This window comes from Mesocricetus auratus, unplaced genomic scaffold (genome assembly GCF_017639785.1).
Source record: "Mesocricetus auratus isolate SY011 unplaced genomic scaffold, BCM_Maur_2.0 Super-Scaffold_100007, whole genome shotgun sequence".
NCBI classification, from domain to species: Eukaryota; Metazoa; Chordata; class Mammalia; order Rodentia; family Cricetidae; genus Mesocricetus; species Mesocricetus auratus.
In genome coordinates, this window is record NW_024429191.1 from 35,768,721 (window position 1) to 35,840,809 (window position 72,089).

Sequence of the window (72,089 nt, forward strand, 5' to 3'; positions counted from 1 at the left end):
GGATGAAGCCTACTTGATCACGGTGGATGAGTTTTCTGATGTGTTCTTGGATCTGATTTGCCACTATTTTATTGAGTATTTTTATATTAATATTCATGAGGGATATTGGTCTGAAGTTCTCTTTCTTAGTTGTGTCTTTATGTGGCATGGGTGTCAAGGTTATTGAAACCTTGTAAAAAGAGTGGCAAAGACCCTTCTGCTTCTAGTGCGTGGAATACATTGAGGAGAAATGGAATAAGCTGTTCTTTGAATTTCTGATAGAATTCTGCACTGAGGTCATCTGGCCTGGGATTTTTTTGGTTGGGAGACTTTTGATGAATGTTTCTATTTTCTTAGGGGTTATAGGTCTATTTAAATTGCTTATCTGTTCTTGATTTAATTTTGCTAAGTGATATCTATCCGGAAAAATCATCCATTTCCTTTAAATTTTCAAATTTTGTGTAGTACAGGTTTCCAAAGTATGACCTGATGAGTCTCTGGATTTCCTCAGTGTCCATTGCTATGTCCCTCTTTTCAGTCCTGATTTGTTAATTTGCATGCTCATACTGCCATTTGTTAAGTTTGGATAAAGGTTTGTCTATCTTGTTGATTTTCTCAAAGAACCAAATCTTTGCTATATTGATTCTTTTTATTGTTTTCCTAGGTTGGGCTTTATTGATTTCAGCCCTCAATTTGATTATTTCCTGGCATCTACTCCTTTTGTGTGAGTTTGCTTCTTTGTGTTTGAGATCTTTCAGTTGTGCTGTTAATTCTCTAGTGTAGCTATTCTCCAGTTTCTTCATGTGGGCACTTTGTGCTATGAACTTCCATCATAACACTGCTTTCAAAGTGTCCCATAAGTTTGGGTATGTTGTATCTTCATTCTTACTGAATTCCAGGAAGTCTTTATTTTTTTTTCTTCTTTGACCCAGGAATGCTGCAATTGTGCAATATTTAATTTCCATGAGTTTGTAGGTCTTTTGAAATTTTTGTCGTTTTTGAATTCTAATTTAACACATGGTGGTCTGATAAGGTACATGAAGTTATTCCAATTTTTTGTACCTGTTGAGAGGTTTGATATGTTGCCAAGTATATGGTCCATTTTTGAGAAGGTTCCCTGTGGTGTGGAGAAGAAGGTATATTCTTTTTAATTTGGATAGATTGTTCCATAGATGTTTGTTAATCCCAATTGGGTTATAAATTATATCTTGGTCTAGGGCTGTGGGAGCTTGATGCTGCTGCTCTTTCACATCCTGAAGATTGAGAAGCAGAGAGGGAACCAGAAGCAGCCATGCTAACAATCCCTAAGGCCTGCTCTAAAGGCCTTCTTTTTTTTAGATTTTTTTATCATTTTAATTTTAAATAGCTTGTTTTACATGTCAGTCCCAGTTCCCTCTCCCTCCCCTCCTTCTGCACCCCTCTACCATCCGCCCCCAGCCTCCCACCTTATTGCCAATTCCTTCCACATAGGGAATATCTAGAGTCTGTCATTTCACTCAGGGTAAGGTCCAGCCACTCCCCTAAGAGTACAGGCTGAGAGAGCATCCCTCTTTGTGTTATGGACACAAGATGTCTGTTTGTATTCCAGGGATAAACACTGATCCACTGCTCAGGGCCCCATAGGTTGCCCAGGCCTCCTTCACTGACTCTCACATTCGAGAGGTCTGGATCAGTCCCATGCTGGCCTCCCAGCTGTCGGTTTGGGGTCCAAGAGTTCTCCCCTGTTCAGATCAGCTGTCTCTGCTGGTTTTGCCAGCCCATTCTTTGCCAATTTGGTCATCGCTCCTCTCTCTGTCACTGGGTTCCTTGGGTTCAGTTCAGTGTTTAACTGTGGGTGTTTGCCTTTGCTTCCATCAGTCACTGGATGAAGGCTCCAGGATGGTTATAGACATCAAGTTCATTATCAGGAATGGGCATTCGGGGTGGTCTCTACACTATTGCTTAGCTTGCCAATTGGTGTCATCCCTTTAGATCACTAGAGGCCACACTGGTGCCTGATCTGTCTTCTAACCTATGATTCCCTCTTCCCCTTATTCTACCCCCCCACTCAACCTTCCTGTTCCCCCATGACCTACTCTCTCTTCCTCTTCTCCCCCTCTCTTCTTCCCAGCTCCCACTCCCCCACCCCTCGCTGTGTTCCCCATCTGTTCAGAGGATCTTGCCTCATTCCTCTTCTCTTGGGTAGCATGCATATCTCTTAGGTTCTTTCCTGTTTCCCAGACTCTCTGTCAGTGAATGAGCAGACTGGCACTATCCTGATCCATGTCTACAATCCATATATGAGTGAGTACATACCATGCTTGTCTTTTTGTGACTGGGTTACCTCACTCAGGAGAGTTTCTTCCAGTGCTATCCATTTACCTGTGAATTTCAAGATTCCATTTTTTTTCTGCTGAGTAATACTCTATTGTGTAAATGTACCACATTTTCTCTATCCACTCTTCAGTTGAGGGGCATCTAGGTTGCTTCCAGGTTCTGGCTATTACAAATAATGCTGCTATGAACATAGTGGAGCAGATGCCCTTGTTGTATGAATTTGCCCCTTTTGGATATATGCCTAAGACTGGAATTGCTGGGTCTTGTGGTAGATTGATTCCCATTTTCCTGAGGAATCTCTATATTGATTTCCAAAGTGACTGTATGAGTTGGCATTCCCACCAGCAGTAGAAGAGTGTTCCCCTCTCTCCGCATCCTCTCCAGCATAAATTGTCATCGGTGTGGGGTCAGTGAATATCTTTTCCCATTCTGTGGACTGCCTTTTTGTCTTGTTGACTGTGTCCTTTGCCTTACAGAAGCTTTTTAGTTTCAGGAGATCCCATTTGTTAATTGTCGATCTCAGTGTCTGTGCCACTGGTGTTATATTCAGGAAGTGGTCTCCTGTACCAACTCGTTGAAGAGTATCTCCCACTTTCTCTTCTAAAAGTTTCAGTGTGACTGGATTTATGTTGAGATCTGGTTTTGTCATGGAATATCTTGTTTTCTCCATTTTATAGTGATTGAAAGCTTTTCTGGGTATAGCACTCTGGGCTGGCATCCATAGTCTCTTAGTGTTGGTAGAGTATCTATCCAGGACCTTTCTGGATTTTAGAGTTTCCATGGCGAAATCAGGTGTGATTCTGACAGGTTTGCCTTTCTATGTTACTTGGCCTTTTTCCATTGCTGTTTTTAATATTCTTGCTTTATTCTGTATGTTCGAGGTTTTTTTTTACTGTTATGTGGCAAGGGGACTTCCTTTTGTGGTCCGCTCTATTGGTGTTTTTTAGGCTTCTTGTACTTTCATTGGCATGTCTTTCTTTAAGCTGTGAAAATTTTCTTCTATGATTTTGTTGAATATGTTTTCTGCCCTTTTGAGGTGGTTTTCTTGACCTTATATACCTATTATTTTTAGGTTTGGTCTTTTCCGGTGTCCCATATTTCCTGGATATTTTGTGTTAGGGATTTACTGGATAAGATTTTCTTTGATCGATGAATCTATTTCCTCTAGTGTATCTTCAACACCTGAGATTATCTCTTCTATCTCTTATATTCTGTTGGTTATGTTTGCATCTGTAGTACATGTCTATTTTCCCAGCTTTTTCTATTTCCAGCATTCCTTCAGACTTTTTAAAAATTGTCTCTATTTCAGCTTTCAACCCTTGCACTGTTTGAATTGTTTCTTGAACTTTTTGCTTTGTCTTTTCCTCTCTTTCTTGCATTTGTTGGATTTTTTGTTTTGTCTTTTATTCCATATCTTTCATTGTTTGGATTGTTTTTTCCTCCATTTTTTGTTTTTTTTTCTTCTACTTCAAGGGATTTTCTCATGTCCTCTTTGAGGGCCTCTATCATTTTCATGAAATTGTTATTAAGGTCATTCTCTTCTGCTTCATCTGCATTGGGGTGTTCAGGTCTTGCTGGTGTTGAGTCTCTAGACTCTGGTGGTGTCATATTTGTTTCTCTGTTGCTGAGTGTGTTTTTATATTATCTCTTTCCCATCCCATCTTCCAGTAGGTGCAGGAAGAGCCTCTTCCTTTCCTGGTGGGTAGGGGACCTGGATTCCCTTTCAGTGGATGCAAGCAAATCCAATACTCTCAGGGCTCTGCTCTCTATCCTCTGCCCTCTCACCTGAATGGGAGCAGGAGTAGACTGGCTCTCTCAGCAGGCTCCTGGTCACTTGGTCCTCAGGAGGTGTTGACCTAGCTGCAGTCCCCAGGTCAGGAAATCTGAGAGAGGGTGATCAAGAGAAACTTGGGGGGAGGATGGGGGCCAGGAGCTCACCTCTACCATCTGCCCTGAGTAGGGGTGGGAGTTTACCAGCTCTCTCAGCAGGCTCCTGGTTGCTAGGCCCTCCAGGGGTGCGTTGACCTGGCTGAGGTCCCCAGGCCAGGAGATCCAAGAGAGGGTGAGCAGAAAGGAGGGAGTCAAGACCCAGATGGATGCCTGGAGCTCACCTCTGCCCTCTGCCCTGTGGGGGTGGGAGTACACTGCCTCTCTCAGCAGGCTCCTGGTCACTTGGTCCTCTGGGGGTAAGTAGACCTGTTACAGTCCCCAGTCCAGGAAATCTGAGAGAGAGTGAGCATGAGGGCATCGGGACCAAGATGGAGGCCAGGAGCAAAACAAGCTTTTGTTGTTTTGTTTTGTTCCCTCTCCCTCCCCTCCTTCCCTGCCCCCTATCCAATCCCCTTTTTGCTCCCCAGGGAGAATGAGACCTCCCATGGGGGATCTTCAAAGTCTGTCACATCATTTGGAGCAGGGCCTAGACCCTCCCCTGTGTGTCTAGGCTGAAAGAGCATCCCTCTATGTGGAATGGGTTCCCAAAGTCCATTTGTAAGCCCATAGATTAACCAGACCTCCAAACTAACATGCTCATTCGGGGGATCTGAAAGAGTCCTATGCTGCCCAGCTATCAATCTGGGGTACATGAGCTCCCCCTTATTCAGGTCTGCTGTTTCTGTGGGTTTCTCCAGCCTGGACATGACCATTTTGCTCATCACTCCTCCCTCTTTGCAACTGGATTCCTGGAGTTTGGTTCAGTGGTTAGGAGTCAGTGTCTGCTTCTGCTTCCATCAGGTACTGGATGAAGGCTCTAGGATGGCATATAAGGTAGTCATCAATCTCATTATATGAGAAGGGCATTTAAGGTAGCCTCTCAAGAATTGCTTAGATTGTCAGTGGGGTCAACCTTATAGATCTCTGGACATTTCCCTAGTACCAGATTTTTCTTTAAACCTATAATGGCTCCCTCTATTTACTCTCCTCTAGTTTTCCCCTGACTTGATCTTCCTGATCTCTTGTGTCTCCATCCTCTTCTTCCCTTCTCTTTCTCCTAACCTCCTCTCCCTTCCCCTATGCTCCCAATTTGCTCAGGAGATCTTGTCCCTTTCCCCTTCTCTGGGGAATCATGTATGCCCCTCTTAGGGTACTCCTTGATTCCTGGCTTCTTTTGTGGTATGGATTGTAGGCTGGTATTCCTTTTCTCTATGTCTAAAAGCCATATATGAGTGAGTACAGCCAATATTTGTCTTTTTGAATGAGTTACTTCACTCAGCATGGTTTCTTCTAGTTCCATCCATTTACCTGGGAATTCCAAGATTCCATTGTGTTTTTTTCTGCTAAGTAGTACTCCATTGTGTAAATGTACCACATTTTTCCCATCCATTCTTCAGTTGAGGGACATCTGGGTTGCTTCCAGGTTCTGGTTATTACAAAGTATGCTGCTATAAACACAGTTGAATAGATGGTCTTGTTTTATAAATGTGCATCTTGTGAGTATATGCGCAAGAGGGAATTGCTGAATCTTGTGGTAGACTGATTCCCAATTTCCTGAGGAACCACCTCACTGATTTCCAAAGTGGCTGTACCAGTTTGCACTCCCACCAGCAGTGGAGGAGTGTTCCCCTTCCTCCACATCCTCTCTAGCATAAATTGTCATTGGTGTTTTTGAATTTAGCCATTCTGATGGGAGTAAGATGGTACCTCAGAGTTGTTTGGTTTTGCATTTCTCTGATGGCTGAGTATGTGGAGCACTTTCTTATGTGTATTTCAGCCATTTTAGATTCCTCCATTGAGAATTCTCTATTTCATTCTATACCCCACTTTTTAATTGGATTATTTGGTGTTTGGTTCCTTTATTAAACAGGATCATTTTGGCTATCCTGGGTCTTTTGTTTTTTTCATATAAAGTTGATTATTGTTCTTTCAAGGTCTGTGAAGAATTGTGCTGGTATTTTGATGGGGATTGCATTGAATCTGTAGATTGTTTTTGCAAGATTGCCATTTTTACTATGTGATCCTACCTATCCACGAGCATGGGAGATCTTGCCATTTTCTGATATCTTCTTTATTTTCTTTCTTTAAAGACTCAAAGTTCAAGCTATACAGGTCTTTCACTTGTTTGGTTAGTGTTACTCCAAGATATTTTATGTTATTTTTGGCTATCATAAAGGGCGATGTTTCTCTGATTTCTTTCTCAGCCCATTTATCATCTGTGTATATTAGGGCTGCTGATTTTTCTGAGTTAATCTTGTATCCTGCCCTTTGCTGAAGGTATTTATCAGCTGTAGGAGTTCCCATGCAGGATTTTTCGGGTCACTTATGTAAACTATAACATCATCAGCAAATAGTGAAAGTTTGACTTCTTCCTTTCCAATTTGTACCCCCTTGATCTCTTTTTGTTCTCTTATTGCTCTAGCTAGAACTACAAGTACAATATTGAAGAGGTATAGAGAGAGTGGATAGCCTTGTGTTGTTTCTGATTTTAGGGGAATCCTGTGGAGTTCCAATCCATTTAATTTGATGTTGGCTTCTGGTATAATGTATATTGCTTTTATTATGTTCAGGCATGTTCCTGTTATCCATGATCTCTCCAGGACCTGTATCATGAAGAAGCGTTGGATTTTGTCAAAGGCTTTATCAGCATCAAGTGAGATGATCATGTGATTTTTCTTTTACAGTTTGCTTATATGGTGGATTACATTGATGGATTTTCGTATGTTGAACCATCCTGCATCCCTGGGATGAAGCCTACTTGATCATAGTGGATGATTTTTCTTATGTGATCTTAGATCCGATTTGCCAGTATTTTATTAAGTATTTTGCATCAATGTTCATGAGGGTTCTCTTTCTTAGTTGTGTCTTTGTGTGGCTTGGGTACCAAACAAAGGTAATTGTAGCCTTGTAAAAAGGGTTTGACAATGACCTTTCTGCTTCTATTTGTGTCTTTGTGTGGCTTGGATACCAAGGTAATTGTAGCCTAGTAAAAAGAGTTTGAGAATTCTGCACTGAAGCTGTCTGGTCCTGGTTATTTTGTTTTTTGTTTGTTTGGTTTTTTTTTTTTTTGGTTGGGAGACTTTTGAAAACTGCTTTTATTTCATTAGGTGTTATTGGTCTATTTAAATAGCTTTTCTGTTCTTCATTTAATTTGGGTAAAAGATATCTACTCAAGAAATTGTCCATTTCCTTTAGATTCTGTGGATTTCCTCTGTGTCCATTAGTATATCTGCCTTTTCATCTCTGATTTTGTTAATTTGCATATTCACATTCTGCCATTTGGTTAGTTTGGTGTGTTTGGATAAATGTTTGTCTATCTTTTGATCTTCTCAAAGAACCAACTCTTTGTTACATTGATTCTTTGTATTGTCTTCTTAGTTTCTATTTTTATTGATTTCAGCCATAACTTGATTATTTCCTATTGTCTACTCCTGGGTGAGTTTGTTTCTTTTTCTTCTGTAGCTTTCAGTTCTTTTGTTAATTCTCTAGTGTGACTATTCTCCAGTTTCTTCATGTGGGGACTTGTGCTATGACCTTTTGTTGTAGCACTATTTTCAAAGCGTCCCATAAATTTGGGTATGCTGTTTCTTCATTCTCATTGAATTTTAGGAAGTCTCTAATTTTTTTAAATTTTTTCCTTGACAGAGGAATAGTACAATTGCTCATTGTGCAATTTCCATGAGGTTGTAGGGTTTCTGCAATTCATGTGTTGAATTCTGACCCTAAAGCATGGTGGTCTGATAAGACACAGGGGGTTATTCCAAGTTTTTGTCCCTGTTGAGGCTTGCTATGTTGCCAAGTATGTGATCGATTTGCGCTAAGAAGTATATTCTTTTGTTTGGGGATGGAACATTCTATAGATGTCCATTACACCCAATGGTTTATAACTTCTATTATAGTTCCTTTGTTTCTTTGTTAAATTTCTGTCTGGTGGTCCTGTCTAGTGGTGAGAGTATGGTGTTGGACTTTTCCTTCCAGAGCTTTCTTTAGGGCCTGATTCGTGAATATATATTGTTTAAATTTGGTTTATCATGGAATATGTTGTTATCTCCATCTATAGTGACTGAAAACTTTGCTAAGTATAGCAGTCTGTGTTGGCATCCATGGTCTGTTAGTGTTGGTAGAATATCTATCCAGGACCTTCTGTCTTTCAGAGTTTCCATGGAAAAGTCAGGTGTACTTATGATAGGTTTGCCTATATGTGTTATTTGACCTTTTTCCTTAACTCCTCTTAATATTCTTTCTTTATTCTGTGTATTTGGGGTTTTGATTATTATGTGGTGAGTGGAATTTATTTTGTGGTCCACTCTATTTGTTGTTCTATAAGCTTCTTGTACTTTCATTGGCCTGTCTTTCTTTAGGTTAGGAAAGTTTTCTTCTATGCTTTTGTTGAATATGTTTTCTGACCTTTTGAGGTGAGTTTCTTCCCCTTCTTCTATGCCCATTATTCTTATGTTTGGTCTTTCACAGTGTCTCATAATTCCTGGATATTTTGTGTTAGGGATTTTTTGGACATAAGGCTTTCTTTGATTGATGAATCTATTTCTCTTGGAGTATCTTCAATGCATGAGATTCTCTCTTCCGTCTCTTGTATTCAGATGGTTATGCTTGCATCTGTAGCTCCTTATCATTTATCCAGCTTTTCTATTTCCAGCATTTCCTCAGTTTGTATTTTCTTTATTTTAGTTTTCATGTCTTGAATTGTTTGAGTTGTTTCCTACATCTGTTTGATTGTTTTTCCTTGGATTTCCTTGCTTTCTTTAAGGTATTTGTTGATTTTTTTATATTTTTATTTGTTTTTCCTTTCATTTCTTTAAGGGATTTTCTCATATCCTCTTTGAGGTTTCTATCATTTTCATGAAGTTGTTTTTAAGGTCATTCACTTCTGCTTCATCTGTGTTGGAATGACCAGGTCTTACAGGTATAGAGTCCCTAGACTCTGGTGGTGTCATATTGGTTTTTCTGTTGTTGAATGTATTTTTATATTGTCTTCTTCCCAATCCTTCTTCCAGTGTGTGCAGGAGGAGTCTCTTCCTCTCCTATTGGGTACAGGCCCAAGGTTCCCTTCTGGTGGGTACAAGGATATCCAATAGTCTCACGGCTCTCCTTTTCCTGTGGATGGAGGTAGCATTACTACTGGGGCCTTGGCAGTCCCTAGGTGGGCTGGACAGCCAGGATGGGTTCCCCAGTGTGCAGTTCTGGCCTCAGGCGGCTCCAAGCAGGGCACCAGAAGGCAGAGTGGAAACAGGCCCATGTTTATCTCATCCCGTGGGCAAACAAAGAAACTAGGATGCTGGCAGTGTCTGGGTGAGCTGGACAGCCATAATGGGATCCCCAGTACACAGTCCCCAGACTCAACCTCACATTTCTAATTCATAATTGGAAGCAAAAAGGAAAAGACCTCTACAAAAACCCAGGAAAACTGAAGTAAGGATCCCAACATATCCATTCACAAGCCATTTCAACAGGTTTACACAGAGACAAGCATGCAGCCATTGTTGGCTAATGCACCCATGAACTCACAGAAGCTGTGGGTGTCTGCTCATGACAGTCAGTCAACATTCCAACATGGATTGGGAAGGGCTCAGGTGCCTTCTTCTCTAGCTGGGGAACAGTTGGCACTTGATGGCTGTCAAAGGAGAATTGCTTTTCTTTGGGGATGTGGCCACTTGTAGGCTGCCTATATGGATGGCCCTATAACATTTGCACCTGATAAGCACTAATTAGATACAATCGGCTGTTGCTGCTGCTGCTTCTGAGTTTTAAAATGGATGGGGAGTCAGGGTGAAAATGGGACAGTGGGTCCCAGAAGGAGTTGTAGGGAGGGAGGGAATTGGGGTGAATAAGATAAAAAATTACTTTAGCATATGAAATTTTCAATGAATAAAGAAAAATATATTTCTAAACAAAAAATAAAGAAAAAGATAGCTGTCTCAGATAGACTAGCTAGTTGGTAACTAATGAATGCCATAAATTTTATACCATTATAAAATTACCTACTTAGAACAATAAATTGATTTATTTAGCAAAAAAATTCAATTCAAATGTAGGGTCCATATAACTTACAATTAGTATTTCAAAATGTACATATGCTTTACTTCAATAACTGCAATTTCTAAACTTTTTATATAACAGTTGTCTAAATTATATGAACTATAAAAAGGAAACTGCTATTGTGATTTGAATTGCTTGAAAAGAGGGTAATATATGGAGTCTCTCCCAAGTGAAAAATAATTGTCACCTCCAGAAGGGCTGACCAGGGGGTGAGATGAGGGAAACAGCTAGCAGAACCCTTGCTGACCTGGAAATTGGAAATGTTCTTCCCATGATCAGAAAAGTGTGTGGATAAAAGTGTCTCTGTGTTTGATCAAAGTGGAGCTGCTCAGTTGCTGGTGTTAAGAGCCTGACAGATCTTGGAGACCCCCACGGCAGCTGGCTATGGAATTAATCACCATCGTACCCCAGCAAAGCACTCTGGCAGGCAGTTTATCCACAAGCAAAGAAAGCATTGACTAGAAAAGCAAGCAGTTCTGTTTTCCTTAATTCTTCCTATTATTAATTTTAACAATTAATGTAATTGTTATTATTTGTCATTATATGCATGTCTCTGACACTGTATGTACACATGAAGACAATGTCAACTGAGGACAGAAAATGGCATTGAATCTCATGGATCGGAAGGTATAGGCCATTGTGAGCCACCCACTCTGCAATGTAGGTACTGGAAACTGAACGTGGGCCCTTTGCTAGAGTACTATGTGCTCTCAACTCTCAAGAAATAGGCACAGTAGCTAAAAGTAGCACAAGTGTATTATCTCAGGATTAGGGAAGCCAGGAATCTAAAAACACCACTATGCTAGGATCATGACCTGTATTTCTTCTAGGGTGCCTCAAAAAAGAATTGTCTAACTTCTGGAAGTCACCTACATTTCCATGCTCCTATCTTCAACATCAGGAACTAAGCATCTTCGTACACACAAGCATATGTATACACCTGTACATACATACACAACTGTGCTATACATGCACACATGTACACGCAGTGTATTTAGATGAGTGGAACTTGGATTACAGACATGAAGGGCCTAGAAGTCCAGAGCATTACAAGTAGGGTACTGGGCTGTATAGACTCTGGCAGGAACTGATGTTGCAATGAAATATCAATTCTATTCTCAGGGGCTTTCAACTGACTGCAGGAGACCCCAGAGACCATGAGAACTAATCTCTTTACTTAAAGATAGCTGATTACAGAATCAGCCACTTACAAGACACAGTACTTTCGCAGCAACCCTTCCATTAGTGCTTGATTAGATACCCAAGCAAATACAAACTTAGCCAGCACTTCCCTAAATCTACCCTCCTTCCTCCATAGGGAGGACTCCTGTAACACAATCCCCTGCTTTAGTAAGCCATAATAGTTTGGTTCCGAATCACTCTCATGTAAAACAACACATAAATGAACTGCAAAGATGAGATCATGGGCACCTGTGGAGGACCCTTATTTCATTCACTGATGCAGGGACCTGTTTTCTGTTACCTAGATGAGAGACCATCCTGAAACCAAAGCAAAACAAGCAGAAAAGGGAGGATAAAGCCCGTTTTTAGAGTCTAAACTTTGGAGTTGAATGACCTAGATTAAAACCAAATTTGCCAATATTGAGCCATGGAATCTTCAGGGAAGGACTTCATGAGACATTTTGTCAATTAAATGGGAACAATAATAGCAACTGCAGTGATGGCATTGACCAACAAGTATTTCAAGGTCAGTATAGTCTTTTTTCTGGTAGACAATAAGGCCCGATAAATATTACTTGAAATTGTATGTATACCTACGAATGTATACACACATATACAAATGCAAAACATTTAAATATATGTGTATTTTATGGGACAACTAGTACAAAGAGAGACATTTAGGAAGAAGAAGCTGGCACAGGGTATCTCAAATGTTTGAAGAGAAATGAGACTGAAGAGTACGTGCTACAAGGATAACATGGATTACTTTACAAGTAAGAATGTAGAAATACTGGCAATTTGTTTAGAGTTTGTGTTTATTCAACTCAATTATGTGCTTTCCTTACAGTTAAAAAAACTGGTTATGTTATTAAACATGCCAATACCTATTAGAAAGGAAATCCCAGTTACCAGCTGTAGCTGGTAAAAGGAACCCAAGACACGTCATTATTGTTGTTAATTTTAGCATGATTGGAGAGAGACTGCAGGCAAGCATGCCAATGAAGATCTCAAGGTCAAAGAGTCAACACCAAGTCCTCTGTAACTGAATCTGCACACAGATATAGTAGTGTTTCATTCTCTCATCTATCACTACTGATTTCCGAGTCAACCTCAATGGGCTCTCCTGTAGGGATGACATTAGCTGACACAGCACACTTTATTGGCAAACACCTGCGACACAGCATGCACTCTGTGGAGGGTAGCCACCTTAACATCCCAATAGAAAAACCTGTAAACTCACTCTTTTCCAGTCATCACTGTCAACTGAAAATAATCCCCTTCCTCCCTTCTTCTCTTGCTCCCTTCTTCCCTTCCTCCCCTCCTCTAAGATCTCCTGAGCAGGCTGTCTCTGGCTTTATCCCAGACTCCCGGTCAAGGCCTTTGGCCCTCCTTTTTCCCCCTGCTGTTTCAGGATTGCCATCACAGTCCCCAGACTATAGACTTTATGTCTGTTGTTTCTTTCCTGCTCAAATCACCAGGGGTCTCTGGTAGGTCACATCATTCTCTGGAAATCATGGCAATCATGATAACAAATGAGGAAATATGCACCTTTTAGCTGGGTGATGGTGTCCATGGCTTTAATCCCAGCCCTCTGGAGACAGAGACAGGAGTTTCTCTGTGAGTCTGACACCAGCCTGGTGTACAAAGGGAGATCCAGGACAAGCAGGGCTGTTACACAGAGAAACACTGTTTTGAAAAACCAAACAAAAACAAAGAAAAATGTACTTTCTATGTTGACCAGTGTGAACTAAGCCTAGAGTGGAAGAGGGAATCTTGAGGGGAGGAACCTGCATAATTTCTCAGCTCTGTCCCCAAGATGCCAGAGACACATAATTAACAAGGTTGCTAACTCAGGCACCTTCCCAAGATAGTCCAGAAGGAAACCACTTGCTCAGGGTTCCTGGTAGACTGCTCAGAGTTGATGAGGTTTGCCTGCCTCTCTTTTGCCTTTTTAAATACAATGAAGGGACTTCTGTTTAGAAAGGCTAGACTGTGTTCCATCACAGCAGAATGAAGGCGGCAGCCCAAAGGAGGGAACAGTGGAAAACTATCAAAATATCCAACATTGTATGCACCCGTCTCATGTCCCTCGTAGAACCGAAGCCCTCCTCTTCTGCTTTAAAACACTCATCCCTAGTTTTAATGTTATGAAAGTCATTTACCTTGATAAGATTTAATGAATGGTTACTGTGTAGAAGATACCATTCTACCATTCATTTTGACTTAGGAGTTCCTCACTTAGTCTAGGCTGTTCTCAAAATCAAGACAGTTCTGGCTCAACCTCTTGAGGGCTGGGAGGACAAACACACCTTACCATGCTCTGCTTTAACTTTCCTATAGACTTTCCTCATTAGCATATTTAATCTATGCAGTATCCTTGTGGCACCAGCAATATCGTTATTCATTGATAAGAGAACTGAGGTGAGCAAAGCTTAAGCAAGTTACCCCAATATAATACAGGAGTACTATAATTATTAAGCATATGTATTTGAAATCAGGTAGTGTGTAGCTTGAGGGATGGCTAAGACATTAGAAATGTTTGCTGTATCTAGAAAGGACCTGTGCTTAGTTCCCAGCACCCATGTGGTGACTCACAACCACATGCTAATAATCCATAAGAGGTAATTTGACACCCTCTTTTGGTGGCTGTGGGCATTGCAATCACATGGTATATGTACCCACACAGAGAGATACACACATACAAATGAGCAAACATACAAATCTTTAAAAGCATATAAACTTGAGTAGAGTGGACAATCTCAACATATAAGTGGTCTTATATTCAGATATTTCAATAAGTGAATTAATTCTTTTTGAAACGTATTATAAGCAATTCTGTAATGTTGCCTGGAGCCACTTTTGACTCATGTAATACAATATCCCAGATCTCATTTCTGCTTGAGTTATAGGAAAAGCAGTGCTTAATACATTTGTGTTTCATTCGATTTTATGTTGTTTCTAGAAATATGACCAAAGGTCTTAAGTAACTATCTCAACAGTATGTAGACTTTGCCCCCATGCATTATGGAATGACATTCTGTGATCTCAAGGACACTACCCAATATGTTGATTTGCATTTTTTAATCAAAATAATGCAGGAAAATGATTAAAATAGAAAGCAGTACTGGAGAACTTACAAATAAATCTTTTGAAAGTATTATTTCAACTTCCTGATATCAGAACGAGTCTCTCCTTTAGATTTCTATTCCCTTGAAACAGACTGATTCTGCTCCTTTTGCACTTAGAAAAATTAGAAAAAAAATCTACGATCTTCCTACTGTGGAAAATGGGGTTTAAAATCTTTCTAACACCGGTTTCTCATCTGTCTTCACAGAACTTCTCCTAATAATACAGCTTCTCTTAATTAAAAGGAAATTACATTAATATGACTAAGTCTGGTCTATGTGCTGGCTGGTGTTTTGTCAACTTGACACAGTCTGGGGTAGTCTGAGAAAAGGAGCCTCAACTGAGAAAGTGTCTTTACTAGACTGACCCAATGACAAGCCTGTGGACCACTTTCTTGGTTGATGATTGATGTGGGAGGTCCCAGCTCCTTGGAGGTGATGTAGCCTCTGAACAGGCAGTCCTGGATACTTTAAGAAAACAAGCTGAGAAGTCATGGGGAGCAAGTCAGAAAGCAACACTTCTCCATAGCCTCTGCTTAAGTTCCTGCCTACAGGTTCATGCCTTGAGTTCCTGACTGTAAGCTGTAAGTTGAAATAAACCCTTTACTCTTCAAGTTGATTTTTGGTTACAGTGTTTTTCATAGCAACATACAAGCTAGGATAGTTTGTTCTCTGCTGAAAATGCATCAACTGAAATTTTCATTTTTATATATCCATGTTTCTTATAGGTAATGATTACCTTATTTTTCTCTTGTGCTCCCCTCCCCACAACCCATGTGCTTACTTTTTTTGCCTTTTGGTTTTTGCAATGGGTTCTTCCTATATAGTGTTGAATGTCCTTATTCTGTGTGTGTAGCTGAAACTGTATTGAACACCAGGCAATCCTATTTCAGCCTCTAAGTGCTATAGTTATAGCCATGCAACACCATGTCTGGCAGGAAAATTCTTCTCATATTGTTTCCTAGATTCAGTATGCTCATTCTCTGTTTTCTACTACATATCAGAGATTGCATACTACACAGCTACCCAAGAAGGGGTGTTATGGTAAGTTCTTTTTCAACTGTGTGAGCACGCATTCACAATTCAGTGATAATTTAGCTTGGTATAGAAATCTAGTTTGAAACTGGGAAAAGGGGAAAGAGACACGATCTCCTGAGCAAATTGGGAGCATAGGGGAGTGAGGAGGGAGGTAGGAGAAAGAGTAGGTGAGAGGAGAAGAGGAGGAAAACATGAAGGATCAGGAAGATCAAGTTGGGGGAAAGAATAGAGAAGCAGAGCAAGAAAAAAGATACATTAATAGAGGGAGCCATTATAGTTTTAAAGAGAAATCTGGCACTAGGAAAATATCCAGATGTCCACAAGAATGACCCAAACTAAGAATCTAAACTATAGTGGAGAGGTTACATTAAATGCCATTCCCTTATAATGAGATTGATGATTCCCTTAAATGCCCTTATAGAGTAGGTGATGGAAGCAAAAGCAGATTCACAGCCAAGCACTGAGCCAAACTCCTAGGATTCAGTTGTAGAGAGGGAGGAGTGATAGGCAAAGGGGCCAAGATCATGCTGGGGAAATCCATAGAAACAGTTGATCTGAGCAAGCAGGAACTCATGGACTCCTGTCTGACAGCTTGGCAACTAGCATAAAACCAAACCAGGCCCCCTGAGGTGGGTGTCAGTTCCTAGAATTTATTTATCCCTAGTGCACGAATGGGCTTTGGGAACCCATTCCCCACTGAGGGATACTCTCTCAGCCTAGATATATGGGGGAGGGCCTAGGTCCTGCCCCAAATTATTCAACAGACTTTGATGATCCCCCATGGGAGGCCTCACCCTGCCTGGGGAGTTTATGGGTGGGATGGGAGTTGGTGGGGGTCATGAAAGGACTGGAGGAAGAGGGAAGTGGGATTGGTATATAAAATAATATTGTTTTTAATTTAAATAACATTTTGTTTAAAAAACAAACACACAAAAAATAAAAATACTGTTATAGGTTTATTTAACGTAGGTTGTAATTCTATTTCAGTTTGTCCCTTCCCCATTTTCCTTCCCCTCCCAGTTTTCCCTGAGATTTTTTCTTTGTTCTTTTTGTTATTGTTGTTCCTATTGTTATTGTTATTATTTTGAAGCTTCATACCAATGATGTATGTAGTTCTGGAAATTTTTGCAACCTATAAATCACTGATTTAGGTATGGGGATATTTTGTTGTGTATCATGTGACATTTCTTTTTCTGTTTTACACATAGGTCCTCTGTCATCGAGAGGGATAGTGAGCTTGTGGTAATAGGCCTTGCTCTACCCCTCAAGTACTAGAATCATGGGTATGCCCTCTTATACCAAAAACTCTGTCTTTTCTTCACTTTCATGCTTAGAAAGAGTATCAGTCAAGGTGGTTCTTTATCAGTTCTCTTGTTTCTCAACTACTCCCATTGTTCTACTTTTAGATTTCCTGAACTTGATCTTCTCATTGTCAATGTAGACTCTTTTTTCTAATTCAATGCCTTGAAAAGCATATACTGCCCCATTCTATTTCTGACTCTACCACTTTAAACTTCAGGTGGGTTTGACAAATTATTTAGCTTGTTTCAACTCAGTTTCCTTTCGTAGAAAATGGGGATGGTAATACTACCTGACTTCCAGGGTTTTCATGAGGATGAAGTGAACTAAAATGTAAATTTCAAAGATTGTCTGACACATAGGAACAGAAAGATAGTTCATTAAATTGAAAAAGTATAGGTTTCTCTATTCCTGGCTGTCTTTAACACCAATGAATAACATGGGTTAACAAAAATCTCTGTCTTAAGTTAACTTTGTCTCCCAACTTGTTCAGACCCAATAATTTCTTCTAAACACTGAAGGAGCAGTCATTCCTCCAATTTGTCTCCATTATTTCTCAAAAATTTTCATACCTACATACATATTGTAGAGAGATTCTCTGCAGTTCTTTCTATTAATCTTTTTTTTTTTTGGTTTTTCGAGACAGGGTTTCTCTGTATTGTCTTGGAAGCTGTCCTGGAACTCGCTTTGTAGACCAGGCTAGCCTTGAACTCACAGAGATCCACCTGCCTCTGCCTCCCGAGTGCTGGGATTAAAGGCGTGCACCACCAACGCCCTGCTCTTTCTATTAACCTTGAAGGCATTCAATGTCTTGGTCATAGTCTTCTGGAGAAAGCATTCAGAGAATACTAGGTTGGGAAGAGGACTGCCATTTTAAGAATATTTAAAAGACTGCCAGTCTTTTAGAGAAGGCATGGTTCAATGTCAATCAAATAAAAGTTTTAGCCCTGCCTACTGTGGCAATATACTTAGGGCCTCAGTGTGAGTACGAAGATATGGGAGCTTTCCCCATCTCATTAAAAAGTTTCAGCAAACAGACAGAGGTAAATCCTGTCTTTGTGTGGTTTCTACTTAAAGAAGGAAACTAAGAATAAAGCCACCCCATTCCTGTAGCTAATGAAGTATATGGCCATGGCAGAATAGATCAATCACACATATCTTTATCCCATCTCCTCAGCATTAGTGCCAAAGTGATATTTCCCATTTCTTCCTGCACTTTTCTCTAGTTGGGTTTTGTATAAATGAAACAAAGCAAAAAGTCACCTGTGAGCGAGTCTCAGTTGAAGGATTCCTAAGATCAGATTGACTTGTGGTTATGCCTGTGACAAAATACCTTGAGAGCCCAAACAAGTGTGGGCAGTACCTTCACTACATAGGCCATCCTGGGCTGTGTAAGAAAACCAGATGAGTAGAAAGCAGAAAGTGGGTCAGTAAGCAGCCTTGCTCTGTGGTTTCTACTTCAGTTCCGATTCCAACCCATGGATGGACCATGGCCTGGAAGTGTAAGCCAAATGCACCCTTTGTTCCCCAAGTTATTTTCGGTCATGTTTTTTATCACAGCATCATAAAAGCAAAGTATATCAGTTAGAGGCTTAAACCTGTGTCCATTCATGACCTCCCTCATCTGGGCACTCTTGTATGCATATCAACAAACACAATTTTCACTATTAATCTTTCTTTGTCTGTTTAACTCACACCAGGGTAGGGTAAGTGTTCCTTCCTGGATACTGTGGCTCCAATACTCTATAGGTGACAATAACTCTCATTCTCCTTTGGAAAACTATACTTCCCTCACCATAGTCTACCAACTCCTCCACACTAGCTCCACGTGTGTCATAGGACTTGGATCAAGCAGGGTCATGCGGCCAACCAGAACACAGTATCTTCATATTACATCCACTCAATCTGGGATTAACTTAACTTGGCCAAATAAACTGTAGTTTGTGAACTATTTTCAGTGAGAAAGATATTTTCTCTCCCAGAGACATGATTTCCACTCTTAAAGAAATCTTGTATGAGAAAAAAGCCTAGAAAGACAGACAAAGAGCACAAGAAAAATAAGTAACATGGTAATTAACCCTGAACCTACTTACACCAAAGCTACTTAGTATTTGACTGTTCACACATCTGAGCCAGGAATTTCCACAATTTCAAGTTGGGATTCTGAGCAGCAATTCTGGCATTTTTAACAAAAATATTCTAATTGACTCAGCAGTCAGGAATACTACAGGCATAAGGGAGAATTTGAACAAAATTAATTGATAAGAAAATATCTCACAGTCATGATTCATGGCAGTTCTGAAGAGTTCTGAAAGACTCCCAGCCTGACAAGCAGCTCATTCATAAATTGACGTTGGTCTAGACAACAAGGGGACATTTTATTAAACACAAACAGGTGAAGATAATGTTTCAGGAGGTAAGATTATAAGACAATGTCTTCTGCACAGGTAAATATTTACAGTTATATGTTTTCACTATTTCCTGTGGGAATTACATCATCTCAGTACAGAGAAGCTAGGACTCAAAGACACATCTTTGTGAATGTGTGTGTGTGAGTATGTGTGTGCACATATCTGTGCATTTGTGTTTCCGTGTGGGTGTGTGTATGTGTTTATGTGCATGCATATATGTACATATTTGTGTGTGTCTGTGTATATGTGTATGTGGTATGTGTGCACACGTGTGTAAATGCACACACGCATACACACAATTAGCCAACTATGGAGTACAGAAAAGAAGAATAAAATGACCAAAGTGTAAGGATTTAAGTACTAAACACAAACTGATCAGTTTTTAAGATTCTGGTCTTGCCATTAACTAGCAATATACATGAGTAATTTACTTACTCTTCCTATATTTTGTCTTCCTTGTTTTTCAAATATCAGCAATTGTTATACTCAGATCAATGTGGGATAAAATAAATACTGTCTGCAAAGAATCTACATCATGCGCAGGGGCAGATAACTCAGTGACTAAAGCACAGGTCATGCAAGATAGAAAAACTGACTTAAACCCTTCAGAATCTACCTGAAGTCAGACACCAGACCACACAGCTCTCATTCCAGGTCCCCTAAAATGCAATGGGGCACAGAGACGTGAAAATCCCTGAAAGTTCTCTCTAATAAGACTGGCAGTCACAGCAATGAACAAGGAGACCCTTTCTCAAACAAAGTGAGACATGAGTACTGATACTCCATGTTATTTGTCCTCAGTGCAACACAGGTGTGCAAAGGCACACATGTACCTGCACAAGCATATACACACACATACACAAGAAATAAAACATAATGCATGATACTATTATTATTACTGCTATCATACTAATAAATAGATTTAAGTGCCCAAAGTAAAATGCTAGATCTAATATAATTTTCCCATACTGTAGTTCATGTTAAATGTTTTTTTCCCTTATTTGTACCTAAACATTCTCTCCCACGGCTTTTATGTCTTGTGTTGACAGGTCTGGGACCTGTGGATGGGAACCTTTACAGCCTAAGAACAGCTTAGAAAATAAAGAATCAATCAGCACTGCAGCAGGAGATACGAAGTCCTCCATGTGGAGATCTGTTCTTTTCTTGGCAACCAGTAACAAAACAGACATTGCTTCAGTCATTATCCATCGACTACTGGGCAGGAGGCCACCTATGCTGTCTTCAAAACAAAGGCAAAAGCTAAGGGTAATTTTCAAGTCAGTCACACATTTGTGAATGTGTGATAATGAGTTTCTAAGGGATGCATTGGCCACAGATATCAGAAACACTGGCCTTTCTATAGGAAGAGACTCATGCAACAATTGCTCAGAAGTCATTAAGCAACAAAACCCTACCCATGGGAATCAGAAGAAAGGAAGAACTGAGCAGCCAGGAGGTTTTTGTTTGTTTGTTTGGTTGGTTTGTTTTGTTTTCTGAAAGAATTAATACATACTTCATAGACATTGGCAACATCTATGCACATTTGTGAATATACTGATGAGAAGTAGATTTTACACTTTAAAGAGTTGTGTAGTAGATGGGTGGTGGTGGTGGTGGTGGTGCACGACTTTAATCCCAGCACTCGGGAGGCAGAGGCAGGCGGATCTCTATGAGTTCAAAGCCAGGCTGGACCAACAGCCTCCAAAACAATACAAAGAAACCCTGTCTCCTAAAACCAAGAAAAAAAAGAGTTGTGTAGTATGTGAATTGTCCTTCAATGCATCAGTTATAAAGAAGAATGAGTGGGGTAAATGACTAGGGTTCTCTTGACACATGATAATGGAAAGATGGCCCATATCTTCATAGACAGGTGACTCAACCAACACACTTTTCAACTGGCTACTTGCTATATGTAAGTACTTTCTGTTACCTTATTTATCACAAAAGATCAATAGTGTTGGAAGGGAAACCTAAGTTCAGAGTGGCTAAACAGCTTGTCAAAGGTTGCAGTTAGGCCTGGGCAAATGGGTTAATAGGTAAACTGTTTGCTGTGCTTGCTGAGTCAATGGATATTTGTAATCGCAGTGCTGGGGCTGGGGAAACAGGCAGAGCTCTGGGGCTATGTTGGCCAGCCAGCCAGCTGAAAGGGAGCATTCCAGATTCAGTCAAATATTCTCCCTCGAAATATAAAGTGGAGAGCAGCTGAGGAAGATACAGGTATTAAGACAATTGAGCATACCCTCCTGCATTTACACAAACATAAGCACACATACACATATATACACACACAGAGGTCATAGTCCATCAATCACAGAGTCAGGATTTAAGTCTATGATCAGTCTGTCCCTCAAACCTGTTTTCTTTATCGTCAACTGGGTAGCACTGCCCTATTTAGAGTTCACATACTCATTAGGTTTACACAAAACAAAAACTACATTCAGTGGTACTCTGGATTTCTGGGATGACTGATGACTTAGGTCAGTACCAGAAAACACCAGGTTCCACTGTTGGGAGTATGTCAAACACATACATGTAAGTAAAGTAGAGTCTGCTATTATACATGAAAATTCTGTTCCTTAACTCAGGTGATTGTGTTTGTATAAAAAGAACTTTAACTTGATTTTCAATTAGTTAATTTAATCAAATGTAAAGTAATTAAAAAGACCATAATGACTCTGAATTGAAGCACACAGTTCTAATCAATAGATTCTATCTGATAGATCCAGTCAAGTGACTCTCTAAGATTTAGAGAACTTCTTTCAAGTAATTTGGAAATTGATCGCTTACAATAATGAATGGATTTTATTGTGGGTGCAACTGAATACACACAACCACTTCTGAGCAGTGGGGAAGTTAGAGCCAAGCCACAAAGTTCTGTTAGGTATGCTCTAATTGCTGCAATAAAGTATCTGGCCAGGGCAATATACTAAGGGAAGGACTTCTTAAAGCTCACAGTTCAAGGGTATGTTCCCACATAGTAGGGAAGGCATGAGCATGAAGCAGCTGGTCACACTGGGTTGCTAGTCAAGATAGGGAAATGAGGTTAGCTTGATTTCCTCTTTGTATTTACTCTGGGACTCCAGCCCATAGGATCATGTTGCCCATTTTTAAGGTGGAAGAGCCCACTTTAAATATAGACACTACTTTAAAGGCCTTTGTCTTCTAGGTGACAAGATCCTGTGGAGTTGGCAACATTAATGATTGCAAGTGATCAAATAAGCAACCACTAATGATCTAGTCCAATATTATTTTCTAGGTATGTAAAGGTGAGGTCAGAAAAGCAAAAAATAAAGTTTTCTTGAACCTTCATTTTAAAGAAGATGTTTCAAAAGGCTAGATTTATCTAACTTTAGACATGCAAGAGCAATGTGGGCAAGATTTTGCTGACAAAGCCATTCCTAAGTTTTATCACTTTGAGTATTTCAAGTACAAATATCTGGCTCATTCTCATTAAATGTTCTGCAATATTTTTATCACCAAAGATTGAATGTATTATCCCTGTGCATCCTCCATTTATTGTGGTCCCTTAAAATACTTCAGTGTAGAACTTATGCTCCAGGAACACATGCTGTGGGCTTTTATTTATAACATGAGAAGAGTTATGATGTAACAACACTAATAATATCTTACTAAAAAACATGCACCTTAAGGACAGTGTTCAAACCATTCACCAAATGTTCACATGAGGTTCAACTACCCATGTCTTCAACCTAAATCAAAGTTTTGGATAACATCGTGAGAGATGAGAAATGCTCTGCATGCAGAAATATCAGCTTGGCGCAGGCCTAGACAAAGAGTTCTTCAGAATGGTTTCTGGGCTTTGGATTCAGAGGTGCTGAAGATTTGTGCCTTTTGGCATCAACCAGAGGTAAAGGTTCCTACGACTAGGGCTTGTCTGATTTCAGTGAACTTTGCATTCAAAGAACACATGTCTCATGATTGTATGTTGACCTACATTTCTTTTTGACATATGTGAATTGCTTCCTCAATGCGTACAGCTTATTATAATGACCTGGAAGAAGAAATTTATAAGTCCTTCTCTACCCCGCACATTGGTGGCAATTGATATTATTTCAGACACCCAATAATCATGAAAGAACAAATTAGCATAAGTCATTTTTCAAGAATGCTCTGAGTTATTTTGGAGTTTGAGTAGTGTGTGTCTGAGTACTGGATTTAGGAATGAATTACATAGACTTAGGGCATATCTCAGAAGAGTGCTTGTCTAGCATTCAATGGCCAGCACCACATAAACTGGGCATGATGGTATAATCGCAGTACTCAAGAAATAGCATCAAGAATTTCTGAAGTTCAAGGTCATCCTCTGCTAAACAGTGAATTCCAGGGCAACTTGGACTACACATAAAACCCTGTATCAAAAAAAATCTATGAACATATGATATAAAATAGAATGGTTTCTGAGTATACCTAGAATATAATTATTTAAGGTTTTAGAACCAGATGGCAGAGGTAACAGATGTTTCAATGGGTAAAGAAACTTGGTGTGCTAGCCTGATTATGTGAATTCAGTCTCTAGAAGCCGCACAAAGTCATAAGGACAGAACTGACTCCACAAAGTTGTCCTCTGTCCTCTACATTTCTAACTGTGACACATGGATGGCACCACATCACACACACAAAATAATTTAAAAACAGATTATAATCTGTCTCTGAGGAGGAATTCTGAGCATCTATAATTCTCATCATTTCCTAGATGATATTTAAAATCCCAGATCATCATTAATTAATGGGCCAACTAGCCTTTGGAAATTACATAGTGCCATATCCCTCAAAGTTTCATGTGCACGTTTACTTTTACATTTCTTCCTATTAAAAAAAAAAAAAAAACAGAGCCGGGCGTTGGTGGCGCACGCCTTTAATCCCAGCACTTGGGAGGCAGAGGCAGGCGGATCTCTGTGAGTTCGAGGCCAGCCTGGTCTACAAAGTGAGTTCCAGGACAGCCTCCAAAGCCACAGAGAAACCCTGTCTCGAAAAACCAAAACCAAAACCAAAACCAAAAACAAAACAACAAAAACAAAACAAACAAAAAAAAACAAACAAACAAACCAGCAAACCTAAAACAAACAACACAAAGAAAAAATGCCCTGAAATGAGCTCTTGAAATACCCACAGCAGAGAAGGATGAGCAAAGGCAGGGATGGGAACCAAAGAAGAGATGATTGGCACTGGGTTAGCGACAGATGCAACGATAATCCTAATTAAGCATCTCCTTGTGCTCTGAGGTAACTGCAAGGACCACCAGGCAGATACAGGCCTTTCCTAGGAGCTGAGAAATCAATCATTGGCTAACAGCTTACCTTGGCCAACTCTCAGTTAAATCCCTGGCTAGAGTTTGTATCAAGCAAATGAATTCTAGTTATTCCACTAACTCTTGTTGGCAGAAGGCAGAACGTTTACCATATGTTCAGCTGTGCGCTGGCAATAGGTAAACACACATTTCCCCAAGGCCTTGAGTGGAAAGAAGCAACATATGAGCAGAGCTGAGGTGGGGCTCTGAGGTTCTGGCTGTGAGAATCCACTGAGAGGAGAAGGAGCAGCATTCTTAACAACCTTGGACAAAGGCCTTCCCTGTGGACACCACACCATTGAAATTGCACAGAGGTCAAAATTCAGAATCCTTCAGGGCTAACCATTGGTGTTGGGTAACCATTTTGTGTGTTCTTCCCTGGGGAAGGCTATTTCTCCCATTCTCAACATTCCTTAGCTGCCTATAGTTCTTTGCATAGCAATGAGGCCTCAGGTGCATTTCACATATCCACTTGGCATATCTATTGTTATTGTCCTTGTTCTGCTTCTGTTTGGGCAGGCATGTTGATGAGACTGTATGGGTACAGATTCAGAGATTATTAGGAGAAACAGTCTCACAGAAAACTCCCTGGTCCTCTGGTTCTTAGAATGGGTCCATCCACGATAAATATGATGTTACATTTATTCCTATTCTGTTGATCCTGTGTCAATACTTTACTGCCTCAATTACTTAATTGCTGTAGATTGAAGTTTTGAGAGCAGAGAGAGTTAAACCAGAGAAAAGTAAATATTGGAAATAATCTTCATTTGCTCTCCACCTTGTATTCTCAGACAGTATCTCACACTGAACAAAAAACTCATTGACTTAGCAGAATTAGCAGACTAGCAAGCTCCAGGGATCTCCTGGCCTCACTACTCTCTCCCCCAGTGCTGGAGGCAGAAGCATCTACTGCTACACATAGTTTTTCTTACTGCATGGGTGTTGGGGATTGAACTCAAGTCCTTATTCTTACATGGAAAGCACTTTACAAATGAATGAGTCATCTTCCCAGACCCCAAACACAATTCTGTTTTTTTCTTTCTTTTTCTTGTTTCTCACGAGGTGGGTGTGAGAGAAGGCAGCCACAGCCAGTCACATGGATCATGGCAAGGAGATGAGTATCACCAAGAGCAAAGAGGGCTTAATCTCCAAATAGCAGTCATGCTTTGTCCTTTACCCATGTCCTAAGCTTAGACTTATAATTCTTATTTCTCCCCAGAATTCTCAAGGGTCAGGCATTCAGGCATGACTCAAAGGAACAGTTTTGTCTGCAGTGTCACATAAAGCTGCAGTCAGCTATGTAAGCCCAAGTGACACTGCAGGCTTCACTGTGAATGTATCTGCTTCCCAAGTGTCGCACTCCCATGATTGGTACTGGTAGAGGAGAAACCTTTCCAAACAGATGTCATTACAGGCCAACCTGAATGTCTTCACAGCAAGGAGTATAGCTTGTTCCAGACAGAATGATCCAGGAAATTAGGAAAGACATTCAGTGGCTTCAGTAACTAAGCTAAGAAATCACACATTATGCTACTCTGAGTGTGGGATACCTTGGTCGTGACCTTGATTTATTGAGAGTTGATGGACCTCTGCAAGGATACAGCAGAAGTTAGAGGCATGGGACATCCTAAGTGGAAGGTGGCATTACAGATATACCTCTGTGTTTTGGCTCACTGAGTCACTGAAGAATGTTCTTGTTGAGAATATCAATTAGAAATTTGGTGATGTTTCAAGTTTTTTTCTACCAACCGAGATAATAGTATTAGAATGTTATGTTTCTTGGGGTGTTAGAGGACATAAAGAAGCTCACAAGATGCCCTTAAAGAAGCCGCACCCTTGAAGAGCCTCTGCCCAGGGATGGGAAGATGGTTCAGTGGGTAAACAGCTTGCCATACAAGCAAGTGTGAGGACCCGAGTTTGAGTCTCCAGTACCCACTTTAGAATTCAGGCATGGTGGCCCATGTCTGTAGTTACAGTATTTTTGGTGCAGAAACATGTAGATCTGGGGTTGTGTCTGGCCTGAGAATCTAGCTGAATTGGTAAGTTCCAGATCCAGACCTTGTCTCAAAAAATAAAGTGCAATGTGATTGAGAAAGACATTCCAACCCCAGCCTATGACTTCTTCACACTCTTGCACTGGTGTGCACACCATCAGGGACACATACACGCGCGCACACACACACACACACACATACACACACACTTTAGTCCTCCATCCCCAGAATGGACCAACTATTGTTAACCTACTCATTCCTCTAAATGCTTATAGCCCTCAAGTGTGAGAAGATAAACCCAAGCAAAGGACACTGTTTACCAAGAACTGGGACACTGCTGCTTTGGGTTTGGAAGATGTGAGTGAATTTTGCCTATCAGTCCCCTCACAAAGACTCACTCAAGGCTCAGAATCAGAAGGTAAGTTACGGCCTCTACCTAAAATAGCACACACAAAAATAAGGCAGAACTTAAAACCATACCCCAAAGTGTGAATCTCTTGAGGCATGAGTGTTTGCAAAAGCAGGAAGACAACAGTGACTTGAAGAGGAGAGTGGATGGGTTTGAAGAGGAGCCAGGGCTACCTGTTGGGGCTTGAAGGCAGTCACGAACTTCAAATGTTTCTCTCACATTTCTGTTCATGCTTCAGCTAGGCCTGTATTCTCAGGTTACTTCATCACATAGGACCTCCTGAATCAGTCCACCTAGAATAACCGTCCCACTCTCATTCTCTACCCCCTTTCCCAGTATTGTTTGCACAGTGCAGAATATCTTCTGTTACACTTCCGTGTTTTGTGTATGTGAATGCATATATATATGTGTATGTCTCTGTGTGCAAGTGCATGTGCGTGTGCGAGTTGGTATGCATGTGCAAATTGGTGTGTGTGTGTGCACGCGCGTGCACATGATGCATGTGAAGGTCAGAGGATAATCTCATTAGCCTTAAACTTTGACAAGCAAGCTTGGTCACCTGACCACTGAGCTTCTAGAGAACCACCTGTGTCCCTTTCCCATCTTGCCATTGCTAAGATGATAGTCACACATCACTATATTCAGCTTTTTACATTAAAACCTTTTTAATGACTGAGGATTTCTCCCCCCCCCACTTTATCTTATAATTTTATTACCTCTTTGAAAATTTCATTGCATATGTGTTGAAGCAATGTTGAAATGGTGTTTGAGACTGACGGGAAATAGTGTCCTGGTCAATTCATGGGTTGATCAGTTCCATGGGAGGAACATGTGGTTCTCCTTGGCTCTGCATTTTGCCTCTCTACAAAGCTTCAGTTGAGATATGACCGTTCCTGTCCCAAGCTCATTAAACCCCTTGACAGACCTGTAGTTATGCCAAAGAATCATGTGTGTTTTCCCTACCTTCCTCATCTACAATATTTAAAAAATGAAGTCAGGAATGTTTTTATCTTCTTGATTTCTGGTATGAGGATTTTAGGAGATATGCACAACATTCACTATGAATAATTCTTACCAAAAGGGTATGGTCAAAAATGCTGACTGCTTTTCTTTTTTTTTTTAACAATTTTGTTAGAGATTTTAATTGTTTTCTCTCAAAGATTGATGGAACAAGGAGATGGAAAATCATTAAGAAATGTAAAACTAAATAATATCAGCCAACTTGACCTGATTGACACGATAGAATACCCTGCATCCAACACATCAGAAAACAGTTATTTCAAGTGTTATTGAAACGAAGCATTTACCAAAATAAACTATTTTCTGTGGAAGAAAATCAGTCTTGGTAGATTAAAAAGAATTGAATTTGTTTTTTTTTCACTTTTTTGTGTTATTAATTTTTTTTTTATTTTCCAGTTTAAATTTATATAAGAAACAAGGTTGCTTCACAAGTCAGTTCCAGGTCCCTCTCCCATTCCCTCCCTTCCTCCCGAGCCCTCCCCCCCCCTCATTTCCCCAGGGAGGGTGAGGCCCTCCATGGGGGTGTGCATAGTCTGTCATTTCATATAGGGCAGGGCCTAGACCCTTCCCCAAGAGTTCGGGGTGAGAGTGCACCTCACATTGTTCTATGGGAGTCCAAAGTCCGTGTGTATACTTGGGATGGGTACTGATCTGCTGCCCAAGGCTCAATAGATTCCCTAGGCCTCCTCACTGACACCCAGATTCAGGGGGTCTTGATCAGTCCCATGCTGGCTTCCCAGACTGATGCCTGGGATTCAAGAGTTAACCTTTGTCTGGTCAGCTGTTTCTGGGGGTTAAACCAGCCCAGTCTTAATCCCTTTGATCATCAGTCCTCCCTCTCTGTTACTGGCTTTCTTGAGTTCAGCTCAGTACTTAACCAAGGGAGTCTGCCTCTTCTTCGATCAGCCACTAAATAAAGTTTCTGTTTCCCAGACTCTCTGGCCATAGGATTGAAGGCTGGCACTCCCCAGATCTATGTCTAAAATCCATATATGAGAGAGTACATGCCATGTTTCTCTTTTTGTGACTGGGTTACCTCACTCAGGATGGTTTCTTCTAGTGTCATCCATTTGCCTGCGAATCTCATGATTCCATTATTTTTTTCTGCTGAATAGTACTCCATTGTGTAGATGTACCACATTTTCTCTATCCACTCTTCAAGTGAGGGACATCTAGGTTGCTTCCAAGTTCTGGCAATTACAAATAAAGCTGCTATGAACATAGTGGAACAGAAATCTTTGTTGTATGAATGGGCATCTTTTGACTGCTTTTCTTATAATGATGGCAGTAATGACTATGGCAACATGATTTTCATGGCTAACTATAACACAGCTTCACACACCTTAGAAAACATAAATAGTAAATGAAAGCAGAGGCTTGTGGGAAGCACAAGCTTATTGGAACAGTATGATGGCTGAATTGTTAACTTGATTGTGCATTAGTGAAATGTGTGTGTTTTTGTGTGTTTGTGCCTGTGTGTATGTGTGTGCCTATGTTTGTGTTTCTGCATGTACATGTGTATGCTTGTATGTGTGCTGTGCTTGTTTACGAATGTATATGTGTGCTTGTGTGTGTGTTTGTGTGTCTTTGCTTGTGTTTCTGAGTGTAAATGTGTGTGTTTATATGTGTGCCTATGCTTGTGTATGTGTTCCTGCACTTGTGTCTATGTGTATAAATGTGTGTGCTTATGTGTGCATGTGGTGTGTGTGTGTGTGTGTGTGTGTGTGTGTGTGTGTGTGTATGTGTATGTGAATGTGGTATGCCCAGACAGCCATCACCATATAGGATTAACTGAGACTGAGAAGACTTACCATGATCATGTGAAGCTTCATCCATTGTTAAGGTTCATACAAGTTGAGCACCAGTACATTTCTTTTTCTGCTTTCTCGTCCATGGAGACATGAGTAGGAAGCTTCACTTTTGTTTTGTTACTTCTGTGTGCATGTCCTAACACCATGTCTTCCTTGCCATGAGGGCCTACAAACTTTCAAACCATGTTTCAGAATCCATACTTCCTCCTTAAGTTGTTTCTTGGTTATTATTTGGTCACAGAAATGAGAAAAGTAGCTGGCGTAGAGGCTATGAGACAGTAGAGCTTCAAGGACAAGCTACCTCTCTTCTGTGACAGAATAGATTCTTCATAGCATCATGAACTCCAAAGAACACTGTGAAACCTGTGCAAAGAGGCCCCTCCTGGCCCAGAGTCATGTCTGCCAGCTACTTGGACTGTGGGACCAGATCCAGTGAACTTGTGAGATAAGCACCAGATGTCTCCTGTCTGTCCTAGTTAGTCGCCATAGGCTTCTGCCTGCATTCACCCCATTGTAACTTAGGATAGCATGTTTTACCTCATCACCATCTGTCCCCAGACTGTTACAGCCTTGGCTTAATTAAATCTGAGGTCTTGCTCTCTGTGGCTTTGGAGGTACCACCTGTAATTAGTATATTTGGAGATATGAGGTTTTTTTTTTTTATTTAGGATATCCAGCATAGTTTTGGTCCCTAAGGACGGAGAGAATAATATAAAATTCTAGGCAATATAGGCTTCTCCCCTGGAGGAAAGATACAAGGTCAATGTTGCACAAAAACACACAAGGAACCAATTTCTCTGGGCCAGTCACCACACGGGGTAACAGCATAAACCTTCCATTCCTTGGTAAGCATGAGGCAAGGAAGGAAGGAACCTTTTCTATTTAAAATACATTTGGAAGGCAACAGGAAATCAGCTGCTTTTGTCTGAGAAAAAAAAGAATGTGAGTTCATGGCATGATAATAAAGGAAAGATAGTGCTTCAGGGCCAGATAGAAGAAAGTTTGAGTCTTCGTTTTGCTGCTTCGCTGAAGTATGGCTGTACACAGTTACCTCCCTCTTTTATCCTCAGTTTTCAATTCTGCTAATATCAGGACCCAATTCAGAGAAGCATTGTATGAAACTCAATGAGAAAAAAAATATACAAAATTCTTTAGTGCTGGCACAGAACAGTCTCTCCATGATTCTATCCCTCTGCATACATCCATGTGTATACTTAGGTGCCAGAAGCAACACTGCATTTTTTGCATGAAGTTTACATTCCAATAGAAACATGATGACCCCCCAATGCCACCTGGAGTGTTACTGTGTGATAGGTCTCACAGTGAAGCAAGCAACCAGGAAAACTCAGCATTGGCTAGTCAGTGAGATAGATGGGAAAGTTCAAAGAAGTGCAGTGTTTAGGACCCCAGTGTCTTTTTGAGGAAGAGGTTATGTTATGTGAGCTAAAGTCTGAATAATCTGAAGAGGGCTATCACACGAGTATCTGAAAATAACCATTCCAAGGTGGGTCAGCTCGATAAGTGCTGGACATTACTATTGACTTGGGATGGGTTCTACATATATTGTGTGGAGGAGTCCAGAAAAGAGATATAGCAGAGTGGGCCAATGTGGATCGGATATTCTGGATAACTAACCTAGTCGGTCATCTGACCCATTCTGACCCAGACGCTGACTGAGTAGGATTTAGCTACAGGAGATAAAATCAAACCCCTGCATGGCTCATCCACACAGCACTGCACTCCAAGGATCCAGAAAGCCAGAAGTCACTCACTTCCATGCATGAGAAGGTAGTCGCAGTTCAGGGACTGTAAGATGGTACTGGCCTGTGTGCACATCTGTGGAGGATGGTCTTGATTATCAACTGATATGGAAAAAGGCCTAACCCACTACTGTGGGTAGTACCAATCCCTGGACAGGTAGTCTTGGCCTTCTGTAATGAAGAACAATAGCTATAAACTGAAATAAATCCTTCTTCCCATAAGTCATCACAGCAACAGAAAGCAAACTAGAACATTAATAAGACCAGGTGTGTGCCTGTATTTCCCTTCCCTTGACCTTGCTACAGCCTTACAGTAGATTTCCCATTTCCTCTTATATAAAGACTCCCTTTTCAGATGATTCTAGTATGTGTCAAGCTGGCAGATAAAGCTGAACAAGATAGATATCAGTAAATAAAACAAACAAACAAATACAAAAACAATATTGAGAGGATCCCTGTGGTAGTAGCTCTTGTTCTAACCACTATGAAATAAACAACTGTGGTTTAAGACAATAGGCTTCTCCAAGGCTCAGCTCATTCATCTATAAAACAGAAACAGTAATACATTCTAATTCTCAGAGGTGCTGTGAGGACCAAATGGCATTTACAACATGAGGTGCTTAGCAACGAAGCAGGCATTTATTAAAGGGTCATTAAATGTCACCCAATTAAATCAAAGGAAAGGCACAGACACCTACTTGGTCAGCCTCACACAATCTCACTGGGGGGGGGTGTTTTCAGACAGCAAGACCAGAAAAGTTCTTGCCTGCACTACAGGTGGATTACTGCTCAGCTGAGGAAGCTACCTGACATGTTTATTCACCCTGTGATTTCCAGGTCATTCGTGGGAGTTAAATAATTCCCTGGCAGGTGCTATGTGAAGCTGGGATTGATTCACTGACCTATGATATATGAGTCTTAATTACTCTCAGCAGGTCTTACCTAATACTTGTGAGTGACACTTAGAAAGCCATATGGTGATCAAAGGCATTTGGGATGGAAACATATTGGCAGAGAGATGGTGGTTCTTGGTTGTTCCCTCTTCTGATTAGGTGTATCCAGAGGGAAAAAGCCTCCCAAGCCATGGTTGTGTAAGCTTTGAGACTGTGAAATTAAGCTGTGGATTTTGATTTAAAAACACACAGGCATGTGCATGCAACTCAGAATGTTAGGCTGCACCACACACTAGAGAAAACACGGGTTCAGAAGTCAAATGTAGTTCAGGATCCACCAATCAGCACTTGCACAAGTTCAGACACACCACAAGGCTCCCACATGTCCCAAATTCTTTATGTAAGTTGAAATAATAAAAATCTACCTGTGAAGGGTGTAGAAGGCAATGAGATGAGTTATAGAGATTCCATGCCATAATTAATATTGAATATTAAGTTAGAGCTGGGCTAGCCCTATGAGTTTTTTTATATGAGTCTGTCTACTGTTTAATGTGACCATGAGTCATTTAATGAGCCTGATTCATCCATAATGAAATGAGCCTAATAGGATCTACCCTACCTGGAGTATTTATGCTTTCAATAAATATTTATAGAGTCTCTCTTCTCTGGAACTAAGATGATTTTTAGAAAAGCAATATTAAGCAATAAGTGACAGATATCCCTGTAAAGCTGTAAAAGGTCCAAGGAAAGAGAAAGATGAAACTAGGGGAAGCACAGATGAAGATGTAGAAGAACATATAAGAAGGACCGTGACAGAAAGCCCAGGATGATGAAGAAGGACGTACTTCGCAATGGAGAACAAGGAACTGATGTTCAATACAAGCAGGTTTTCGATATGGTGCTTCTTTTTTTAGTTTTAGTTTTACTTTATATGTATGAGTGCTTGTCCACATGTATGTCTGTGTGCCAAGTAAATGCAGTGCTCATGGAGGCAGGAGAGGACATCAGATACCCTAGAACTCAGTGGCTGGAGGTTTGTGAGTTACCATGTTGGTTCTGGGAACTGAACTTAAGTTCTATGCAAGAGTAGCAAGCACTTTTAGCAGCTGGGCTGTCTCCCCAGCCCTGAACTTTGCTCTTAATGAACAGGGTTAGCCAAAAATGGCCTGATAAATGTCAAACAGAGGGAACTGCACAAATCTGTGTCCTGTTGGGAATTCATTAATTCATTGAATAGTTCATGGTGACCAGATATCCTCAAGGCCCTATGGACACAGGCAGCACAGACGGTTCTGGCTGTGTTGTCTCTAGAGAGTGATGAGGAAGGCAACAGCGTTTAAATCACTCTGTATTGCACCAGACACAAATCAATGGACCACATGTAGCTAGGAATAATTAGTATCACCACAACAGTCATAATAAAACTGGCAGCGTGTTCCCCTGTGTGGACAGTGCAGTTCATCTTCAAAGCAAGGTGGGACAGCAGCTTCTGCTTCTTGCTTAAGAAAAACAACCCTCCGAATTTTTGTTTTGTAAAAATAATAGTTCTAGAGGCTGGAGAGATGGGTGAACAGGGAACTTGCCACTCCTCAGGAGGACTCAAGTGATTCCAGTATCAAGAGCAATAGGATCACAACCACCTGTAATTCCAGCTTCAGAGGACCTGACTCCCTCTCTTGATCTCTACAGGAACCTGCACATATGTGGTGTACACTTACACAGACACACACCAAAATCAACACACAAAAATAAAGCCTAAGTCTTTTATTTATTTATTTATTTATTTATTTATTTATTTATTTATTTAGGTTAGAAACAATCTTGTTTCACATGTCAATCCCAGCTCCCTCTCCCTCCCCTCCTCCCTCGCCATCCCCACCAGGTTCCCCCAGTCCCCAACCCAATCTCCACTCCGATCACCAAGGAGGGTGAGGCCTTCCATGGTGGATTTCCAGAGTCTGTCATTTCATCCATGGCAGTGCCTAGGCCCTTCCTCAAGAGTCCCAGATGAGAGAGCCTCCCATATTGTGGCATGGGCACTCAAAGTCTATTTGTATGCTATGGATAAACACTACCCAAGGCCCCATAGATTACACTGAACTGAACTAGAATCCAATGTCAGAAAGAGAGAACTGATGGGCAAAAGAGTTAAGAGTAGGCTGGTTTAACCCACAGAAACAGTTGACCTAAACAAGGAGGAGCTCTTGGGTGTCAGTGAGGAAGCCTAGGTAAAACATAAGTCTTTAAATAAAATTTTAAAAGAGCATTTTGAGTGTGTTGGTGCACACATTGGAGTCCCAGAACTTAGGCTGCAGAGTCATGAGAATCAGGAGTTCAAGGTCCTCCTTAGCTACATAGCAAGCTTGAAAACAGTCCAAACTATGAGAGACCCCCGACCAGTGTTTATATTAGAGCCTGAACTTGAAGAATTGGTTACTATTCAGGCTACCCAGGCATGTGCTCACCTAGGAGATGGGGAGAAAGGTACCAGGCATGTGGAGTTGCAGCTTGCATCCCTCATCTCTCTTTTAAACTGGAATAATGAGAACTTGATTCTCTAGGTCCAGGGAGAGTCAGGGCCTGCTTGTTTCCTACTTCTTTGTTTTATCTTTTACTTGTGACCAATTTTAAAGCTAATATCTTACACATAACTAGCCTGATCATCCCTGAATTCCTAGGATAAAGTCAACTTACATAGCAGCCCCAAATTAATAACCTGTGGAGTCCTGTGCTGGCTGCTCAGTGTGGAGCATCCATCCATTGCAGCTCACCCTGGAGCTCCTCCACATTGGGCCCATGAGACTCAAGAAGCTATTCATATAGACTCCCTCCCAAACCACAGCGAGTTCTTGGACCCAGATTTGTAAGTAGTTGCAGCATACAAACACCCCAAGTTTTGGCACAGCTTACACACTCATAAAATATTAGTGCACGTATTTTAGGTGTGTAAACATTTACCTAATATGAGGAATAACAACACATTCACCATACCTCACATTGTTGCATGACTTCCTCCTGGTATCTTTATACACTTGGCTGTACCAAGATCGGTTTGTTTTATAGCCTTTGTTCGTCAAAACCTCTGGTCTGCATTCATGATTTTCCATTTTGTAATGTGTAATGTGTGTTCATGTGGTATGTATGTTTACGGTGCTGTGTGTGTAGGACATGCAGCCATGGGACTGTGCAGGTACACATGTTTGTATGCACACATGGCCAGAACGTGATTTCGGGTGTCTTTCTCTGTCACCCTCTCCCTTGGTCCCTTGAGACAGATTCTCTCTCAACCTCAAGCTTGTCCTTTTGTTTCTGCTAACTGTCCTCTGAGATTTCAAGAATCATCTATCTCCAACTTAACCTCTCCTGTCCTGGGGCTACAGGCATGTCAAGCCATGGCCAGCTTTTTATGTGGGTGCTAGAGATTTTAACTCAGATCCTCACATTTGCACAACAAGCACTCACTCTTACCCATGGGACCATGTCTCCAGCCATGTGGTATTCCATTTTGATCCCAGTCTATGTGATTCTTATCAAAAATTCTCTTACTGTTTTTCCTAAATTTTTTCAGAGGCTTTTGTATATAGTGAGTCAGGCTTATATTACTTAAAATGTTTGGTTGTTCAAGAAAACAAGTTCTCAAAGGCACACAGGCATTTAAATAGGAAACCTACAGAAATGCCTGCAATTCCTGGGAACATTTACCTGTTATGTAAACAGACAATAACTAATGAGGTCTGTGTCTGGTCAGTGGGAGCTGGCTGATTTCACCATGAAAAGTTTCCTGGCCCAACTTCAGGGAACTGCACAAAAGACACAGGCAGGGACAGCCTAGACATCAGATTCAGCTACTCCTTCTGAGGTGGAGGGATCACCTCATGCCCTGCCTTGCAGAGGTCTCCTAATAGACTTCACTTCACTCCCAGAGTTATTATAGACAGAACTGTTGAAGTTAAGGTGGTGGGGGAAAGGCACCAAGAACTTCTGGGAAAGATACTCAGAGGCCCTTCTCAGCTCATCAGAAAATGAAGCCACTTGTAAAGACATACAGCTCTGACTATATCCCACTAACTCACACATATTATTCACAGTCTCTTAAATGCTAGAAATCATGGTTTGAAAAACAGATGCCCATTTTTAATCTACAGATGAAAGCTAGATGCACTTGTGGGATGATGTGCAATATTTCAATTTGGGTACACTCTTCTGCTTGTAGAAGTGTCTGCTTGACTAATCTGACTGGTCTTTGAATGTTTATCATTTACAGGGACACAAACACTCATTGGTGTATCTCTCTTTGTAGATACTCCTGTTTGAACATACTTCGTAGTTGTCTGAAGACATTCCCACTTAACTCAGTAATGTTGTTATTATATCCAGGTTTATTAGGGACCACTTTCTGAGGTCACCATGCCCCATGAAGCCTTCCTCACAGCGTTATTCTCTCCTCTTAAATGTCATCCTTCAAATCCTGTTGATAACAAATCTTTGCATTGATCATCTAACTAACTGATGGGCCCCTCACTATTCTTAATTCAAGAATCACTGTTCTGGGTGCTTAACAAGATTACTAACACTAAAAATAATCATGGCATGGGGTCAGCAACAGAACTTAGCATGTAAAAGTAATTTACCACCAAGCCTGACAACCTAAGTTCAATTCCCAAGACCCTCACAGTGGAAGGATAAAGTTAACTTCCACAAGTTGCCCTCCAACCTCTACACACAAGCCATGGCAAAGCACATGCACACAAAAACACACACAATAATTGTAAAACAAAAAAATCCTAAGAAATTAACTAAGTTATAAGTAAGAATGACACAATATTTCTGAGAGAACATTTGATTGCATGACAACATTAGCGTTGGTGTATAAATTTCTTGTCCTGTTACTGTGACAAAAGTAACTTGAACTTATTTTTGCTCACATTCCAAGGTTACAACCCATTGTTTAGAGAAGATGTGGTGGCAGGAGATCAAGGCATCTGGTCACATCATGGTCACAATCAGGAGGCGGAGGGATGATGTTTGGTTCCCTTTTTTCTTTGTATTCAGTTTGAGATGCTCGGTACATGAAACAGTGTGGACAGCATTTAGGGTGATTCTTGCCATTTCAGTTAACCTAATTTAGAATCTCTTCCACAAACATGCCCATAGGTTTGTTTCCATGGTAATTCCAAATCCCATCAAGTTTACAATCAAGATGATCATCAGTTTACAAAAGTATAATTAATTAAACTTTTACAACAGTATTTGTGAGACTTATTAATTCATCCAAAGAGTTGCTTTACTTTCATATTTTAAGCCATCTTGTTTGAAGTCTATTATCTCCTCATATTTGATCACTTGTTCTACCTTAATCAACTGACCTCACTCTGTCAGAGCCTTGACATGAGTTTGCAACATATTGGAATATGTTAAAAGACTTTCAAAATCTTACCTATTTTTGCAAGATTTGCATTTTTCTTTGCATTTAATTGCTAATAAGCCTTAATTGTAGTGTCTGGCATTTAAAAGCTGCAGTAATCAGCATGAGGCTGATGTACACAAGTGCAAAGACTCAAACTCAGCTGACATGTATGTAGATTGTGTTGAAATTAGCAAAATAAAAATCAATTAAAAGTCACTGCAGAACATAGACAGAATTGAGGTCTTTGATTCTTAATAAAATATTTTTAATAATTCTCTGAATTCATACATACATACAGTGTATTTTGACCATATTTCTCCTCTGCTACTCTTCCTAACTTGTCTGAGATCCATTTCCCATCCCCCTTCCCAACTTCATGCCATTTTTATTTATTTTTACAACTCACTGAGTCCAGTCTGTGCTGCCCATATAATTCTGGGTCTAGGGCCATCCACCAGAGCATGGTAGCACACCATTAAAGAAAACTGTTTCTGCTTTTCCCTGAAGTCATCAACTGTTGATAACACATTAGCTAGGGGTGTGGTCTTCTGAGCAGGTTCCTGTTTCCATGTTGGAATGTTGGCAGGCTTGGTCTTGTGCAGGCAACCACAGCTACTGTTCAGTTCATGAGTATATCAACCCTATCATTCCCAAATCTTTAATTTCTTAAATTCGAAAAAATAAGGGGAAAATGGAAAGAAAGTCTTCTTAAAAACAACAAAAAAATTCTAGTCCAGACAAGTGTCTGGACAGTAGCATCACAAGAGAATTTTTTCCAACTGTGCTAAAATACAAAATTTGTAAATCATTAGGTCATAAACTATTAATAAAACTTAGAATCTGTTTAATTGACACTCAAGGTGATTTGATGCATGTTAAGATGTGGGAACTCTTGATCTATGCCAGTTATGTTTATGAATGAAGAAGATAAGATACTGGGAAGAAAATGTGATGTTACTGTTGAGTTGCAAAAACATTTAAGAAGCAAGGTCTGATTTGTGGTATCACTTCCATCTCTTATACAATGTTTGCTCTAAAATACCATATTTGCATGTAGCCAACAGCATATAATCTTCCCTAGAAAATTCATACAGAAAGAAATGATTCCAGAAACATCCACTGATATCATAATTTAGGGAAGTCCATGTCCCTTAGAATAAATAAATGGCTTAATATTTACACAAATCATGATCATTCCTCCCTTAAATCCTCTCTAGGTCACTTAGAATACCTAATATAGAGTAAATGTTATATAATAATCTCTTAAATTGTGTTGTATTGTGAACAATGATAAAAATGAATCTGTATATGTTCCATACAGCAGCAACTAATTTATTTTTAGTATTTGCTACCCATGAATGTTGAAGCCTATAAAGCACAACCTACTATAGTTATAGACACTGTGGGTATTGAGGACTAGTTGACCATAGGCAATGCATCATTTAGCTACTAGTACCTTACCACAATAGTCTTTATCTCCACTATGAAGGTGTGGAAAGTCTAAGCAGGAGTAGCATACACAGAATCTCATTTGGATAGGTGTTGAGTCTCTAGTTTCATAGACAACTATCTGACTCATCCAACCACTCTATGACATCTCAGAATGTAGAACTGTATTAATGTCTTTTCTACGCATCACATCTGTGATGGGGAAGTCCTGTGGATATGTCAATAAAGCACTGTTGGCTAATAGGGAAGCAAGATAGGTGGGACTAGGAGTTGAGGAGGATTCTGGGAAAGAGAGACACCACAGAGACAATGAACCCTGGCAGAGAAGTAAGATGTCTGGACCCTTTTCTCCAGTAAGAGAAATACTTAGATTAACAATTATGGGTTAACCAGTAAGAAACAAGCAAACGGCCAACAGCTTCATAATTAATATAGCCTCCTGTGTATTATTTGAGGACTGCAACTGTGGCAGACCCCAAGCGACTGGCCGGGAAAAACCAAAGTGGCTGGCAGAGGAAAACTACACGTTACACATCTGAGTGTCCATTTCAGGACCTCTTCTCACTGGCAGACACAGCATAGCTCTCTGTAGAACCATCCTCCTTCCCAAACGTTTAGTAAAAATCTCTCCCTTTTTAAACTTCACTAAGAAATACAGAAACAGCCTAGCCTCATCAGATTGGCCAGAGAGGCTATTTTTACTTTTCATTATTGTAGATACTCCTTACTATACACATGGGACTGTTGCTTAGAGTTTTAAAAATATTTTAAGCAGTGTTGATTTATTATATTTGAGGCTTCAGGCTATGTTAGTGAGAGTTACTATTTCAGAAATGTTAAAAAAATGTTAAAATGCCATGTGATAAGAAAATAACACAGTAAATTATAGATTCTTGTTATAGGATTTGTTTTCTTAAAAATAGCTACTGATAACAATAACTTGTACCAATAATCACTAACATTTACAAATATATACAGAGAATTTATATAATGATAAGTCATTTTATCAAGAATATCTTCCATAATTCTCATACAATCATAGACTACCAATGCCATTATAGACAGAGACTAGCCATCAATGATAGTCTTACCTGATATTGCCTTCTACATAGAGCTCTGCCCAAGCCTTGAAAGTTCCTCTTTCGAGTTCCAAATATTCAGGTTGATAAGAAAACGAAGTTCTGGAACAAGGTGGTTATGAGAGACTCCCTGCCAGTGATTTGGTGAATGATAAGAGTTTTGAAAACACAGAGAAGACTATTCTAGAGGAGAGAAGGGAGTAGTAGAAGAACATAGTTATGGTGGTTTGAAAAAAAAATGGCACCCAAAGGGAGTGGCATTATTAGGAGGTATGGCCTTGTTGAAAGAATTGTGTCACTGTGTCACTTTGAAGTCTCTTTTCTCAAGTTTCACTCAGTAGTCAGTTCTCTTACTGTTGCCTGCAAGATGTAGGATTTACAGCTGTTCCAGCATGCCTGTTTACCTGCATGCTGTCATGTTCCCAGGTATGATGATAATGTACTGAACCTCTGAAACTGTAAGCAAGCTACCCCAATTAAATGTTTTCTTTGTAAGAGTTGCTGTGGTCATGGTGTCTCTTTGCAGCAATAGAAACCCTAACTAATACAATGTCACTCACAAGGTAGTTATAGGACAGCTGAAAAGTTGGAGAAAGAGAAAAGCAATACAATGAAATAGAGTGAGAAGCTCACAGACTTCACTGTGGCTGTCCAGGAGCAGCCTCCAGAAGACCATCTCTCTTCAATGAACAAAACATGGTTAAGTCATCTTGGAAAACTGGCAAATAACTTCAAAGATGTAATAAGCAAGAAGACAACTAAAGAAACACATTCATTTCAGGATGTGAATAAGAAAGTCAGCAAAGCAGAAGACAATTTGAAATAATCCACAAGAAAATGGAAATTTCAAAACACAATGAAACCAACAACAGACTAGAAATTTAGAAATGAAAATCTCAATGAAACAAACATAAAATAACCCTGGAAAGCATCACCAATACTCTAGATCAAGCAGAAGCAAGATTATTAATGAAAGATAAGATTGAGGAAATACTACCTTCAGACACCAACACAGAAAAACAATAAATAAAAGATTCTGATCACAATTTCCAAGAAATCTGAGACATGATCAAGAGAGGAATATTAAGAATTCATGAGGACAAAGAATTTCTGAAAATTCTTTGAATATATATCCAATGAAATTATAAAATTTCCCAAATGGGAGGGGGAGAGACATCCAAACACAAATAGTACTTATAATCCCAAAGATATAAGACCAGAGAAAAACCACTGATGATACACTATAGTTAAAATACTAGTAGTACAAAGACCCACAATTATTAAAGACTGTAAGGAAAAAGTAGCACTTCACAAAATAAACACAGCAGAGTAGTTTTAGGTCTCTCAGCAAAACCTAAAATCCAGGAAGATGTAGAAAGATACATTTGAAGGCTTTAAAATAAATACCCATCAACTAAGATTACAAGACCCATCAAATTTATCTTTAGTGGTCAGCAGAAAAAAAATCATGACAAGCACAGAAAGATACGAATTCACGACTGCAAAGTCAGCATTGCAGAAATATTTTAAAAGAACACTAAACTCAGGAGGAAGAATGATGGCCTCCAATCACAAAAGCTTAGAGAAGAATAAATATCATAGGAGGAATAGGTGGATAGAGGAGAAGTAACAATTGATCACATCCTGTTCAGTACAACAATAAACTCATAATATAAGTGGGAGCAAAAGAACAAGGAACAAATACACCCATAAGAAAACAACAGAGACAAGAATCAGCAAACCCTTGTCAAAAAAGGCCATAGGTGTAAATTGCCCAAAGTTTCAGTTAAAAGATTTGGACTGGATGGCTGAACAAAACAACAAGATCAACTGCTGGGCTTGGATTGCTCTTGGTTTTCTAAGATCTTGAGGTAAAAATGAAAGTATGATTAACCAGGACTGTTGGGATACTTAGACCAATCTAAGCAGAGAGTTTATAGCTATCAGTAGAGACATTTAAAACCTCAGAGAATGCAAAGAGAGAATTCACATCAAGAGCTCAGAAAAACAAGAACATTCCAAGTAGATGAAAATAAACAAGCAAGAACATTTCATAGTAGATGAAAATAAATAAGAATGTGTACTAGCATATGCATTAGCATTAGTATCGGTTTTATTAGCTAGCACATGACAGTGTATATACAATGGCATTTTTCAGAGGTTGTATCAGTCCATTGTTGTACCTTACTCTGTGTATTTTACCTCAAATCCTATAATATACAAAATTTAACACTGTGGGTGCAGCCAGTCAATTCCCTTGGGACTTTTTTTAAATGCTAAATGAAGAGAAACATTTACTAGAAACATGTTTCCACAGCTTAAACCTTGAAAAGGCACGCAGAAACTTCAAAATGTACACATAATTTAGGGTTATGGTTCAGGTGTACTGTGGCCATTTTGATGAAGCCCACATAATTCCCAACACTGGTAGACTGTAATCTACCACAGCAGTCATAAACAATGTGTCAAGAAATGGATAGAGCTGGCTTGCAACCAAACTTCATCTACAAAGTCTGGTGGAAGAACAAATTCTGATGAAGGTGGATACTCTACATTATTTCTCTAAATATTTTTAGAAAATATTTCCACCAGTGTATCATAGAAGCAGGACTGTGTGTGTATGGCCCGGTCCTCATTGCTTTCTTTGCCCAGAATAAAGCTGTGTGTGTGTGTGTGTGTGTGTGTGTGTGTGTGTGTGTGTGTCTGTGTCTGTGTCTGTGTGTGTGTATGTGTGTGTGTATGTGTGCACGCACGCAGGTGTTATGCATGTATTGTGTGTATGTTGTATTTCTGAATATTTGAGTGAATAAAGACTAAAGATTGTGTGAGAAGGAGAGGCATATAGAAGGTTTCCTTTGCATCTTCTATACTTTATCCCTTGCACTTACTGATATTAGCAATATATTTACTATATGTATTGCATTCGGCATACAAATGATCTGAAATGATGATGGCCCCAATATCTTACAACAGTTGCTTAGCTCCTCTTATAATTGCAACGAAATTGCCCAGTGCTAGTAGTTGCTGCAACTTTTCAAATGGTGTACCTTAGCCCCTGAGTCAGAGAAGCTTCTAGAATCCTGATCACACTGTGGTACTAAACATTTGACTCTGGCTGATCTGACTAAGTTAATGTCATTCTCTCCTGTGTCAGTGGGAACTTGAAAGCTTCACATTTTAAACTCTATTTGGAGTGTGGGGGAGGTTCATGAAAAGTGTACTAAGGATTTATGGCTATTCACTGGGGGCTCTAACAAAACAAGCTCTTCACTGAGAAGAATGCATGAGTCAGGCAGAGAAGCCTAGACACCAGAAGTTACCCAGAGAGGAATTGCTTTGAGTTCTTGATGATGATGTCTTGCTTGAATGTACTTCTTGAGTTTGCAATTGCATTGGCAATTTTTCTCATTTTCAGTGACCAGTACTTATCAAGGATTAGCTTCGTTTTAATAAGGGATACATTCCATCCCGGTGGGGAAAGAATGGTGACAGAAACATGAGCTGCTTGGCTCATTGTATCCCTGTGAAAAAGGGCAGGGCACTGGGGAGATTGCTCAGTGGTTAAGAACACTTGCTGCTTTTGCAAAGGACTCAGTTCAGTTCTCAGCATGAATATTAGACGCCTAACAACCACCTCACCTGTAACTTAGACTCCAGGAAATACAGTATTCTTTTTTACCTTCCCAGGATCCTATACATGTGAGCACACATACATACATACATACATACATAAATACATACGTACATACATACACACACACAGAAAGAGAGAGAAATAAATACAATATTTTTATTTGAAGTTATTTTCAATTATGCATATGTACATGTCTGTGTGTGTATACTTGCACATGAGTGTCCATAGAGGCCAGAGGACCTCTGGAGCTAGAGTTATAGGTGGTTGTGAACTTCCCAACATGGATGCTAGTAACCAAAGTCAAACCCTCTACAAGATAAGTATGTACTCTTAATCATTGAGGGTTCTCTCCAGCCTGATAAAATAAATCTTTAAACAAAAAAGGGGAACCAAGAGAGGACAGGCTATAGGTTCAGGCTAGAGGACTTGAAGCCTCGCCCCCACCAGTGACTCACATCCTCCAGCAAGGCTCTGCTTCCTAAATGTTCCAAAGTCTTCCAAAATAGCACCACTATTTGGAATCCAAGTGTTCCAACATGAGAGCTTTTGAAGGACATGCATGTCCCACCCAAACCACAACCCATAGACTCCTTGTCTAAATACCAGTAGTCAACCATTCATAGTCTAATTATATAGCCAACTATTTAGCACCAGTCACCTCAAGCTGGCTTCGTTAGCCATCGTTTAAAACTCTGTGGAACAAATCTTCTTATCCCTTCTCAACAGTGTAGATTACACACTGTGTTGCTCATGAACAGGGCATGCAGACTTTCCAGACTGGGCCTCGACCTCTCTGTGCACCCTCACCTTCCACACTCTGCTGAACTCCTTTTAGCATCGCCACACAACTCAGGTCCACAAGCATTTGTTTGCAGAAGTCCATTGCATCCAATGCATCCTCCATCATGACCTCCATCAGGACCCCAGGTTCTCTCTCTGGATACACCAGAACCATACCCTGATGTCTTCATATTCCACACCTCTTTTCTATTTGAGACTGTATGGCTCATATCAGGCATGATCACTGTCTTTCATATAATCACATAATTGCCAATACTAAATTACCAAATTATTTACTCTGTTCAGAATTGTGTCCTACAAAATGTTAGGTATCCATATCTTATTTATTACAATTCTTGAGAAAATTCCAGGACAATGAAAACATAGCCATTCTGATGGACTGATATTTCCTAAAACCCCAAACTTTTATAAAAAATACAGGGATAATAGATGAGTACTCTGACCACATAAAACACTTGTGTATAACAAAACACAAAATAACAGAATGTACTGATCTAATCACACTTTATTTGAAATTGATAGTGTGACAAGCAAATATCAGACAGTAACAACAGCCTTTATAATCACAGTCTTTTTATAGTTATGAATCGAAAATATCTCAAGTGAAAATAACTCTTCCCTGCTTTAACCAAGTTCTTATGAATTTGTCATTTTTGATATTCTACCCCCACATGAAGATGTTTTAAACTCAAGACCAGTTCTTGATTTGAGAGATGGGGAGAATGTTATTTAAATGGAAGTAACGGGGCCTGAGAGATGGCTTATCAGTTAAAAGCACGTAAGTTTAATTCCCAGTACTATGTTGGGCAACTCACAAACTCCTGCAATCATGTTTCCTAAACACACACACACACACGCAGAGAGAGAGAGAGACAGAGACAGAGACAGAGAGACAGAGAGAGCGAGAGAGAGAGAGAGAGAAATAGAGAGAAATACAGTAATGATAAATCTTAAATAGAAGTAATATAACCAAGGCAAGAAAGTCCTTGCTGAACTATGACTAGAACACTGTGTTTTCAGCTGCCAGATCCAAGCTAGTTTCTTATATCTTTAATAGTCACCTTTGCCCCTAAGCTGACCTAGAATATAACCTCACAGGCTTACCAAACTCCAGTCCTTCGCCAAACTCTAGTATAGGCATGCAAAAGCTAGAAGAAATTTTATTTGAAATTGATCTCGCTGACAGAAATCAAAATGACATCAGTTACAGTAAATAACAGCTGCATTGTCTTGAGATAAAGGTTGGCTGTGCCTCAAACGAGGTCAACTTCTGGCATCCACATGAAATAAATCGGAGGCGGCTTATCTTTGTGAAGGAAGGAGACTATAAAATCACAATTGCCAGAATGGGAGAAAATTGAAGCTGATTTCCATGGCAACAAAAGAATTATGTGGGTGAAATAGGAGCACATAAAAATCTATGTACGCCACATTAAAGGGAGAAAAATGGTAAGCAAACTAGAGACTGACATTCGTCAGGAACTCCCTCAGAGGGCAGGCTGCCACAGAGACTCCTGAAGTCTGGGAGTCAGGAAGGAGACACTGCTGGCCAGAAGCCTGAGTCTGGCTTACTGTCCCTGCAGATGCCCTGGGTGGCGAAGGTCCCTTAATACATCCTAGACTGATTCCTCATCACCTCAACAGACCTCTAGTCTGAAGTTTTGTTGTTTTTGTTTTGTTTTGTTTTGGGGATTTGGGGGCACTCAGTGAGTCTCTTCTTGAAAGACTTTTGGTTGAGGTTATCAGACATCTTGGCAATGTCAGAAATATTTTGAAATGCGACTTTCCTTTATCCTTCTAATCACATACTAGCCCATTCTCAGATTCCTGCTTCATTCTTTCGTGAACACTTTTATTGTATCTACCTATTTATTTACTTACTTATCTCTGTGTGCATACATGTCACAGCAGGAGTATGGAGACAGACATTAGAGGACAACTTGTGGGAGTCAGTGCTCTCATTCTATCCTGTGGACCTTAGGGATCAAACTCAGGTCATCAGGTTTGGTAGCAATCACCTTTACCCGCTGGACCAACTCTCTGATCCTCTTTCCGTATTCTTATATATTTCTCAATACTTTTGTGATTTCATATTTTTTAACCAACTCAGTATAAAACAACCTAACCATTTCTTTTTTTATATTTTATTTTTTTATTTTTAAATTTAAATTTAGATTAGAAACAAGGTTGCTTCACACGTCAATTCCAGGTCCCTCTCCCTTTCTTTCCCAACTCCCCCCAGTGTCCCCTCATTTCCACAGGGAGGGTGAGGCCCGCCATGGGGGTGTCCACAGTCTGTCATTTCATCCAGGGCAGGGCCTAGACCCTCCCCCAAGAGTCCAGGGTGAGATTGCATCTCTCATTGTTGGATGGGAGTCCAAAGTCCATTTGTATACCCAGGATAAATACTGATCTACTACCCAAGGCTCAATAGATTACCTAGGCCTCCTCACTGACACCCACATTCAGGGGGTCTTGATAAGTCCCATGCTGGATTCCCAGGCATCAGTCTGGGATTCTAGAGCTAACCCTTGTGAGGTCAGCTGCTTCTGGGGGTTAAACCAGCCCATTTTTAACCTTTTTGGTTATCAGTCCTACCCCTCTGTCACTGGATTCCTTGAGTTCAGCTCAGTGCTTAGCCATGGGAGTCTGCCTCTGCTTCCATCAGCCACTGAATGAAGGTTCTGTTTCCCAGACTCTCTGGCCATGAGGTTGTAGACTCACACTCCAGATCTATGTCTAAAATCCATATATGAGAGAGTACATGCTATGTTTCTCTTTGTGTGACTGAGTTACCTCACTCAGGATGGTTTCTTCTAGTGCCATCCAGTTGCCTGCAAATTTCAGGATCCCATTGTTTTTTTTTTCTGCTGAATAGTACTCCATTGTGTAAATGTACTATGTTTTCTCTATCCACTCTTCAGTTGAGGGGCATCTAGGTTGCTTCCAACTTCTGGCTATTACAAATAAAGCTGCTATGAACATAGTGGAACAGACATCCTTGTTGTATGAATGGGCATCTTTTGGATATATGCCTAAGAGTGGAAAATGAAAAAAAGAAAGCATCTTTAACAAATGGTGCTGGCATAACTGGAGGCTGGCATGTAGAAGAATGCGGATCGATCCATGTCTATTGCCATGCACAAAACTTAAGTCCAAATGGATCAAAGACCTCAATATAAATCCAGTCACACTGAACCTCTTAGAAGAGAAAGTCGGTGGCACCCTTGAACGAATTGGTACAGGAGACAGCTTCCTGAACATAACACCAGTAGCACAGACAGTGAGATCAACAATTAATAAATGGGACCTCCTGAAACTGAGAAGCTTCTGTAAGGCAAAGGACATAGTCAGCAAGACAAAAAGGCAGCCCACACAATGGGAAAAGATATTCACTAACCCCACATCTGACATAGGGCTGATCTCCAAAATTTACAAAGAACTCAAGAAGCAAGTCTCCAAAACACCAAATGATCCAATTAAAAAGTGGGCTACAGAACTAAATAGAGAATTCTCAATAGAGGAGTCTAAAATGGCTGAGGGGCACTTGAGAAAAATGCAAATCAAAACAACTCTGAGATACCATCTCACTCCTGTCAGAATGGCTAAAGTCAAAAACACCAAGGACAATTTATGCTCGAGAGATTGTGGTGAAAGGGGAACACTACTCCACTGCTGGTGGGAGTGCCAACTTGTACAGCCACTTTGGAAATCAGTATGGAGATTCCTCAGAAAAATGGGAATAAACCTATCACAAGACCCAGCAACTCAACCTAACCATTTCTATGTACACCCACTGTCAAATTCTTTATCATGACACAACAGCTCTCCACATTTCTGACATGTGCTCAGACATGTACCATATTTCCAGCACTCAAAAACCTCATGTCCCCATGACCTCACACTTCCTTGGAATTCCATACCACTGCAAGTGCTAATGCTATTCCAATGGTATATTCAGTCTGTGCCCCACAATTTGATAAATCTCCATTGCCAGCTCATCCCTCTCTGAGAATGGATGTAAACCTCCTAAAAAACTTGCCCGGAAGTTCCACCCCACTTCAAGGGTCAGATACTCTCCTAGAGCAAGCTTTCATAACAACCTCATCAAGTACTGAACACAAATGCTTACAGTACCAAACTGTCTTGTGCCCTCTCCAGTTGCCTCTGTATGGCTTTGTGCACATCTCCATGATTATCTGTCACTAAAGCCCATGTGTCTAGTACCCAGTCCACAAACAATGCATATTTATGTGCTGAAATGTATTAAAGATAAATATTCCCTATGAGACTTTCCTAGGTTCCTGTTGGGTGCTGTGCTGTAGTGGATCTTGCCTTGCCAGTGAACTTGTAGTCCTGGCCACACCTTTTGGGTGTGGTTTCAGGCGCAGATGTGACCAATTAAGGCAGAGAAGGGGCTGGCTTGAGCTCTCTTGGGTTGCTGAGAGCATCAGAAGAACAGAAACTGCATCTTCTGGAGCAGGAAGTTTGCTGCAATTATTTACTCTTATTTGTGTAAGTTCTTCCCTAATAAACACTTATTTATCATTTATCTAGCATCTGGTTAACTCATTTAAACCACACCTTCACCATGCCTCACGTGAAGCTTATCATATCTAGTTAAATAGTTCAAACATTTCCCCTACTTTTGTTCATGCAACATAACCATTATATTTCATTTCTATATTTTTTATTATTCAGAGTTTCCACAGGTTCAAAGAAATTTCTTCTTTTTAAAGATTTTTTTAATCATGTTTATTAACTCCTGCTCAGGGATAATAGTAGGGAAAGGAGAGGACAGATTGTAAGAGCCAGAGGAACAGAGTTTGCCCTAGGGTTGTGTATCCTAATGCAGGGAAAGCTATACCCATGAACTCATCAACATGGCTGTCTAAACAAGACAAAAACAATGAAGATGATGGAGGATAATGATGACAAGATTGATGGACATGCTAACATGGAAGGGAGAAAGCTTACGAGGCTTCAACCCCAGACAAAGAGCTACAGGCAGCTGGGGAAAGCTGAGAGTGGAAAAAGCTGGTCTTCTCCAGGCAAGCCCCCAGTTGGTTATCCAATACCAAGTGATCAGTTTTGAAATGTATACATACAGGTAACATTATGCAGACTGAGCAGGTTTACATATATTTATATTTATTTATATATATATAGGAATACACACATACATACACCTATATTAACAATAATTAAAGTTAAGATGCCATGAATTTGAGAGAGGGCAAGGGATGCATGGGAAGGGTTGGAGAGAAGAAAGGAAAAGGGATTGGAGAAGGGGAAGAGAGGGTGTTTATATAATTATAAATGTATATGAAATAAATTTTAATTTCAAAACTAAAAATATTATTAAAATATAATAAGTATGTATTATGTGGGGATAGAGTGTGCATTATGAATGCAGACATCTTTGGAGGTAATGAATACTTGGAGCTGGAATTGAAGCCAGTTGTGAGACACCAAACATGGGTGCTGGGAACACAACTCCAGGATGCATGTTTTAAAGTACTTAACTATCTCTCAAAACCCTCAAAGCAATTCCTTGATGTATTTCCTGTAACTCAACTGCTCAAGGTGGAAAACATGGAAGCACACAAATAGATATCCTACATATCTCTTTGTTCTGGAGCCACTGTTGAAGATCGCACCTTAGATTAGAAGATGAACAGAAAAAGAAAGCATAGGACACATAAAACTTATTAAAATGTTCACAGTGTTTTTATTTATAATCACCCCAAACCAGATATGTAGATGGAGTTTCTGCCCCTTCTGGTCCTGCAGCCATCTAGTCACAAGTAAACACACAGAGATATAATTATTTATATATATTAATTATAAACTGTTTGACCAATGGCTTAGGTTTCTTAGTGGCTAGCTCTTTCTCAATTTTTAACCAATTTCTATTAATTTAAGTATTTCCACATAGTCTTGGCTTACTAGAGAATGTCTGTACCTGTTATTCCTTTGGCAGCTACATGGTATTTGTCTGGCAACTCAGCCTCTGTGTCCTCTCCCCAGAAATCTCCTAATCTGGTAGCCCCACCTATAACCTATGCTTCATGCCTGGCTACCGGGCAATCAGTGTTTTATTCATCAACCAGTAAGAGAAACATATATAGAGAAGGGCATCCCCAATCACAGACAGAATTCCAGTGGCAGCATGATGGGGCAGGAGAACACAGCTCTCCTTTACCAACAAATAGACTAATTAACAATTTCCTTCTTAGAGAGAAGTCTCAATGAATTGAAAGTCTCCTCCATTCTGAGAAAATGTTAGACCAAACCCTTGGAAACAAGGAGACAAATTTGAGCTACTCCTATCACAGACCATTGGCTCAGAACCATGCAAGTAGGAAAAAGATGTACAAGATCCATTGTCTCAGGGAGTAAGGGAATTGATTGATTCTCTAGTGTTCCAGATTTTCCAGAGAGGCTCTAAGAATACTGACTTCTGTTGACAACCCCTAGAACACTGGTGGCTTCAGAACACACTAACTGGCCAAGGTGACAGTGGAGGTAACAACCTGTAGGCTGGTGGGGAACAGACAGCGTCTTTCCATTCAACTTGGAGCACGCCAATGGGGTACCTAAGCTTTCAAATTCTACCTGAGAGTGAAAGAGTTGATCTGTACATTTCATGTGCAGGGGTCCTTAGAGAAATGTCACCTTTCTCACCAGCTTCAGAGTTATGATGGGCCCAGGTGGGAAAGGAGAGACTGGACTGGATTTTTCTGATAGACTTTGCTTCCTTCCCCAACCTGCTCCAACTTCCCACTCAGTACAGACCCAGAAGACAAACTCTGCAGCTGCCCTCTATGCCACAGAGAGGAAAAGGAGATGAAGGATCTCCGGGCTGGGATGACTGAAGTGATCTTCTTGAGGCCAGTCTGTGGAGAATAAGTGAAGCAATCAATTTGACTACTGTGTAGATACCAAAACAGAGTCAGGGAAAACGAAGGGACAGCTGAAGATCTTTTGAACACAAAGGAATAAGAAAAGATCTCCCAAAGCATGTGCTAATGAAAGGATGCATGACTCACCTGACAGGACATGAAATAAATCCAATAAAGTGTTCAATGTGCTCCAGAGAACAAAGTGTGGGCAAAAAGATAACTCCAGCAATGGGTTATCAAATATTAAAAACCCCACTTTGATTTCTCTGTATCTTGCAACCAAAGTGTGGAGTGTCTTCAGCAATCAGGTCTTATCATCTAGCTCTACTTGACAACTAAGAGCAATAACAGAGCACCTGTGTTACTTCCCCAAACTTTAAAGAATAAGAATCTGATCTAAAGACTTCCAAACCTAAGGAAGATCAGTCACTCCCAAACTCATCTTTGCCCTGTACTATTCAAATAGCAGAGCCAGTTAAAGATCCAACAGAACATAAAAGTGTCTGATGATGCTAGGGATTAAACCCAGAGCATTTCCCTATTTTAGGAAATCACTCCACCACTGGCCTGTTCCCTCAGCACCACACAAACATAAAATTAGAGATCAATACCCCTTATAACTGTGAAAATACTTAAGAATTTTCTAGCAATTAAGAATGTACATTTAAAGGATCACACAATAATATAGGGTAATCAACCACTACACAAGAAATGGTCAAATATGAAGATCAGTCAACAGATGCATATTATCAGCAAAATTACATAATTTTGGTGAATGAAAGTGACATTTAATAGCATTAAATGTTCTTTTACAACAAAAACTCCCAATAACTAGAAAAAAAGAAAGTCATGTTGACCTAAGACAAACCACATATGAAAACTCACAGCTAACATAAGCAAAGAGGGATTTAAAGCTTTCCTTCAACCAGAATCAACACAAGAGTACCTCCCCTATATCCATTTCTCCTCCTTACAACACTGGAGGCCTTAGCCAAAACAATTAGACAAGAAAAATAAATAAATGGAATCCAAATAAAAGGAGGAGTTAAATTTGTCTTCATTTGCAGATGACATAATTGGATATATAAAAAATTTACAATGTTCCATAAAGGATCTATTAGGTCTTTTAAACAATTTATGTAAATTAAGAGATGAAAGTCAATGCTGTTTGGGTATCTTAACTATCTGAAAGTGAACTAAATTAAATAATTTCATTTTCAGCATCATCAAAAGGAATAAAATACCAAACAAGAAACTTAACTAAGGAAGGGAAAGACTCTGTAATGTTAAATATAAAACAAATTAAATAAGACACAGATACATAGGAACATCTGTTTTCACAGACTGGCAGACTTAATAATGCTAAAATTTCCAATAACTAAGGCAATTCACACTCAATATAATTCTTAAAATCTGAATGGGTGAGTGATTCTAGTGAGAAGGAATGGCGGGACTAGGGGAGGGAGGGACGAAGGGAAGGAAGGTGAGAGGGAGGAAAAAAATAAGAGAGGAAAGCAGGAAGAAATGAAAGAGAAGAAAGAAAGGAAAGAAAAAGGCTGAAAGAGGGAGGGAGTTGGAAGGGAGGATGGAAGGACAGAAAAGGACATAAGGAGGGAAAGAGGAGAGAGGAAGGGAGGAAAGAAAAGAGGGATAGAAGGGAAGGAAGGAGGGTGGGAGGAGAGAGGGGAAAGATAGAAGAGAGAAAAGAGAGAGACACAGAGAGAAAGATAGTCTTATGAAATGACAAGAAGAAGTAGAAACTAATTCTTTTAAAGAGTTTAGTGAACTTCAGGATACAAGCACAGAAACATTAAATGTAATTTGAGCAACAACCCAGAAACAAAATAATAAATTTGACAAATACACAGCAATAAAGAAATGACGACAAAAATGTAGACTGCAAATAATGTGATTAGAGGGAAAAAACCAATTGAAAGTTTCAACATCCAGCTTGATCCAGTTGAAGGGACAGTGGCTGAGTACAAAGAAAGAACATAGAATTATGAGATCAACATAACAAAAAGTAAAATTCATTATAAGGAATGAGTAGCTTGTGGAGAATATAGAACCAGGAAACCCCAACTTATGCAGAGCAAGAACCAGGGCAGGAGAAGGGGAATGGAGGTCAGGAAGCCACATTAAATAAAAGAAAGAATGGATTAAAAATACCATTAGCCTGAGGGAAAACAGAGACATACACTCCACAGCTAAACACTGAAATGAACTCCTGGAATCCAGTGACAGAAAGGGAGAAATAATGAGCAAAGTAGTTAAGACTGGGCTGGTTTAACCCACAGAAATAGTTGACCTGAACAAGGGGGAGCTCTTGGATCCCAGATTGATGGCTGTGTGGAAAGCATGGGACTGACCCAGACCTCCTAATGTGGGTGTCAGTTTGGAGGCCTAGATAATCTATGGAGATTTGGGTAGTATTTATTCCTGGCGTACAAATAGACTTTGAGTGCCCATCCCACAATGAGGATGCTCTCTCAGCTCAGACTCTTGGGGGAGGGCCTAGGCCCTGCCCTGGATAAAATGACAGACTCTGGAGATCCACCATGGAGAGCCTCACCCTCTCTGGGGATCAGAGTGGAGATTGGGTGGGGGACTGTGGAGCCTGGTGGAGAGGGCGGGGGAGGAGGTGAGGGAGAGGGAGCTGGGATTGACATGTGAAACAAGCTTGTTTCTAACTTAAATTTAAAAATTCAAAAAAAAAAGAGAGAACTACAAAGAGATTCAATCCAAACAAGAATTCACCTCACATATAATGATCAAAACAATAAAACTCAAAGACAAACAAACAAACAAATAAAAAACCACCAATAAATAAATAAGGGGCATCCTAGGCAGGTAAGCTGTTGAATTATCATGCGTTGTGCTAGCCATTTTTAACAATTGTGAGCTGAGATTAAACCCTTCCCTCCTCACATTGCTTTTGTCGGGTATTTTGTCACAATGGTGATAAAAGTAATACATACTCTGAAAAAAATACTTTGGAGAATGAAAGACAGTGGAAATCTCATGATGGGAAGACATGATGAAATCATAGTCTGGGATACTGTCTAATTAATTATTTTTCTCAGCGCCTTTTATTTTTCATATGCCACAAAAGAGCAATTTAGAGAACTGTGACGACTTCCTGTGACCAGACTCAAGCCCACCTCTCAGCAAGTGACCACAGCTCCCAAATGCCTACAAATACTCAGCAGTTTTATTCCCAGTGACTCTTCTCTACTATCTATTGGAAACAAACTACAAAACAAATCAGGTTTTTCTGTCTTCTTAGTGGTCTTCTCCTCTCTCTAGGCATCTATACAAGCAACTACATAGAGCACAGTCCACCTTGCATACATACCAGCTGTGTTTATAATGATCATTAAATTCCTCAGAGAGAGCCACACATATGGCTCAGCAGGTAAAGGCTTGCCACCAATATGATAGGCCTGAGTTCTATCCCCATTATTCACATGTTGGAAGGAGAGAGCCATCTCTCCCAAGTTGTTCTCTGACCTCCACATTCAAGCTGCAGAAAATGCCACCTTCATCCCAATAAATAATAAGTAAACATAAGATGCCCTATTTTTTTCAATTGCAAGTTCTACCTACTTCTGCGTCCCATGGCAAGTGGACTAAATCACTAAATCACTAAAAATCATTGAGAGCTTTGGACCCCTTCAACTGTTTATCTTGTTATATGAAGTTTGCAGGCAGTTCCATGGTGACAAACAAATCAACTGGTTCTGTTGCATTGAGATAAAAACTAAAGACAGTTATTACTGGAAAGAATGCATAGCATTAGCATTCGGTGACCTATATTGCTGGTCTAGCATCAGATGTTGGTACCATGCCTTCTCAGCTGGATGGGTCACACAGCTGTTCTGTGTCTCAGTACACTGGGATGTGAAATGAGGTGACTGCTCTCTCCACTTCCTCTCTCGCGCTCTCTCTCGAGGCTGCTAAAAGGCCTAAATGGAATCATCAGCACAAAAGTGACTGGTAAGTGGTAAGAGGCACAGCTAAATGAGCAGTCCTTGTCATAATTATTAGCAAAGATGCTTCAAGCTGCCATGGGAAGGATAAAGACACATAAGGCAGGTTTTCACTTCTGAATGAATCAGCAGCTTAACAAAGTTGATATGAACACAAGTTAGCTTGTACCTAGAACACCTCACAATGTCATGATTTGACTTTCAATTTCAAAGAAATAGCATCAAACAGGATTACAAAGCCAACTGGGGGTGATGTGGGGTCCCTGTGGACTCTTAATCACACACTAGGATAGTCTTAGTCTTCTTTTAAATCTCCAATATCAGACATAGACAGCATTTAATGCATTTTTCTACTTTGCATATTTTCACAGAGCTGATATGTGTTTCCAGTGATAGACACACATCCTTGCTCTTCTCATCATCCTCAGAAGAGCTGGGAGATCTCTATTGATGAATTGCACTATAGAAATGATACCATTGTGGGGCTGGAGAGATGGCTCAAAGGTTAAGAGCACTGACTCCTCTTTCAGGGGTCCTGAGTTCAATTCCCAGCAACCACATGGTGGCTCACAGCCATCTACAATTCAATCTGGTGCCCTCTTTGCCCTCTTCTGGCATTTAGGCAGAACAGTGTATATGTAATAAATAAATGAACCTTAAAAATTTTAAAAAAAGAAATGCTACCATTGCACTCGACTCTTCCTTTACTCTCTTGAGAAGCATCTGCTCCCTTCCCATTCATATTCTCCATGTATTTCTATTGCTATGAGATAATCATCTTGACCGACAGCTTTTAGTTTGTAAGTTCCAGCCCATGGTCTATTGTCTTTAGATCTGCGACAAACCATGATTATCATAGCAGAAGGGCTCAGTGGGAAGAAAGAGAAGAGTTGGTTCTGGGGTGGGAAGAAAGAGAAGAGTTGGTGCTGGGTGGCATCAGGGAGAGGCTGCTGACAAATACACCCTTAAAGGCACATTCCTGGGGACTGGTTTCTTCCCACTATGCCCTATCCTCACATTAGCACCATCTCTGCAAAATCCCATCAAATGGTGTATTAAGGCAGAGGCTTCATGATCAATCCCATCCCCAAATTTCCAGTTTTGAACTCTTCTCTGGGAACCAAATCTTTAATTCATAAGCCTTTAGGGGACACTTGCCCTTCCACACCTCAGCACTGTGGCTGGAGCATTCTGTCAATAGAGTTTTACACAAACACTGCTTCTCTGGAGCCCAGCAAAGAGTCATTTAAGTTGTCAGTCTCATTTGTAATCTAAAGCCAGACTTGTGTCAAACAGCAAATAAGGTGGTAACATTGACCCCTAATTTTTCTTTTATTAATTTACAAGTTCAAAATAATCTAAAAAGGTAACTCCAAGATGTCTGTGAGTATTGTGCACTGATAACCACACTAAAATCTTTGTCTTAATTCACATCATCTCCATAACTACTCAAAGCATCTATCAATATTACACCCACATGTCTAAAGGATTGAAGTGGTTCCTGTAATTATTTCCTCAGGTCCTCCAGATAACAAGTCACAGTTTAGAGTTGTTAAATACTGAGTGAGTGTGTGCTTCCTCCCCGCCCCCACTCCTTCAGATGTATGTGGATGTCTGTAGACACTAAAAGGATGGGAGTGGGAAAGTGGGGCTTCAGGAGACAATGCAGACTTCTTGGGGTCAGGAGGTCTGTGCTTCCTTGTTCTTCTAAGTTGGAACTTCTAAGAGTTCCCACCTCTGCCCTCTATTTTCCTTGAAGGCAGATAGAGGATGTTTTCCAGAAAAAGGAATCAGTCTTCCCTTGATCTCAAGATTCCCCAGCCCATGTATCTGTTAGAAACAAATGCCTGTTGTATACAAGTCACTCATGCTAGTGTTTTGTCATGGCAATCAGAACACAGCAGAGGACTCAAGGCCAAACTCCTGTGCCCTGAAGTATCACAGTCAGCCAAAACTTGTGCACAGGTCTCGCAGGAAGTCACTTCTACAGTTCCTACCAGAATGGGATGGGTAATGATTATCAACATGGCCAGACTTAAAATCATATGCTAATTTCCTCACAACTCAACCTCATCCACATTCAAAGAATGTCTGTGATCTAAGGAGCCAGGGAGATGGCTCAGTCACCAAAGTGCTCACTGTAGAAACATAACAACATGAATTCAATTCCCCAGCACCCATGTAAATGCTAGAAGTAGCAACATACCTACCATGCCACCTTGGAAAAAATAATCACAGGAAGATTCTTGTGGCGAACTGACCAAATGATCTAGCCAACTTGATGACCTTCACATTCAGTGAGAGAAACTGTTTCAAAATAAAAGTAGAGTGGGACAGAAGACACAGGTCATGATTTTGACATGTGACCTATGCCCACATAAACATGCACACATTAAGAGACACACAGGAGAGGGAGTCCAGGGAAGCAGCTGTTCCTGCTACAGCATCAGGTAAACAGGCTGGCTTCTGGGCCTGTGTTCCAGTGCCTGGGGTCATCTGGGAACTGCACAAAGCTTCCAATCCTGGCGGGAGCCAAGCACCCCAGACTCCAGGTCTTCTCTCCCACCAACGAGACAAGGAAACCAGAGGAGCCAGGGAGTCCAGGGAAGCAGCTGTTCTGGCCACAGGATCAGGTACAACAGGATCCAGCAAAGGGTCCAGGGGACCAGGTGGGAGGCTAAGTGCCCCAGATTCCTGTTCTTCTTCTCCACCCACGGGACCAGAACGAGGACAAGGAATAGAAGAACTACCAGATTATTGGACTTGCTAGCACCTACCAAAAGGAAACTCTGGTCCCCTAACCACCAGACCAGTAAGGGGCTCTTTCTGCACCCACTAGAAGAACAGATGGGAAAGAGACAATGCAAAAACACACTCAGCAACAGAAAAACAATTATGATACCACCAGATTCTAGAGACTCCACACCAGCAAGACTCCAACATTCCAATGTGAACGAAGCAGAAGAGAACGACCTTAAAACCACTTTCATGAAAATGATAGAGGCACTAAAAGAGGATATAGGAAAATCCCTAAAAGAAATGGAAGAAAAAACAAACCAAAAAATGCAAGAATTGGAAGAAAAAGCAAACCAAAAAATGCAAGAATTGAAAGAAAAAACAAACCAAAAAAGGCAGGAAATGGAAGAAGAAATGAAGCAAAAAAATGCAAGAAATGGAAGAAAAAACATAGCAAAAAATGAAAGAAATGGAAGAAGAAACATATCAAAAAAGGCAGGAAATGGAAGAAGAAACAAAGCAAAAAATGCAAGAAAAAACAAAGCAAAAAATGAAAAAAATGGAAGAAACAAATCAAAAAAGGCAGGAAATGGAAGAAGAAACAAAGCAAAAAATGCAAGAAATGGAACAAAAAGCAAACCAAAAAATGCAAGAAATGGAAGAAAGGACAAACCAAAAAATTCATAAAAGGCAACAAATGGATGAAAAGATAAACCGAAAATTGCAAGAAGCATTGCAAACACTGCAAGGGTTGAAATCTGAAATAGAGACAATAAAAAACACAATCTGAAGAAAGGCAGGGAATAGAAAAGCTGGGAAAACAGTCAGGTACTACCGATACAAGCATTACCAACAGAATAGAAGAGAGAATCTCAAGTGTTGAAGCTACACTAGGAGAAATGGATTTATCAACCAAAGAAAACCTTAAGTCCAACAAATCCTTAACACAAAACATCCAGGAAAAATGGAACACCATGAAGAGACCAAACCTAAGAATAATAGGTATAGAAGAAGGAGAAGAAAACCACCCCAAAGGGGCAGAAGACGTATTCAACAAAATCATAGAATAAAACTTTCCCAACCTTAAGAAAGACATGCCAATGAAGGTACAAGAAGCTTACAGAACACCAAATAGAGTGGACCACAAAAAAATTCCCCTTGCCACATAATAATCAAGACCCCAAATATACAGAATAAAGAAAGAATATTAAGAGCAGCTAAGGAAAAAGGTCAAATAACATATAAAGGCAGACCTATCAGAATTACACCTGACATCTCCATGGAAACTCTGAAAGCCAAAAGGTCCTGGATAGATATTCTACCAACACTAAGAGACCATGGATGCCAGCCCAGACTACTATACCCAGCAAAGCTCTCAATCACTATAGATGGAGAAAACAAGATATTCCATGACAAAACTAGATTCAAGCAATATGTGTCCACTAACCCAGCCCTACAGAAAATTTTGGAAGGAAAACTCCAACCCAAGGAAGCTAACTACAACCAGGAAAACATAGGCATTAGTGAATCCCTCTCTACCAACAGCCAAAAGGACAAAGGGGTGAAATTCCACACATAATTCCACCACCATCAACCATTGCAAATCGAAGAAGGATGAGCAATCAATGGTCATTAATATCCCTCAACATTAATGTCCTTAACTCACCCATAAAAAGACACAGGCTAGCAGAATGGATTCAAAGACAGAACCCTTCCTTCTGCTGCATACAAAAAACACACCTCACCCTCACAGACAGACATTACCTGAGAGTTAAAGGTTGGGAAAAAATTTTCCAATCAAATGGACCCAAGAAACAAGCAGGGGTAGCAATCCTAATATCTAACAAACTAGCTTTTAGCAGAGGAGAAGGAGTAGGCTGAAGTCTCTCTACCATTACCTTGAAAATCGTGTGATCTGCTTTTTACTCCCACTGAAACATCCTCTCAAGCTACCTTTACCTGTAAATAGGGGTCCCCTTCAGTACTGGCTCAAACACCTCTTTTCTAATGCATAGTGATTGATTGCATTTGCTGGTCTCTCTACCTGGATACACACTTAATGATACATGTCTTGATTTGCCTGTTCTCATCATTAAACTCTTAGATCCACTTAAAAAAAAGAGAGACACACAGGAACAAAGAGAGAGAGAGAGAGAGAGAGAGAGAGAGAGAGAGAGAGAGAGAGAGAGAGAGAGGACACCCAGAAGTACAGAAGTGCCCATAACAGCAATTTCATTACAAGGATTATTAACTGTGTAACCTCATAGATTCATAAATACTTGGTTTATGTGGACCATAGGTTTCTCTGTAACATAGGGATTTCTGGGAACATTCAGAATCCTCAGTAACAGTGTACAGTGCATATACTTTCTATAAAGATTCATAAGACCCTGATCCCTACCTCAGTCATTGCAATGATGCCTGATAGAGAGTTATGATATTGTAGTTGTGTTATATGTCATGACTAGTACTTCCCAAAGTCACCAGGAACCAAACACAGAATAGAGAGATGTAGCATGCCACTAAAACTGTTTAATATTAAAGCTAAGTAGTATGTTGATTTGTTTAATTTTGTCATCTCATACTTGAAAAACCAAGTGGAAAAATATTACTACACTCATGATGAAGACAGATTAATACTTAAATATGGTCAATGACTCAAGGCACATTGTGAACAAGACTCAAATTAGTCTTTAATTTGAACAAGGAAATTATGCTACGAAAACAAAATAACCAGCACATTTTGATTTTGTAGCTTTGAAAAACAGAAGCCTCAGTTTTTGGTAAGCTGATTCCAGGTCATTAAATCCTGACCTAACCATTCCATAACATTCCCATCTGGCCACTCTATCCTTTTCCCAGATTCTCAGATATGGACAGTAGGGCCTTGACATGACCTCAGTGGTAAGGGATCCTGGTGTCTGACTGGACCAGGGTGGTAGGTGTTCTCTGAAGAGATATCTCTCACTCTGCACCTTGCCAATTCCTGCTGGAAGTTTCTAGAGACAACAGTTCCCATTCACTTATCCCCCACTCTCTGCCAGGGGACAGTGTATAGTAACAGGTTGAATCTTAAATGAAAAGACTCATCAGACCTGGCAACACCATCTGTAGGATTCAGTGAAGAAATGCAGAGATTGGTCAAAATCTGAATAATGTCACAACAAATGCTGGATCCTTCTCAATACTTGAGGCAACTTTTGGGGGTGCTGTTCTCAGCCAAAAACTTCAGCTGAGCTGTCACATCGTAGGCTACAAAAAAAAGAGATTCTAGACCAACATATCACAGATATCACAGAGATACACATGTATCACATCCATGTTTTCTCAGATATAATTCACACTGTAGAAGTCACAGAACTAATCTAGCTGCCCAACAATGGAAGATGGATAAGGAAAATATATTCTACCTACACAATGGGATTCTTTTCAGCCATCAAGAAAATGAAGATCTGTCAATTGCAGGAAAATGGATGAGACTGGAGATGATCATAGTAAGGGGATTAAGTCAGACTCAGAAAGACAAAGAGCATATTTTCTATCATTTGAGGGTCATAGACTCTATAGAGACATAAATTAATACCTCAAAGTAGAAGTGAATATGTCTAGAGAATAATCTGCTCCAGCAGTTCCTGCGAGAAAACTGATCAGCCAATAGAACATTGTCACTGTGGGAAAGTAGACAGCACATAACCACCCAGGCAACAGAAAATCAGAGCCTGTCTGCTGTGGCTGGCTCCACTCAGTCACCCAGGCAGCTGAGTCCACACTGCTGACAACTGTACTCTTCAACACAGACAAAAATCCATATTTTATGCTAACTATCTCCGTGTTTTAAACATGTGCAATTTGTTCTTTTAGGATTTCTACAGAGAAGACAAAAATCTATCTTTCATCTTGATCTGTAATACTAAGCATATGATTTTTTATGAGCCAGAAATAAATATTTACATCCGAGTAACTAGGAGACATGAAAGCAGCTGCCATGCTGAATCCTCCAGGCTACATGTAGCTCCATCAAAGCTGAAGGAGCAAGCCACAGGACAGCAGGACCACAGGGAGAGAGGATGGAAAGACCATCTGAAATGACATTCAGGTGAATAGACTTGTCCCCATGTCCTGAAAGTAAAGGGAGTTCTCAGAGACTTTCAGGAAGGTTGAGAGAACATTAGAACGTTGACCATTGTCTTAATTAGGGTTTCTATTGCTGTGAAGAGATGCCATGACCACAGCAGCTCTTACAAAGGCAAAACATTTAACTGGGGTGGTTTACATTTTCAGAGGTTGAGTCCATTATCATCACGGTGCAACATAGTGGCTTTCAGACAGACATGGTGCTGGAGACAGAGCTGAAAGGAGTATCCTGGACATATATGAGACCTAAAAGCCCACCTCCACAGTGACACACTTCCTTCAACAAGACCACACCGACTGCACAAGGCCACACCTCCTAATAGCACCACTCCCTTTGGGGGCCATTTTCTTTCAAACAACCACAACATCCAAATAAAGCTAAAGGTCAGCAAAGTATTCACTCGCTCTCCTCCTCCCCCATACCACACACACAATTCCTAAAGATTTGGAACCAAACTTGACTTGAATTCCAACTCTCTAACTTGATCATGATTTCCAACTTTGTTGGGTTAGATTTCTCATAACAAAAACATTACTATGCATAGGGCTGACTAAGGTTCAGATAGTACCCCCAACAAGTTTCACTGATAAGATCACATTACTAGCCAGCATTAGTCTCATTTTCCTGCCTGTTGAATCCTAGATTGTGAGAACATGCCCTGCCATAGAGTAAATAATTGGTGTCATTGGGCAAAACATGAGCTAATTCTGCCCAATAAGTGAGTCTGCTCAATGGCAATGTAATAACCACAGAGAAGGTACATCAAAGCATTGCTAACAGTTCACCTACTGTATTCACATTGAATCTGTTCATATATCCTCAGCTCTGCTCAACAGTGTTATTCCTCCTGCATAGCTGACAGAACTTCATTTTCATTCAGCAGTCTGGAATGTGGAAGTGTGCTCAGTGAAGACAATGCTACCTTCAGTCTAAAGCTACATTCTGATTTGTGTATAAATTTTTTCTGTTCTACACCAATGTCCAAAAAAATTTCCCTCTTTCCCAGCAGTTGATGTGGAGTCCCTCTGTGAATGGGTGCTGGTTAATGGGACTCTAGGGGAACTCCATTGGTAGCCATTTGGGGAAAATGTTTCTTCGCAGACCAGCAGGTTACAGAGGTAGTCAGCCTGCTTCCCTCTGTCCTTCCTTCCCTCTGCACTGATCTTGGTCCTTAATTCTCACTTTTATATAAGGGCACTGTTACATTATTTGATAGAGGGGTGGTTTGTGGCTGTGGCAGCTTCTTTGATCCATGAGAGGGAAATAAAGTGATTCACAGACAAAAGAAAAAGAAAAATTTCAGATGCAGAACAGTTAAGCAGTTGAACTAAGTAGCTTGGGACATCTCTTAGCTCAAAACATCTGCTAAATGGAATTAGAAGTGTTTGCCATACGAGTTAATTTCAGTCAGTGATCTGTCTCTTGAAAATTCAGAGCATCTAAGTAGATGTAATTGTCACTGTCTTGCTAAAGCCCTGAGTCTACAATGGCTAGCCAGCAAGGGTAAAGCTTCCAGTCATGGCAATGAGTTCTCTATGTCCTGTGATTACATCATGCAGTGTCTTCAGTAATAAGTGATTCTGGTTGGTAACCCAACACAGTGACATTTGCCTAAACTGTTCTGCAGGCCTTGTGGGAACCCTATCTTAGCCCTGGAATTTTTGTTTAATATCCTATAACTTTATGAAGCTGCGTTAGCCATGTTTTAAAAGTTTTCTGTTATAGCCCAAAAGCTTTTTAAATAATTCTAACCTTAGGAGCTGAGGAGGTGGCTCAGCAGTTAAGAACACTGGCTGTTCTTCTAGAGGACTGGGGACCAATTCCCAAGATCTGCATGGGAGCCCATAGCCATCTGCAACTCCAGTTTCAGGCTATTCGATTACCTCTTTTGGCTTCCATGGGCACCAGGCACAGGAGTGACACACATGTATAAATACAGGCAAAACAAATATGCATATAAAAATGTTTAAATTTAAATTACAGACATGGTGGCACATGTCTATAACTCCAGGACTTGGGAAGAAAATGCAGGGACACCAGATGTTCAAGGTCATCTTTGTCTGCTTAGCAAGCTTAGGAGCAGCCTGGGATACATGAGTACTGAAGCTCTGATCCCAGCACCTATGCAGGAAAAACAGGTCTGGTCACATGTGTCTGTAATCTCAGGGCTGTCCGGGGCAGAGACAGCTGTCTTCCAGACTACATCCAGGTTCAGCAAAAGACCCTGTCTCAAGGAAATAAGGCAGAAAGTGAATGATAAAACAGGACATCCAATGCTCTCCTCTGTCCCCTCTGCATGTGGTTCCATAGGTGTATGCATCCACACGCATCAATGTGTATATGCCACATAAATGCACAGACATTCATGGAGAGGGCTGGGAAGGACAGATAGGTAGAAGAAAGAAAAGAGCAGATGGAAAAGAAGGTTGGGGAAGGGAAGAAGGAAAGCAAGTAGTCTCAGTCTCGTTATACTGAAGAAAATTCTGGGGAAGCAGAGGAGGAGGGTGTAATACACACACACACACACACACACACACACACACACACACACACACACACGCACACGTTGGGTCTACTATCCAGCTCATGCATAAATCCTGCATTATCCAGAGTGAACACTTATAAGCAAGGTTTTACAAAGGGAGGGAGATTAGTTTCAGAATAAGCATCCCCTCCCACCCTAATTTGATCTGTGATCCACAGCCCAGTTGAGTATCCCTGTCTTGTCCTGTGATCTGTGGTTAGACTGAGACCTGTACTCTCCCACTGGCAGCAGCATCCCTTACCACCACTACACTCAGCCATTCTGCAGGATGTTGCTTTTCTTCCCTGAAAATACATCTTCATCTGGAATATACTTTTTTTAATGTCCACAGAAAACGATGAGGAAAAAGATTATATGAAAGCACTTATTCCTTTTAAAAGTCACTAGCATTATGCTCACAGTTATATTCATCCATTATTTTAAGTAGGAACTAAACCAAACCACCAAAATCAGAGGAACAATGTTAAGAAGACATATGAACTAAGGTCTCTCTGTGGGTGGTAAAATTTCTATTTAAAAACCACAGAGTACAAGGGAGCTCAAGGGGAAAATAGGAAATTGAGGAATGGATAGGTGCTTCCCCCTCCATGAAAGCAATCCCTCTGCTGCATCTGCCCATGATTATTTAGGCAGTAGAGATGGAGGCGGTCATTAAAGGGGATAATAAATGTGAGGTCTGGCCTGTAGAACTACCTTACTCTGTAAGTATAATAAGCCTGGCATGAGAATCTGCTTTAGAGAAGATGGATATGAGCTTGAGTGCTGACTCTGCTGCTGAAGTTGCTGTGTAGAGCTGTGAAGATGTGGTCCAGGCTATAGAATGAAGATGAATATAATGCTCAGTCTCTGTGTGGACATGACAGTTAAATGAGATATTGTGGTCAAGGACTCCTACATAGCAGAAACTTAGGAAATACTGGCTGTGAGATAAGACAGACCCATGGGTAGGGCGTCTAAAAATGATGTGAAGTGAGCTATAGACCAGAAAAGGAAGCTGAGTATAGGGGCATTGGCATTGGCATTGGCTTGTGATTCCAGCAGCCTGGCTGAGGGGTGGGAGGAAGGTGTCCATTCAAGGTCATCCATCAAAGTCACTGTTCCTGGCTAGATAACAATTTCCAAGTCAGCTTGGGCTATGTGAAATACCACCTTAAACAACAAGCAAAAAGAAAATGCTTCCAGCATTGGCACCATCAGTCAAATGTCAAACAGGAAAATAATTTCCCTGGTGTTATCAAAAATAAATAAGCAAAACCCTGTAGTTTAAAATCTGTGGGTTTGGGGGTTGATGCAGTGACTATGTGGGCAAAAATGTTCACTGTGCATGAAGACTTGAATTTCGATCCCATCACAACAAAGAAAGCTGAGCCTGGCTCTGGTTGGGCAAGTGTTGTGGAGGGCAGAGATGGCCTAGTCACTGGGGCTCCCTGGCTGCCATCTTAGCTCCAGGTTCAGTGAGACACCCTGTCTCAAAGTAATTAAGAGGAGGGTGATGGAATAGGACATCTGATACTGCCTTGATCTCTACTGTCACGGGCATTTGCACCTGCATACACACATAGGCAAATCACACACACACACACACACACACACACACACACACACACATAGGCAAATCACACACACACACACACACACACACACACACACACATAGGCAAATCACACACACACACATACACACACACACACCTAAAGGAGTACTGAAACATTAACAGTGACTAGGTAAATACTAAGAACCAACGAATCAACTTTTATCATCATATGTATACTTCCCTAATTCCTCTTTATTTTTTCTATATTGCGCATGCTAAAGATTAGTATTTATGTGTATGTGTCTCTGTGTGAATTTGTGTGCATGTAAGGACACATGCCTCTGGGCACACACAGAGGTCAGAAGAAGGCATCTGGTACCCTGCTCTAAGGCTCTCAAGCTGCTCCTTTGAGACAGGATCTCACCCTAAACTTGGAGAATCTCACTTTGTCAGCAAGGTTAGAAGCCAGAAATGTCCAGTAATGCCCCTTCCTCTTCTCTACTCTCAGAGCTGGGATTACAGATGTGTGTGGGATGCCCAGCTTGTTAATGGGTGCTGCAATCTGAATCCTGGTCCCCCAAATTTGTGCAACTAGCACTCATAACCCTTGCAGTAAACTAGGAGTGCTGATTCTGAAAGGCCTCAAGAAAACTATTACAAGGAGTATAGAGAAAACATACATAAAAGTACTCTTGAAGCAGTGTGCAAACAAATAAGCAGCATTGTTATGTAAGACCAATGGGCATTACTTGGGAACAGAATAGTTTGGGAAATTACAATCCACTGCTAAATTCAGCATGGACTTGAGCAATAGTGTCCCCCCAAACAACTAAATACTAACACTGAAAAAATTCAAGATAATATGGCTTCCTCCCAGAGGTTACATAGCCCTTGCATTGCCCTGGATGTTTATTATGGTATGGATATCCCTGGAGACAGTTACAGGCATAGCTATTAAAGCCAGCAGGGGAGGGGGTGGAAAATATAGCATCTTATCTTAAAGCATCCTATTATCCCTAGATATGAATTCCAACAATCACAATTAAGGTGCAGAGGAAGAACACCCCCCAAAGGGAGAAATTAGACTTTGAAAGTGCTTGTTAGGGTTATTTTTATTTTAAGGCAACAATGTTCATTTCCACCCTCCTTATGTGTTGGCCATCAAGAGGAGTTATGGAGTCTGCAAGACGCCAGGCACACACAGCTGGGGAGCCCAACTCTTTCTCTGGAGATAACATTAGGTGGACACACACACACACACACACACACACACACACACACACACACACACACACACACGGGGACTTACCTGGGGAAATGAGATGGACTTTAATTTTTAAGGGAGAAGTGGACATCATGGTGGCTGTCGTAAATCTGAAGGCTATGTGAAGGAGAGGTAGAAAGACAGGAGGATGAGACTTGTGAATCTGGGTGTCCTAGACACCTAGAGGCTACATCTGCAGAGGTGTTTACCTCCAAGGGCAAAGTAGGAATGCGTGCCAGGCAGGTGTCTTCTTCAGGCTTCATGATAATAGCACAGATCCTCTGATTGACAGTTGAGCATAGCACCACAACACGGGAACCTGACCTGCCAGCTCAAAGGGCCAGACTGGCCTGGGTGTCCCAGGAGACCAACCGGATGGTGACAGACACTCGGCCCAGAAAGGAAACAGGTTCCTTTAGCCATCGCCCAGTTCTGCTCCCTCTTGGGAGCCATCATCATCCCACACAGGGAAGCCTAACCGAGCCATTCCAGCACTAAGCACTTGAGGGAAAGCTTCAGTTACAAAGTTACAACTAAGCACTTGAGGGAAAGCTTCAGTTACAAAGTTACAATTGTAACTAATTTAAACAGGAAACACTGCCGGCTCAGGAATATTACAATGCTCATGACACAGGTTTAATTTACTTATGTTGAGATAATCTCAGAGTGGAGCAATCTAAAACTCTACGCTATGCTTATTTAACAAAATAATTGTTAAAATGGGAGGCAAACCCCACGTAAAATTTTGTAAGGTCATGAGGCTTTTATTTCTTTGAGCCATCACCTATTATTAACACCAAAAACATTCCAGCACCAGCTTCTGGAAAGAAGTCTCCAGCACCAGCTTCTGGACAGAAGTGATGTTACTTTATAAAGTTTGAACTGAGGCCTGGGTAGGGGTGGCACACTGCTTTAATCCCAGCACTTAGGAGGCAGAGGCGGGCAGATCTCTGTGAGTTTGAAGCAAGCCTGGTCTGCAGAGTGAGTTTTAGAACAGCCACAGCTAACAGAGAAATCCTGTCTGGAAAAATTTGAACTAAAATATGAATAAGTTAAAATGTTACTTCTTTTTAAGAGCATCTTGTTGTGGTAAAACAGATACAACGTAAAAGTCACCATAGGAAACAGTGTGTTGGCGCTAAAGACAGCTACACTGCCTAGCTGCTGCCACCATCACCCATCTCCTACTAAGTACTTCCTCTTCCCAAATTAAAATGTGCATACATGAAGCAATACCTCCCCAGACCCTGATGTTAGTCTATTTCTGTCCAGTGAGCTGATCCCATCAGTTATTCTGTAATAGCATGGGCACTATCAATACTTTCAAATTTGATTTACTGTTTTTTGAGATCCATTCATGAAGCACACATCAAAGTTTTCTTCATTCTAAGGCTGAATGCCAAATACCACATTTTCCCTGTACGATACAAACATCCACATACATGTGGGCTCCAGCTCTTGTCTTTGGTTTTTGATGGGTTTGAAGGTAGAATTTCTTGCTTGTTCGTTTTTAAATCATTCTTTCTTTCCTTTATTAGTATCTATGTAAAAGCACATGCTTTTATTAAAAATTTTGAATTATGTGGGTTTGTGCCTGTGTGTGGTGTGTGTGCGCGCGCGCGCGTGTGTGTGTGTGTGTGTGTGTGTGTGTGTGTGTGTGTGTGTATGTGTGTGTAGGTGCTCTAGGATGCCAGAAGAGAGCACTAGATCCTTGGAGTTGGAGTTATGGGTGGTTGTGAGATACCAGAAGTATATGTTTGGAAATGAACTCAGATCATCTCCAAAAGCAATATTCTTAACCACTGAGTCATCCCTTCAGTCCCACTTGCTTTCCTTGTAAATATTAGATTTCTAAGTATGTTGTTTTCTTAATACTTGGAGCCAAAATCCAGGAGATTAACAATCTTTTCTTTTGTATTTTTTATTCCATTCATGAGCAGAATGTCTTTTCATCAGATCTAGCTCTCTCTCTGGGCTTTCTTTTATTGTTTTTGAGACATAGTTTTATTCTGCAGCCTTGGCTGTCCTGGAGTCCTCTTTGTAGACTAAGCTGGCCTTGAACTCACAAAGATCCTTCTGCCTCTGCCTCTTGAGACATAAGATTGAAGATATGCACAACCAAGCCACGTCCTCTCTTTATTTTAACATAACCTGTTTCATAGTGGCTGCGTCACTTACCTCCCTGTAAGCAGCCAGCAAGGGCTCTAGCCCCTCCATATCCTCATCAATACATACCCCTTTCTGTTTTCATAAAATCAACTTATTCTGTGAAGGTGTGATGGCATGAGTATCAAATCATTGACAGGGTTGATAAGAATGTATCTTTAGGAGTCACTTACATGTTGGGATTATATTAAATCCCTAATTAAAATGCTGTTGAGTATACTATGTATTGATTCCAACATACCTATGAGGTTACCCTGTGTGTTTTCCTGTATATTTAAGGTCTTGTCCAGTTAGCCTGGCTCAAATAGGAGCAATCCCCAGATGCTCTTCCTGTAGAGCTCTATGGAGCCACAGCAATGGGTTTAGGTTATGTAACTAAAGCACATTTATTTTATCTCTCTGGGGCTTAAGGTAGCCAGATTACCACTTGTATTTCATGCATGTCAGTAACTCAAGGCAAAGCCATGCTCCCTATCATGACCTTGTCCTGACTACTTTTCTTGTCTATATACCCACCGACCTCCACAATAACCTCCTTGCTCTACAGTACACAGCCCAGGTCTCCATCCCTATGTATGTCTATTTCCTCTTGCCACAGGATATTTACACAACTTCCTCTCTCACCATACATACATGGTATATTCTCTCCAGGATTTCTTGGTCTTTTCTGCTCAAGTACTAAATTCTTAGTCAGTTTCCGGATTTCAATTTGTGTACCTTTTATTGGATTATTTGAGATTGACTCTCACTGTTCAGTTTAGTCTGACCTCAGACTTATGGTCCTCTTGCCTCAGCCTCCCAAGTGCTGTGATAATTGGCATGAGATATAACACAGCTAGTGTCATTTTTAGGACAGGCTTTCCCAATGCTGTCTTCTGACCATGATGCTTCTTTTTTTTAATTATGTACTGGTATTTATTTTGACCTAGGGGTCAAGAGGCAGAGCATCCATTAGGGCTTGCAAGGCACAGCATGGTGTCAGGAACAGAAAGTTGGCTGATCACATTTCATCCACACTTAAGCAACAGAGACAGAGAAGAGAAAGTGGGGCCAGGACATAAGACCCGAAAGCCCACTCTCTGTGACATATTACCCTCAGCAGCATCCACCTCCAAAAGGTTCCATGACTGCCCCATAGTGCTACCAAATGTGGACCAAGTGTTAAAATACATGAGCCTATGGGGGTGGGGGGCATTTCTCATTCAAACCATGGCACAAAACTTGCTTTAGTCATTGAACCAGATACTATCATGAATGTAAAATTTTCTAGCAGAAGTTGATGCCTTGTCACTCTCATGGCCCTGGCCAGCTTCTCCGTGGAGGCACCTAGGTTTTCAGTCCCACCCCATGCACACCCCTTTCCCTTGCCTATGTCCTAAGACAAACAGCAAGAGCCAAAACCTGGGAAAGCCGTGAACTCCTTCAGAGCAGTCACACCCCGGAGGTGTTTTCTCAGTTACGAAATCGAAATTGCTGTGTGATGCAGAAAATGGAACAGAGAAAAGTGACAGTGTGTCCTTCTAGAAGTTCCCAGGAACAAGACAGAGGTAAGGCTTAGAAATGTCAGCTTGCTTTTTTACACAGGTTACAGGGTTTGAAGGGTCATTTATGATAGATACTCATTCATTCATCCTTCTCATGACTTCAAATTAGTGAGAGTGTTGTATCCACAATTCACTCTTGTCCCGAGGGTATAGGACATACCTGAATGTCTCTGCTATAGACGAGGAAAGTCCAGAAAGGAAGTGGATAGCCAGCTGTGTGAGACAATAAGCACCTGGGAGATGGAACACCCAAGCCCAGGTCAGGTGACCACAAAGGGAGGCTGTCACGTCTGTTTGAGAAAGTGTATGCATTATGCAATTAATAAATTAAATTAATTAATACATTTATAAATTAAAATACAGAGCTTGTTCC

At 40.6% G+C, this 72,089-nt stretch overlaps 1 long non-coding RNA gene across 1 annotated transcript; it reads left to right on the top strand.

The window, feature by feature from the left end:
* Window positions 1-11,771: 11,771 nt before the first annotated feature.
* Window positions 11,772-27,047, top strand: LOC121141136. The gene is made up of 3 exons (XR_005878040.1): window positions 11,772-11,986; window positions 20,383-20,599; window positions 26,911-27,047. It is a non-coding gene; the product is annotated as an uncharacterized LOC121141136 (long non-coding RNA).
* The last annotated feature ends 45,042 nt before the right edge of the window (window positions 27,048-72,089 follow it).